Genomic DNA, 60948 nt, shown 5'->3' with positions numbered 1-60948 from the left:
TGATGGCTTGGGACTGTAGGGAAGGTGGAGGTCCTAGCCATGCCTGAGAGGCATGCAGCTGCTTTGAGCCCAGCCAGGGGTGAGGCTCAAGTCATCAAAGAAGTGGAGACAGGGCCAGGGGCCCAGTGCCCAAGCAGGCCAGAGACCAGCATCAGGTACCCGCAGTCTGAGAAGCGTGAAATGATAAGCACCCAAGAGGAGCAAGAACCAGAGTCAGGCCTGTAGACCAAGAGGGACAAGATCAGCCCAGAAGGGCAGAGACCAGGGACCCAGCAGCTTAGAAGGGTGAATTCTAGGGCCAGGGCCTCAGACACTGTTGACTGACAGGGCTGAAGCCATACATAAATCAGTAGGCCAGGGCTGAAGGCTTGTAGCTAGAGAAAAGGGAGGCAGAACCTGAGAAGATCTAGGCCTCTACAAGGGACAGAATGGCATCAAGTAAAACCTGTAAAACATGGGCATGGCTGTAGAGGAGGTCAGAGACTATGAATAGCCCATAAGACAACAGGTGTGCTGGGCACATAGAGTCCAGGGATGCCTAGTTAGCAGAGGCATACTGTAGGACTCTCGGGCAGTTGTCCTTTGAAAAATCAACCATTACATCAAGGTGTGGCAGGAGAGCGTTAAAAGCAGGGATCCAAGTTTTCTGTTTCCCACGGAAAAATGAAGAAAACCATGGATTTCCCCTTTTTATCAGAGAAAAATGCAGATTTCTCCTTTTAGCAAAGAAACCCATGGATTCCCTGTTCTTGAAAATAGCTCTGTAGGCTGGTTGAGCTCCAGCTTGCAAAAGCTGTTTGCAAACAAGGCGGGAAACCCCCAGCCCTGCTCACAGGGGGATGGGGAGGGGAAGGGTAGGACCTGAGACTGTCAGTCACGGCTCTGCTTGGCTCATCTCAGCCTCACTCTTCTCCTGGAGCCTATGTGGTAAGTGCAGCTTGCAGAGGGCTGGGGGGTTGCAGGTCATGGCTGGGGGCACCAGTAGGGATGGGGGGAGCCAGGAGCCAGCCCCACCTGAGCAGGCAGCAGCAGTGGGGGAGCTGGCTCTATGTTGCTTCTGCAACTGCTGCTATTGAGGGCAGGGAGCTGCAGACTTGGGTCCCTGGCAGCTGGGGGCCTCCTCTAGCAGGGCTGGCGGGCAGGGGCTGTGGGGGGGGGGGGGAGAGGCACAAGTAGGCTGGGGGGGCGGTATTGGGGCACTGAGGAGCACCAGCAGGACTGGGGGGGAGTGGCTTTGGGGGCAGTGAGGGGCACCAGAAGGGCTGGGGGTGCTGCAGGAGACTTTTAATAATGGATTTTGTGGTTTTTGTCAGATTTTTGTTTTGTTTTGTTTTGTTTTGTTTTGTTTTTTTTGTTTAATCGGAGAAAACCAAGATCCCTAGTTAAAGAAGGGTACCTAGAGCTAGGGCAGGACAATAGCCATTGGGCCGCCAGGGAGCAATACGGCTGGCCGTGGGGCCCAGTCCTCCTACACTCAGCATAAGTATGACCCTGCTCAGGTCGTTTCTTGGGTTTGAATTCTGTGATAACTGGATACAAAAACAAAACTCTCCCCCTTCTGTTCGATCTAAGCAGAAAGGTTTGTTGGCTTGAAAGTAGACCCTCAACTTGTTATCCCCCTCAAGCAGTTAAACAAGGAAACCCATACTAAGCTAATAAGAGTTAAGCAGTGAAATCAGTTTCATTGTCTGACTTGAACATTAGTAGAAAAATTAAATGGAAAATAGCGGTTCTTTTCCCTTTATATGATTCACATGAGTAGGCATAATAGGTCCTTTTTTCACACCCAACTTCATAGCTTTCCTATCTGATAACGTAAAACTGTGTTAGCAAAATGTACTAAATATTGTGACATAGTAATAGCTATCACTAGCTAGGCTAGAAAAAAAATGATAATTTGGTTTCCTTTATTGAATATACCTAAGAGCAGTTACAACTTTTGCCAAAAGTTAGTCATGTTGCTAAGGGAAAAATCTGTAGAACTGGCTGTCAGTCCTCCAGAGTCCTGCAGATCTTTTACCTGCATAAAAAAAACTTTTAAAGATGCAGAAAGAAGAACTTGACTGGTTGGAAATAATATATAGCATACATGTTTTCTGCTGAAGGAGACCTGTTCAGAAATTATATTTTAATTGGCTTTTATGCCAATGGAGCTCAGGGCACTTAAGAACAATGTACCAGAGACTCTTGCTGACTATTTTGATTATGGAATATGGCAGCTGTTTAAAAATGCACCAGAGTGAATATTCCTAGCTAAAACTACAGAGGGAGAAACAAATAATTACCCATATATGAATTTAGTTGATGGGGCATAGCTGAAAAATAAAATTAAAACCATAAATAAAGATGGCATAGTGTCACTTCCCATTGCACTAAGTGAAGTCATTTCTTGAATCTCCAACATGTCAAGTAACCTAAGTTATCCTTGTAGATCTTTCATTTATGTGAACTGTGCTTGCTCCCACATACGTCTGCCAGGCAGCCTGGAGCGCAGCTCCTGTGGGTAAGTCAGGTGGGAGGGGATAGAGGCCTCCATAGGAAAGGAGAGACTGGGTTGGTCAGGGCTGGGGCTGCTGCCCAGCCCAGGCAGTGCGTAGGGCTTGGGACCTGGAGCCAGCAAGTGCAGCCACAGGGCCCTGGCAGGGAGCAGGACAGAGCCATGGGCGGTGCGTTGAGGGGGAATGGCCCAGAGCCCTGGCAGCTGGAGGCTTCCTCTGGCAGGGCTGTGGGGAGTTGGGGGAGGGCTGTGGGTAAGGAGGAAGGGGTCTGGACCCGTGTCCTGGTAAAAGCAAAGGGGCAGAGGGAGCTCTTGATTTTCCATGATAAAAAACCTAAAATCAAATACCAAAATATATATCGGTATTTAGAATTTATTTTATTATAGTGATTGAGGCACTGGTAGGCTTCCATGTGTGTGGGTGGGTGTGTAGATAGTAGTGTTTCATTTTAATCATGGATTTTGGGTTTTTTAATCAGAATTTTCAGTTTTTAAACAGAAAACCAGGATTCCTGGTTATTGGCCAGGATTATGGACTGACATGGTGTTTATTAAAAAACGTTGTTTATTAAAATACGGTGCATCACATTGACAAATATACAAATTTGCTTAAATAACTAAATGCAACAGTCTTTATACAATAAGTTTCTGTACATTTTACATGCAGTTGTACCAGACAATAAGGGAGTTCTTTACTTGCCATGGGCAAGTGTTACATTTCTAGTGATAAACATGCCTTTGCTCACTTTTTGTAGTCCTAAAATCAGGTGTTCAAGCTGTTTGTGATGGGGGGGAGGAACATAGCAACTCCTCCATGAAATGTTAACTCTTTTTTAACAGCAACTTTTCCAGACAGCAAAGGTTTCTAGTGCCATATGTAACACTTTGACAATTACACATAGTGTGATAGGGATCCCTAGGACTCCCAGTATCCCACAGTCCTCTGTTTCCCTCTAGCTTCCTGTCTAAGAGGGAGGGGGAGCAGCTGGCTCCTTGATAACCCACCCAGTAGCAAGCTAGCTGGGTGTCCAGCACTGCTACTTTTTGTCCAGTCCAGCCAATCAGCTGGGGACCAAACAGAAGGAGCTACCTCAGGTGGATGATCAGTAGAGCTCCAGCTGTTAGGCATGGGGCTGCTCCTTGCCTTGTGTTCTGGCTTAGGCTTGAAAACTTTGTTGCAGTACACCTGAATGCCTGTCCATACACTGACACAGCACTTTTCTGTTTTAAAATGACATTGATTCTAGGGGCAGGCCTGTAAAACAGGTGAGCTTTGCATAGTTGCTTTTGCTTTTTGATATATTAAGTATACATAGTTCCTGTACCTAGTCCTCCCTAACAGCAGCCCCTTTTCTTCCAGTAAATCTTTAATTTTGAGTTAAACCAAATATATATAAGGTGCATAGAGACTTTTCTCTATCAAAGTGTTGAAATATGATAGCTTGCTAATAAATCTTCAGGGAGCAGCTGCTTTCATGTCTCTCAGAAATTCTGCTCTATAGGGATGAGCCTTATACCAACATCAAATCTCCAAATTCATGCTATTTTAAACCATAAAAGGAAATGTCTCTGATATCTAGGTGTTTGATATACCAGAAACATTTGAATGCATATTATTCTGCTTAAAGAGATGCAAATTGAGGCCTCTGGAAGCTCCTTTCTTACATTTGCCTAGTGCATTGTTGAGAACTGTTCAGATCTGAATTTAAAAGAAACTACAAAGAAGCTGTCCAAATAAACTCAAAAACAAAAGACAGTCCCCTAGAGAGTTGAGGCTTCTCTCAGTGGGGTGAAATATACTTATTGGCAAGGAACTGGCAGTATAGCATACCATTCCTAGGTGGCTTTCAGTTTTATGTGATTTACATAAATGTAAAAGTATCTTTTGAGCACACATCAGTAACTATCACTGTGTCCAATGGTGATCATTCTCCAACCTAGACCTAATTCTCCATTCTGTACATTAAATCATACATCGAAGACTTTGATATTGACAAGTGGAATAATTCCTTACTTCTTGAATGTCCAGGAATACCCCTCTAGCTCATCAACTCTGGAATCAGGCAGGAGTGAGTAGATTAAAGGTAGTTGCCAAAAATGGTAGCCATTGTTTAGTTTTTTCTTTTGAAGTCGGTTGAAAGAAAAAAATCATTTCCCATCAAGTCTGTTCTGCTTACTGAGATCCAGTGCTGTTTCAATACCTAACTACAACATCGGGTTACAAACGGAATTCCTTGTGTTACTAGAAAAGTGTGTGCACATAATGGTAAACTGAGAACTCCACCGGTCTTTTTGGTTCTGCTTTCCAGTCAAACATCATCATGCATGAGCCTTGTAGCCTTTCTACAATACTAAGACTCCCTGTCCCTGTTATTGAGTGGGATCACAAACACAGAGATATCATCATAGGATGCTGGATTATTGTTGTCCAGAGTCCACTGGTGCCCATTTCTCATCCCCCTTGCTTTTTGTACCAGGCACTTGGCCAGTTCAGTAAACCTGCAAGAGGAATAGTAGGTAAGTTTGGGACTATCACAAAACTCCCTTTGGGGACTATTAATACCGATATGTGCTACTTCCAGTCTCTGAATGACTATAGGTGCTGACAGATGTGGGGGGAAAAACCCCCCAAAAATGTGCTTTATGGGAAGAAGCAGGGTATTAGTTCAACCAAATTCTGTAGTGTCTGTATAGATTAGCACTTTGGTGCTGCTTTTATCTAATAGCTGATTCAATCAGCTGTTAGGTAAAGCACCATAAAAGCCCCACTGAAGCGCCTAATCTATATGGATGTTGGGCGAGCCGGGTCCAGTTAACACAATGCCTCTTCTGGACATGTATTCAGCTTGGTGCAGGCCCTGTGGAGTTTAAAGTGCCAGGTGGGGGGTTTTTTTGGTTTTTGGGTGGGGTTGTTTGTTTGTTTACATCCGTAAGCAGCCCTAGAGCCTAACTAAATATTTATGAAGGAGGCAAGTTTAACAGTAGCATTCCATATCAGAGGAGGAAGTCAGTTCTACCCCTTTATACACTTTAATCCTTTTCATTTCCATTGGGACCACAGCTCTCTGCAGCCTTCAAAGAGAAGGTTAAGAAGAACTGAGAACTACGTGTATCTTCAGAGTTTGCATGTGAAGTTTAGCCATTGGGAATAAACAGGGAGCCCTGATGACTACAGGGTAGCCAATCGCTTAACTGTGATGCTGTGGAGAAAAATATTTTGGAAGATGGGGACAATAAGCTAGTTTGGTCAGCTTATCGAAGTTAGTGCCACTGTGTTGAGTTTTAGTGCCTGCATCAATATGCTACTGAGAACAATGGAGGAAAACTGTATTCACTAGGCATAAACAATACTCAGAGTTAATGGAGCTGAGTGCAGTAGTAGTAGATGGAATGGACTTATTACCTGTATAGGTCTGTTTTGTTGTCATCAAGAAAGCTCCTGACAATCCGGGCAACCTCTTCATTGGATAGAATCTCCCAAAGGCCATCAGTTGCCAGGACAAGGACATCGTCTTCCTTAACATCGTGTAGAGCAAAATCGAGCACATTCACCTAGAGAACAAAGTTATTTCTTAGCTATATTTTCAAATCGGCTATAGATACATAGAAACGTTCAGGAAAAATCCTTGCTTTCATTGTGATTTGGTTTTAGAAAATGTAAACAAATCCTATTCTGATTTTCCTATTGAAGGGTGGTTATATTTAGCGAGCTTCTTAATAGCAGTGGCAAAGGTGTCTCCAGGAGGGTGGGCTTAATTGCTCTACTATAGTTAAGTACCAGAAGACTGGTTGAATCTCAGGCAATTATAAAGGGTCTTTTTTAACAAACTAGACCACTTATAGGCACCAACTTTTTTTTGCTGGTGAGTGTTTGCAGGTTTAAAAAAAGGCACTTTACTTTTAACTCTGCGTGTTCCTGTGCCAAACCCCATGCATGCCCAGAAGAGGTGGTGTGTTACTTCCACCTGACTCCACAGCATCTGTAAAGATCAGGCACTTTAGTGGGGCTTTTTAGCACTTTTATCTAATAGCTGGTTGAATCAGCTTTAGCTAAAAGTGCCACAAAGCCCTGTTGAAGCACTTGATCTTTACAGATGCTGCAAAGCTGGGTTGAAGTCATGCACTGCTGCTTCTGCTAAAGCACGTTTTTTGTTTGTTTGCTTTTAACATCTGCAAGTGTCTCTGTGGGTGCTGAGTGCACACAGTTTTTTTCCCAGTGGGTACTTGAGCCCCAGAGTTGGCACCTATTCTTGTCCTCTCCTGGATTTCCATGGGAGAGGCCATAATATGGTTGAGCCTCAGACCTGGGTACCCATAATATGGGTGAGCCCAAGGCTTCTCTGAAAGATGCTGTGATTAATAGAGATCTTTTCCAGTCTGTTTTCTGTACTGGCACCTGTTGGCAACTTTGGATGAGTCCCACCACGTTGGAAGGAAGCTTTGTAGGATTCAAGCTGATATAGTGTTGGGAATATGGTAGGACTGATTCCTGCTGCCTTAGAAAAAGAGGTTCTATAATTCTTTAATTTGTAGAGCCAGATTATTAAAGTAGGTAAGAACTGTCATTTACTGGGTCAGACCATAGCTCCATCTTGCCCAATATTCTGTATCCAGTGGCAAAGAGTAGATGCTGAAAGGGAGAGTAAACTGTGTATGACTAAGGTTTTTTTCCACTATTCCTTTCTCACTTGCAGCCTCCATAGTTTCATACCTTCTAGGGTCGGAAGGGACCTGAGCAGATCATCAAATCTGACCCCTGTCATGGCAGGAAAGCATACTGGGGTCAAACAACCCCAGCAAGATGTACATCTAGCCTCCTCTAAAAGACCCCCAGGGAAGGAGCCCAGTACCACTTCTCTTGGAAGTTGGTTCCAGACCCTAGCCACCCTGACAGTGAAGTAGCGCCTCCTGATATCTAGCATAAATCTACCCTCTGCCAGCTTGTGACTGTTATTCCTGGTCACTCCTGGCGGTGCTCGGGGGAACAGGGACTTCCCCAGTGCCTGCTGATCCCCCCTGACTAGTTTGTAACAGGCCACAAGATCCCCACCCCCAGCCTTCTCTTCTGGAGGCTGAACAGGTTCAGGTCCCGTAGGCTCTCCTCATAGGGCCTGCCCTGCTGCCCCTTGATCATGCGAGTGGCCCTCCTCTGGACCCTCTCCATGTTGTCCACATCCCTCTTGAAGTGCAGCGCCCAGAACTGGACGCAGTACTCCAACTATAGTCCAAAATGACCCATCCACCACCACTCTCTGGGTGCGGCCCTCCAGCCAGTTGGCGACCCAATTGACTCTGTGGGTGTCAACACCACAGTCCCCCAGTTTCTTAATGAGAACACATGAGAGACGGTGTCAAAGGCCTTCCGAAATTCCAGGAAGACTATGTCCACTGCTACCCCTGCATCTAATGATTTGGTCATAGAAGGCCACCAGGTTGGTCTGGCAGGACCTGCCACTAATAAACCCGTGTTGGTTGCCCCTAAGCATAATCTCCCCTGCTGGCCCCTCGTGGACATGCGCCAGAATAGTTTTCTCAAAAAGCTTGCCCAGGATCGAGGTAAGACTAACTGGCCTATAGTTTCCCGGGTCCTCCTCCCTCCCTTTTTTGAAGATGGGAACCACATTGGCCCTCTTCCAGTCCTCTGGGACCACACCAGAGCACCACGAGTGTTCATAAAGCCGTGCCAGGGGTCCTGCAATGACCTCAGCCAATTCCCTCAGTACTGTAGGGTGGAGATCGTCTGGACCAGCTGATTTGAATACATCCAGTCCTTCCAGAAGTTCCCTAACTAGGTCCTCACTAACCCTTGGCCTAGGTGCGCCTCCCCTGGGATCTATGGGGGGCCCAGTGTGGGGGTGACTGTCCCAGTCCCTGCTTAGGAAAATGGAGGCAAAGCGTTAAATATGTTGGCTTTGTCGTCTGGTGTGATGACCAAATTTCCTAACGTGTCCTTCAGGGGTCCCACATTACCTGGAACCTTCTTTTTGCCCCCTATGTATTTAAAAAGGGACTTCTTGTCCTTGATCCAGGAAGCTAGTCCCAGTCCCATCTCCACCTTGGCCTTCCTGACTGCCCCCCTGCAGCCCCGAGCAACTGCAGTATAATCCTCCCTGGTGATGACCCCTCCTTTCCATTGGGTGTACTCCTCCCTTTTAGCTAGGAGACATTCCCGGATGCTTTTAGTGAGCCGTGGGGGCTTTTGTGCCCTCCTGTTCCCTTTGATCCATGTTGGGATTACCTCCCTTTGGGCTTGGAGGATCGTCACCTTAAGGAGCGACCACTCTCCCTGGACACCTGGCTCCCCTCCCCTCCAGGACCTCAGTGCTTCTCCAACTATTCTCCTTAGCTCATTGAAGTCCGCCCTCCTGAAATCTAGGGCTGCTGCCTTGCTGCATGCCTTTGCCACCTTGCGCTGGAAGGTGAATTCCAGCAGGCGATGATCGCTGTTGCCCAGGTGGTCGAGCACCTGCAGCCCCCTCACCAGGTCCAACAAGGCATCTCCCTCCCTCCAGTATTTAAGGTCTCGAAAGTTGTGGTTCGGAGTCTGTATCCCTAAGTCCCATTCTCAATAGCTACTGATGCCCCTTTCCTCCAATAATTTTTCTAACCCCTTTTTGATTCTGATTAAACCATCAGCTTCTGTGACACTGGAAGATGTTACAGCACTAAAGCCACTGTTACTGCCCCTGCCAGCTCTTCCTCTGCTTCTAACCTATGTGGGCTATTCCTGCCAGGAGCCTGTATCTAAGATGTTATACAAAGGTTGTTGAGACTTATCTGGCATTCTGATTACTACTCTATGCTGCTTGTCCATGTTGGCACTGTTGATGCTGCCAGAAGCGACCCTGAGCAGATCAAAAGTGACTACAGGGCTCTGGGTGAAGGGGATGGTGGTTTACGTGGCACTTTCATCAATCCTTCCAAGTCAATAGTAAAGGCCCAAACAGGAGCAAATGCATCTTGCAGATCAATACATGGTTGCAAAGACGGTGCTGCCATCAGAGCTTCAGTTTCTTTGACCATAGAGAGGTTTTCCAGGAAGAACTGCTGAAAAGATGCAGGGTCCACCTGAAAATGAGGGGTAAGAGTGTCTTTGATACAAGCTTGCTCACCTGGTGAGAAGGGTCCACCAAGGAATGCCCTTCCCCCCCACCCCAAGGTAAGTAAAGAGCCAGGGGATCTGGATTAAAGCCACGTAACAAGATGCTACAGGGGAAGCCTTAACAATGTTCCCAGAGAGGAATTGTGGTAGTCTGCTAGTTACCTAAAATGTTTGTACACCGGTACAAGAAACATGGGAAATGTGCAGGAAGAAATGGAAGTCATAGTACAAGCAGGGAATTATGATACTATTGGGATAAGAGACTTGATGAGAGAGTTCACACAACTGAAGTATCATTATGGATGGGTATAAATTTTTCAGGAAGGACAGGCAGGGGGCAAAAGGAGATGGTGTTTGTCTATACATAAGAGACATGCCTGTTCTGAGGTGCAGTACAAAGTGGGAGGTACACTTGTATTCCCCTGGGTCAAGGTCAGAGGGGAAAATGGTACGGGTGATGTTGCAGCAGGTATCTGTTAGACCACCAAACCAGGAGGAAGAGGTGGACAAGGCTTTCTTTCAACAACTAACTACATTTTCCAGATCCCAGTGCTTGAGGAACATCAACTACCATGACATCTGCTGGGTAGGTAATATAGCAGTATACACGTAGTCCATCATGTTCTTAGAATGTGTCTGGGATATTTTTTACTACAGGTGGTGGAGAGGCCAGGTAGTGGAGATGCTTTGCTTGATTTCCTGCTCACAAACGGGGAGGAATTGGTTGAAATGTGAAGGTGGATGGTAACTTTGGTAACTGTGACTAAGAAATGATAAAAAGTTCAAGATCCTGAGGGAGGGAGACGAGCAGTGGTAAACAGTAGGGCTGTGCAAAGCTTCAGGTGGTGATTCGATTTGGAGCAGATTTGGCCCAATTTGGTGGCCAAATATCCGAATCGAATCAGGGGACCAATTATAAGGTCCAAATCGATTCAAAGCTCTCCGAATCTTCGGCAAAGATTTTGAGAGCTTTGATTCGGACAGTACCTGGTGGCTGCAGCATGGAGCAGGGGGCTTAGGGAGGGGGGAAGGGACCATGGGGGGACCCCCTGCCAGGACCCCTGGTCCCTGCCTGTGCCCCTGTGCCCCCAATCCCCCCATGCCTGCCCCAGCTCCCAGTAGTTTAAAAAAAAGCCCCAGGGCTCACTAGGTGCTGCTGGGTTGGGGGAGCAAACCCCACTGCCCCATGCTGCATGGGGGGGCTCTGCACAAGCCCCCTGACTCCTCCCCTGCTCCCCCACGGGTGCCCCACCTCCCAGGGCTCTGGCCCTTTAAGAAAAAAAAAAAAGCCAAGGAAATGCCACAGCTTCAGCTTCAGGAGCTGGTGCAGAGTCAGCAGGGGGCAGCAGGGATTGCCCCACCGCGGGCAGGAGGGGTGAGTCCAGGGTTTCTTTGCCTTTTTTTTCTTAAAGGGCTGGAACTGGCCCATGCAGGGCACCCGTGCGGGAGCAAGGGGGGGCTCATGCAGAACTCCCCATGCAGTGGGGAAGCAGTGCGGATCACCTCCCACCAGCAGCACCTGCTGAGCCAGGGCTGGGAGCTGGGCTGGGAGAGTGGCGGGGATGGGCCTGGCCTGGCTGAGTCAGAGATTTGGCTGCTGCTGAATCTCCGAATCAGATTTGGCCAAATCAAATCAGGGCAGCAATTCGAATCTCCAAATCGAGTCGCTGTCCTCCTGATTCCAAAGCAAATACTAGCCTCTTTGCACAGGCCTAGTAAACAGAGACACTGGACTTCAGAAAAGCTAACTTTGAGCAAACTCGGAACTGGTGGGCAGAATCTCCCGAGGAAAGTCGGAGGGGAAAAGGAGTCCAGGAGAACTGGCTGTAATTTTAGAAGGCCAAATTTAAGGATGTGGGAGCAAGACATCCTGATGCGAAGAAAGAGCAGGCAGTGCAGCAGGAGACCATCTGGTTAAACAGTGAATTCTTCAATTAATTGAAATTCAAAAAAATCCTACAAAAAATGGAAACTGCCCCATATTACTAGGGAAGAGTATAAGAGTATTGTATGGGCAAACAGTGAGAAATGGGGAAAACCAAAGCATAATTTGAATGGCAACTAGCACGGGATTTAAAAGGAAATAAAAAGGGTTCTGCAAGTATGTCAGAAATAAGACAAAGACCAAGGAAAGTGTAGGTCCCTTACTGAGTAGAGAATGCAGTCTCTAATGGATGATGTGAAGGAGCCTGAAATATTTATTGCCTTTTTTTTACATTAGCCTTCACAAACAAGGTAATCTCTCACATAGCAAGTGCAGCTGGCAGCCAGGATGTGGGGGAGATAATCAGCCCCAAGTAATGGAAGAACCAGTTAGGGATTACTTAAATTACAAATAGATGTTGCTAAATGAAGTGGAACCAGCTGATCAACTTTGTTGATCAGCAAAGCTGTGCTCCTGGCACAGCTGATCAACTTTGCTGTGCAAAACAAATGTCACCTGTTGTCCTACCCACTGATCTCGCAGGTCATCAGGTGATGTGTTCCCTGCTTCCAGAGATCTGCCTGCAGAGATCTCAGGGTCACGTCTCTGGAAGTGTGGAAATCCAAAACGTGCCAGTGTGGTCTCAGCCCCAGGACCACACTGGAGCATGTTTGATTCTCTACTGCAGTCCCAAGACTAGGACTGCCTATCAGCTGATTGGAGGTCTCAGGTTTGGGACTGCACCAGAATGGGTTTGACACTCCACTGAGGTCCCAGAACTGGGGCTGTCAGTCAACTGATTGGTGATTCCAACTTTGGCACTGCACTAGAGTGGCCTGGCTTTCCCTGTTCCCAGAGACATGCATCTCTGGAAGCAGGGAAAGTCAGGATTGCCTGCTTGCAGCAGTGCAGCCCCACCAATATCTGGGGGAAACCTGGAAGCAAGGAAACCCAACTTTTCCTGCTTCCAGTGATGTGCCCATAGATTGGTAGAAGCGTGTCTCTGCAGGCAGGGAAATCTGCGTAGGTGCTCCCCAGGGTTTGGGTCCAATCCTCCACAGGACCTGGCCCCTCAAGCCTCAGGTGTTCCTGAGTGTGGGGATAGGACAGTACAGGCAGCTCTAGCCATAGAGCAAATAGACATCTGCTACAATAAAGGAGCATAATTTATTACCTATTACCTTTTGTTGCAGCCATGCTGTGGTGCTGCAAAAGATATGGATGTTTATTTGCTGTCACTTTGTGCTACTGTAATTTTTTTTTTATGGCAGCACACAGGTGATGAAAGGCAACTTCTGTTTCTACCTTTAGAGAAACTGAGTGTTTTCAAGTCAGTAGGGTCAGATGGGATGCATCCCCTGAAGTACTGTAGCAATGTCAGAGCCATTGCTATTATCCTTGAGAACCTTAGAGATTGGGTGAGGTCCTGGATGACTGAAAAAGCAAATATAGTGCCCATCTTTTAAGAAAGGGAAGAAGGAAAACCCAGGGAATTACAGACTTGTGAGTCTGACCTTGAAAGATCATGATGCAGGTCATCAAGGAATCAATTTCTAAGCACTTGGAGGAGAACAAGGTAGTTAGAAATAACCTGGGGAATGACTGGTCACGCAGCAATACCACAGAAAAGGATCTTGGGGTTGCAATGAACCATAAGCTAAATATGAGCCAACCATTTTGTAAAAAAGGCCAAGAGCATACTGAGCTGTATTAATAGGAATGTCAGTTTTGGGCCTTCTGCTTCAAGAGAGATGCTGACAAATGAGAGAGAGGAGCAGCACAAATTATTAGAGGCCTGAGAAACAACTTGTGATTAGAGAGAAAAGAGGTTTTTTGTGGGTGATATCTTTTATTGAGTCATCTGCATAGGTGGGAGAGATTTAGACAAACTTAGGTACACGGCACTCTTCTTCAGGTCTGAGGCAGAAAAAAGCAAGCAGAAAAAAACAGTTGGCTGAGCTGTGAAATAGAAGAACAGAGACAATAACTGGAATAACTAACAGATGAGAAAAATGCAGAAGAAAAGGATAGTCTTGATTAGTGGAAGAGGAAGATCGTTCAAGTGTGAAGAGGGTCATTAACATGTGCAGAGTGCAGAAAGACCAGCTGGGATTGTGGGCAGATTATAATGGACCATAAATGCGTGTATCAGTGTATAATGCATTCAGTCCTTGGTTTGTAATGTCTAGTAAGTTTATGATTTTTTGTTCCAAGGCTTGTCTCTTGAAGGTGTTTTGCAAATTTTATTTTTAATATGCTCTTGTGTTGCATTCTTTGTGGCTGGCAGGGGACAGAACAAGGAGCAGTCATCTTAAATTGCAGCCAGGTAAATTTAGATTGGATATGAGGAAAAACTTTCTTGTTATGAGAGTGGCTAAGAACTGGAATGAATCTCCATCCTAGGAATCTCTGAAGTGCAAGTTAGGGAAACACTTGACTGGCATGGTTTGTCAGGGATGATCCTACCTTCAGCAGGAGGGTTGACTTGATATGACTCCTTGAGGTCCCTTCTAGCCCTACATTCCTATGATTCTATATTTTATTTTGGTAATCTCCATCTCCCATATTCACTCACCTTGGGGATGCACGAAAGAAATGGCTTGACTTTAATGTTGGTGTCAGTAACTTTCAGCTGGTGATCTCCCAGTCCTCTAGAAACTGCCAAAGTTCCCAGCAAACGAGTCTGGAACCACACATGGAAAAGCTTGTGTCATCATGCTGGACTGTGGTTTTGTGAATGAGTTGAGGAAGCTGCAAGTCCATGGGCCTCACTACTGTGCCTCTGACCCAAGCAGAATTTCATAAATAGAGAAAGGACCATGTCACACAGATGATGGGACAGGCCACTTGAGGTTGACTCAAATGGGGGATGCCCCAATGTGAATGAAATGCTAGATGGCGCAAATGCCCCTGAAACATTTCACCAATGCAAACTCATTGGCATCAGCTAAGCTAGCCGCATAGCTTGCAGCACAAGTCTGTAGGTGCTACAAAAATTTACTGTGCTAGAGCAGGAGCTCAGCTCAGGACCACAAGGATTTTGGCAAGTACCCTTAATTCTGGGGAACAAGGAAGGAAATCTCTTTTTAAAGAACAAAGGCAGCTTTTCCTTGTGGTGATCCTTGCAAAATAAAAGTAATACAAGCTTCTGTTAAGTGGGTGGCAATTAGGAAGCTGAAGCACAAGGTTGGCATGATAGTCTGACACAGATGTGCAGAGAGTTGCTTACCTGCAGTGGTGTCCTCTAAGAAATCCTCTGCCTAGATCTCTATACACAGTAGTGTGCACAGAAGCCAGACTACATAGCAACATCTCCTATGAATTCTTTCCACACAGGAAAGGTGAAAATGACCATCCTCCCAGTAATCTGCTTCTTTTCTTTTCTTTTCTTCTGATGATTGTATGTCTGCTACCCCTGAGAACTCTCACCCCCTTCCCTCTGATGTTTTTCATTATGCTGTGCCTGGTTCCTGTGATCAGAGACCTGAGGAAGAATGCCTTGCATTTGAAAGCTCATTTAACTTTATCCCTATTTGGTCCAATAAGGGAGACCACCCTAAGAAATCCTTGCCTCTCACACAGTAGTGTGGTCAGTGAAGATGAATCCCTCACACAAGGAGGGCAGAAGCAGTAAATGTTTTGCAGACCCATCTCCAGTTGATAATGCTGGCTCTAGTTATAGGAACACTAGATTTGCCAGATTAAATTGGAGCCATGGTCCATTTATTTTTTCTATACTTTCTGTCCTAATTACTATTACTCAGTATTTCAGAGGAAGGTATAACTTCCCCTATTAGCATAGGTGGCAGAAGGCTGGTGCTACCGCAGCTTAGCCCCCGCAAATGCAGGGCAGCGGGTGGGGCTGCAGGGCAGCTTATGGGTTCCAGACTGCAGCAGGGAGGAGAGAGGAGTGCCCACACTTAGACACGCAGCCAGGATTAATAAATTCATAGACATTAGGGCTGGAAGGGACCTGGAAGATCGAGTCCAGCCCCCTGCCCCAGAGGCAGGAAGTCAGCAGGATTCCAGCAAGATAAGCATCCAAATGTCTCTTGAAGGCATTCAAAGTAGGAGCTTGAACCACCTCCAGCAGCAGCCTACTCCAAAGCTTGGGGGCTTGGACAGTAACTAAGTTCTTCCTTATGTCCAGCCTGAACCGGTCATGGTGGAGTTTGTGACTGGTCAACATTGTCATCCCTTGGGGCGCTCTGGTGAACAAATGTTCCCCCAGGTACTGGTGAACACCCCAATAAACTTGTAGGTGGCCACCACATCACCTCTGAGCCTGCGCTCTTCCAGGCTGAAAAGTCCCGTGGCTCTCAGCCTCTTGTCATAAGGTCTGTTTTCCTGACCTCTGATCATGCACATGGCTCTTCACTGGACTCTCTCAAGCTTCTCCACATCCTTTTTTGAATTGTGGAGCCCAAAACTGGATGCAGTACTCCAGCTGCAGCCTCACTGAGGCTGAGTAGAATGGGAGAATGACATCCTGGGATTTCCTTGAGAAGCATCTATGGATTCAAGCCAGCGTTTTTTTCACTTTACTAGCCGTAGCATCACATTGAAGGCTCATGTTCATCTTGTGTTCAATCATGACCCGCAAGTCCTTTTTTGTTTGTAGTGCTAGCCAGCGTAGCACTGCCGAACCTATAAGGATGCTGCAGGTTTTTCCTCCCAGCGTGGAGAACCTTGCATTTTTCAGTGTTAAACACCATCAGGTTCTCATCTACCCATTTCCTGAGCCTGTCAAGGTCTGCCTGGATCGCCTGCCTGTCCTCGGGCGTGGATGCTTTACCCCAGAGTTTGGTGTTGTCAGCAAACTTGGCCAGTCATTGCCAGGGATTGCAGCCCTAGCATATGGATTACATGCCCCCCAGCATGGCAACTAGGCAAGTTTCAGTCTCCTCTGTGAAAGAGAAGGCAAGGTGGGGGGCCAGATTGAGGCCCCCACCATGTGGGAGGGAGTGGGGCAGTGGCAGTCTGCTGTTGCAGGCTGGGCTCTGGCCCTGCTGCCGCTGCCCCAGCAGCAGCGTGATGCCACATGCCTGCCTTTGCTGGGTTGCTCAGGGCTCCAGCAGCAGGGTGCAGAGCCCAGCCCCCAGTGGCAGCCTGCCTCTGCCCTGCACACAGATTTGGGGGGCCTGTGCTGGGGTGCACATGGGTGGGGGCCACTCTGCACTCCTGGATGAGCCACCTGGGGCTCCAATATTCCCACAACCTACCCTGTGGCCCCATTCACCCCTGCCTCTGCCCCACTCCCTCCTGCACTGGGGGGACCTTGATCTGGCCCCCATGCCACTTCCCCATGACAGACTTGCCTGCTGGGGGGAGGTGTGTGGGTACATGTGCACAAGCGCTCAGTTATACCAAATAGTTTCTCTGCCTCCACCTGTGCCTATCAGTATCTCTCCCTGACTGTTGATCAAAAATGACAAGCCCTGGAGCACAATGTTTAAATATCTATTTCAGAAAATGTCATTATTCATTATAACTCTGGATACAAAGCCTATATGCATACTAATTTGAATTTTGTTCCTGTCCTCAACATAACAGAAGGCAGAGCATTTCTTGGCTGAACTCCCTCTCAAGATCCAACCATTCCAATAGCTGGGGAACATACTGCACTACATCTTGAGATCTCGCGGCCTGTCTGCCAGGCCTCCTGAAGGAGGTCTAATATAACATGAGATTCTCCCCCTTGCAGGAGTTCAAAAGGTGAAAACACCATTGATGACTAGGAAAACTCCTGGATCACAAATAACAAATAGGATAGAAGAACATCCCATTTCTTGGGTTCTCCTGTCACCTAACATCCTTAAAGTTTGATTAAATATCTCCACCAATCCATCTGTCTGTGTGGGATAGAGGCTCTCACAGGTGGACTTTTAAAGGTCGCTGTAACAGGGTTGCCTGTCCCTTTAAGAGGGGGCTGCAAGCCTTGTTGAGTAGTTACAGGTATGGAGATACTCCTGGTAATAGTCTCCTATGACCCTCTCGAGGTCCCTTCCAGCCCTAATGTCTATGAAATCTGCACCAGGCAGGTATCAAGAAGCACCTCATAGTTATAAAAGCAGTCTGAAGAGTTTTGCCTGGCTCTCTTGTCTTTAAGGGACTGCTAATGAAAGCATTGGAGTGCCTGGCATGATTCGCCAGAGCTTCTCTCTGCACTGGCTGAAAAGACTACTTAGCTTAGAGACAACTAGACCAAGCCTCACTGAAATGTCTCTGAATAAGCAAATTAAAAGAGTCTCAGCAACTGTTGCCATCTGCATATGCAGGCCTAGGAGGGTGTATGTTTATAAAGCATTCAGTTACCTGCTTCCCATGGCCATGGATGAGAGGATACTTGAGGTCATCTTTTTCCACTGTCTTGTATCCCCTAGAATAGACATATAATACCTCATTATCCTGGTTTTGTTCAATCACTGGTTTTTCTGTTGTCATCACTATTGTGTGAGCATATTACAAACTTGTATGAACTTATCTTCAAAAACACCCCTGTGACAGGAAAATATTACTAGCTTCTTATGGACAGGAAACTGAGGAACAGAGAAGCTAAGTGACTTACCCAAAGTTTTAAAGCACATCTGTGTCAAAGTTGGGAACTGCCTCCAGCTCAACTGAGGCTTAGCCTGAACTCCACAATGACATTTCCTCTCTTTCTCACCATCTGGAATCCTACTTGTCCCTGTTCTAAGCTTAGTATTCATTCTACAAACCTATATTTCTGTTTCCTGAATTCCTGACAATCCTTCTTCTAAACAGCCATGACCTGGGCTTGCTCGTGGCTGGCATGCAGCCTGTTTTTGAAGTAACAGCACTGCCCAGGGAGGCTGAACTTGGGTGACAGTTCATCTGTACTCTTCATTCTCAAGTCCAGTATAGACACACCAGCATGTTTTGGAGTGGGAATTACTAAGCTATTAGCATAAGGTTTAGGTGTTGATTTTTATGTTATGACTGTGAACCAAATAGTATGAAATGAATTGCCAGCTCCAAATCACTAAAGTCCTTGTTGACAACCTCCGTAAAGGAAGCTGCAGAATTGAACAGCCTGAGGCTAAAATCCCTCCTTACTCCTCAAGGGAAGTCTGCAGGTACTGAGGCATGCTGGCAGGAGAGCTTGCAATGTTATTGCTATATCTCTAGAGTAGAGGGTTTTGGATTGGCAGCCCTGCTGCCCTCTATCTAACACCTGTCATCAGTACTAGATACATTTTTGTTCCCAAAGAGCATTGTGCAGGAAAGGAATGTTCACTGGGGCATCTTTCCTTCCCCTACATCACCTCATGACCAGAAATAAAAATATCTGAGCTGCTTTCTAAAGACCTATTACAGTCAGTGCAATTACAATGGGTCTCTTGAAGTGCTGGAGACTCACCAGCCTGCCATGAAATAATCCCGGTAAAGCACTTTATGTCCCACATCACCTCTTTTCAATCTCCTTGGAAATTCAAATCGTGTGAACTCATCTGCCAAGAGCTTTGGGTTGAGAAAAGCCTGCAGAAAAAATCAAAATGGAACAGTCATATTGAGGATTAGGAATGTGCTGAATCTCCTCTGGACCTGAATAGCCTTGGTCTTGTAGACTGAAGATGACTGGAAGTCAGTAATACTTCTATGTTCTCTTGCTAGCTCTGCCACTGACTTGCCATGTGATTTAGGCAAGTGAGGGTGCATCTACATGAGACACTGTGGAGTAGATTAATTAGCTCTGAAGTAAACATTACATATCTACATGTAGATCCCTATTAGGCTGGAGTAAACTAATCAACTCTGCAGCAGGATAGTATTTCTAAATACAAGTTCTTTACTGCTGTGGAATTTTTTACTCCACAACAGTGCATGTGTAGATGCTGCCCTGGATGGCTGGGGTGCAAGGATGCTTCAGTGGGGGGCTGCCTCTCCCACTTGAGCACCTTCATGCCCCAGCCAGCCCTTCTACAGTATACTGAGATGGAGGGGAGCAGCCCTAGGCTGGCAGGCTCACCTCTGGGGCCCCTCTGCCAGCTGGGGCTGTTCTGACCCAGCTCAGTGTGCTGCAGTCCTTCACACATGTTCAAATGGCAGTAAACTCCAGAGTTTATTGCTTTGCATTAATTGCCTCAGTTCCTTCACCTAAAATAGAATCAGAGAGAAATATGACTGGAAGATGATGCAGGATCATCCCTATCCAAACCATCCTATAGAAATCCATAATCTAAACTCTTCATAAAGCTACCATCGACCCTGACACAACATAAGACGTAACACCCTAATCTGTTACAGATAAAGCAGGGGAACCACAGAAGCCAATGTCCTGCTTCAATAAAAGATTATTAATATACGCTCAAAAGATCCCAAGTAGAGGGCTATGCCCCTTGCTACAAAGGAAGGCATGCTGGACCAGTGGCAGGCAACCCTCTTCTTGAACATCTCCACTGATGGAGAGTCCAAAATTTCCCTAGGCAGTCTTCCACTGCCTCACTGTTCCAACAATGAAGAAGTTTTTCTTGATATCCAGTCTAAACCTACTTCCCTGAAACTTCAAGCCATTGCATTGCAACTTCATCTTACTCTCTACAACAAGGGAGAGAGTTGCTTTCCCTCTTCTTTATTGCAGCCCTTCAGATATTTGTAGGCTGCTATCATGTCCCCTCTTAAGCTCCTTTTCCTCAAACTGAATATACTCCTTCAGCCTCTCCCTATATGACTTGCTTTCCAAGACCTTGATCATCTTTGTTCCTGGCCTCTGGGTCCTTTCTACCTTCTCCATATCAATTTTGAAATGTGGAGACCAAAACTACATACAATACTCTAGGTAAGACCTAACCAGTGTTGAGTAGAGAGGCACTATATTACCTCCTGTATCTTGCACCTAATGCTTCCATTTGTGCAGCCCAAAATTGCATTCCCCTTTTGATTCTGCCATCTACCGTGACTCCCAGATCCCTCTCTGTAGTGCTGCCATCTGCCAGGTGTCATCCATTTTATATTTGTGTTTTTGATTATTCTTTCCAAGGTGTAGCACCTTGCACGTTTGACCTTCATCCTGTTAGTTCCAGCTCAGCTTTCAAGTCTGTCAAGATCCTTCTAAACTGTGCTCCCATCCTCCAGCTTGTTCCCAGTCCTTCCCAGTTTCATGTCATCTGCAAACTTACTTAAGAAACTTTTTATGGCAGCATCCAAATAATTAAGAAATGCATTAAACAGTATTGAGCCCAGGACAGACCCCTGTGGGACTTAATTTGAAACTTCCTGCTGTTCTGATATGGATCTGTTGTTAATTATTTTTTACTTATGGCTATTGAGCCAGTTGTTGATCTACCTTATAGTAGTTTTGTTCAGCCCATCTTTCTCCAACTTGTTTATCAGAAGGTCATGCAGGACCTTGTTAAAAGCCTTGCTGAAGTCCAAGGCAATCAGGACTCATAGTAGAGATAATATCTTTTATTAGACCAACAAGATTTTTGCAAAAACATTTCTTTAATTGCAAGCTTTCAGGCACAAACACCCTTCATCAGGCAATAGAGAAAAGATTGTAAAAGTTCTCCTGGGTAGAACTGAAAGTTCATATTACATAGGATTTCACAGAGAAGTTAATAGATGGAAAATTCCTCTGGGCAGTCAGTTCATAGCTGGTATGGAGCCTCTCGCCTCCTGTGAGGATTTGCTTGAAAAAATATGAAGATTTCATTTTTAAAAATCGTCTAAAATTTGATATCTTCCATGTGTCGGGTATCCAGGTTGTAGCTGTAGTTGCTGAAGTCCAGATATAGTATATCCACAGCTATATCTACTACAGGTTTCCCTCAATTTATGCTGTACACGGGTTCCCAGAGATCAGTCCAAAAATTTAATTTTCATGAAGCGAACCCATGTTACAGTGTAACAAATAGGGATAGGTTCCCATGGTGGTGAGGGAGGGAGTGAGGCTGGGACTAGGGAAGGGGGAGGGGGAGGGGTGCCACTCCCGGGGCTGCACAAGGCAGCAAAGCAGAGGGAACAGAGCGGGGCTGCAGCGGCCCTGGGAGTGGCTGGCGCCAGCTACCTGCAGCCACTGGGCTGCACCATGCTCCACCTGTCCTCACTCACCTCTGCTCCTGGGCTACGCTGTGCCTTGGTGCAGGCAGCTGGTGTCGGCTGCTCCTGGGGCCGCTGCAGCCGGGGCTCAGGTGAATGCTGTGCCCCGTGTCACCCAGGGTTCCTCTTGTGCACGCTCACCCCAGCCTGTGCTGGAGCAGCCGACACCAGCTGCCTGCACCACAGCATGGCGCAGTCAAGGAGCTGGGGTGAGCCCAGGCACGGTGGGGCAGGCAGACCAGGGTTTAGCCAAGCAGCTACAGGCAGCTGGCGCCAGCTTTTCCCAGGGCCACTGCAGCTGGGGCTGGGGTGAGTGGGGGCCCTTTCCCCTCCCCCCACAGACTTATCTGCTTGGAGCGGAGGCCATCTATGCTGATTGCATAAGAGCGAATTTACCTCACATATAACAAATTATGGGTCTAAATATGCTCATCACATAAGAGTGAATTTGCATATAAAGAACCTGCATAAATTGGGGGAAACCTGTATAACCTTCATCCTCCCCAGTAGTTACTTCATCAAAAAAGGAGATCAAGTTTATATGACGCTGTTTGTTTGTCATAAATCCATGTGGCTTCTTGTGATCAGCCTTTCTTCTTTCAGCTGCTTGCAAATGGCCTTCCTTAGGATATGCTCCAGTAACTTTCTGGCTATTGAGGTGTGGGGTTGACTGGTCTGTAGTTCCTTAGGTCCTCCTGTTGGTCCATTTTAAAGAGGAGCACTATGTAGGCCCTTTTCTAGTTTGCTGATACCTGGCCCATCTCCCACATTTTCAGGAAGATCATTGTCAAGGGCTCTGAGATCTCCTCTGCCAGTTCTTCAGTACCCTGAGATTAAGTTCATCGGCCGTGCTGATTTTTAAATTAATTCAGACCAATCAAAAGCTCTTTGAACATCTCTTTTTGTTATCTCATCCCTTAGCTTGCCCCCTTACTTATCCACATAATTCCTATTAAATGTCTTGCTGCAGTTTGATTTTTTTCTAAAAATTGAGGCAAACTATCTTCTTTGCATCTTCCGTTAAGAGTTCTCCCTGGCTAGTTAACTGTATACGTACCCACAGCTTCCTTGGTCCTTCTTTTCTGGCTGTCATGCTTATAGATTCTTTTCTTGTTGTCTTTAACCTCTCTCATCATGTGCAGCTTGTTCTTTATCTTTGCTTTCCTGATTTTGTGTCTGGTTCTTCCCATTTTCTGGTATGCTTCCTTGGTTACCTGCCTATGTTTTCATTGCCTACATACTTTCCTTTTGCATTTGAGGTATCCTAGAAACTCCTTATGCAGCTACATTAGTCTCTTGCTATTCTTGTGCTTCCATCCAGTTGGAACAGTTTGCTGTCCGGCTTCCAATACCATGTCCTTTCAAATCTCCCAGCCCTCCTTGGGTGCCTTTACCCTTCAGTATATAGGAATGATAGCACCTGAGAACTACGTATGAGAAGTGCTATATGAGGGCTAAGTAATATAATTCACCATGATTGGCTGACATTGTTTCTCTGGTTTATCAGTGGCAGCTGAGGATGCTATACCTTGTAGTTGTGAGAAACGGTTCACTGTGTAGTTATAGGAAAAGATTAGACAAGGATTTGTATGGGATGTTTTGAATAGGGCTGAACCTGCTTCAGGCAGAAAGCTGGACTAGATGACCTGTAGAGTCCCTTCCAGGCCTATTTTTCTATGATTTTATACTGATTGCAGAAACTTGATTTGATCCCCTTATTTTCTAGGTTGGTATATAGAGGATGGTTATGATCAAAGCACTGTAAACCACATCTACAATTTTCTGTAACTAGTGGTAGGGGTTTTGTGCTTCCCAATCTGGTCATACTACATTTACCAACTTCTCAGCATTGGTGCTTTATCTTGCACAGCAAACAGCCTGACAAATCTGGACAAGTTTCATGATGCTGGAAGGAGCTGTGCTGCAGGAGACACTTGTAGGACTCCTTACTGGTAAATGGTACATGCTAACATGAAGGCAGGGCAGATGTGCACCTTACAGACTAACTAAACTGGAGATATAGATACCATAAGCTTTCATGAAACCAAGTTCATTTTTTCAGAAGCTATGAAAGGACATGCATAGAGTAATGTATAAAGTGGAGAGTGATTTGAAATCAAGACAGGAAGGGAGGGAAAGCAGGGGCAGTGCTCGGAGAGGCAAACTAGCAATAAAGGACAGAGTCATAAAAGCTAATCCAGATAATGGGATAAGACTCCATATTCCTCACTTAGATCATACTTAACACAATCCAGTCAGTAGATGATTTCTTGTTTTGTGATTTCCTGTTCCAGTTGGCTTTTAAAGTTTTTCTGTCTAACAGTTATGCTGAAGTTAGAGATGGAAGTTAAAAGTGTTCTTCCATGGGCCTTTGTGTCTTTCTGAAGCTTGTATCAGATCAGCGTTTCTTCATTCTTACATGCATAGATTGCCCCATCTATCCGATGTGAACAGCAGAGGAGCACTATAAGCAGGTGATGGCATATGCAACACTGATAGAGGTTCTGTGGCTAAAAGACGTCACTCACCAGGTGCTGGATTCTCTGCCTCTCTGTCTCTGGAGTGAATTCGCTGCTCAGAGCCATTATGCTGTGCTTCTGAACAAGAACTGCCCTGTGTAGACAAAAGCTGACATTCTAAACCTGTAGTCATCAAGTTAATGCTTTCTTAACTTTAATTATTATTTTGGTTTGCTGTATGTCATTGTACCTGTCTGTGATAGTAACTGTAGTACAGTCCCTTCTTGCTGTGTTCCTATTGATTTGTTTTGTTCCATGGAATCATTTACACCAAGCATAAGGAGCAAGAAAGAACTCAGTTATGTCATGAATGAGTCTGGTGCACAGAATGGACAGGGCTGTCTTAATTTAGTGCTGGTGTTACTTCAGTAACCACACACTAGTACAAGAATAGCATTTGGGACAATTGGTTTAATAGTAACAAAGAACATTATTGAAAGAAACACTGGGTTTGACTATACCTGAGACTTAATACAATGCTTTAAAATTATACCTTCCCCTGCCCCTGCTTCTCTATATTTGAATGAACCCACAGCCCCTTGAAGGGATCAAGAAGGAGTGTAAGCATTTCTGATGTCATGCAGACTGCCAGGTTTGTATGTCTAACTGGCTTAAAGTCACCTGGAACATTTTAAAAGTGGGCGTAAAAAATTAAGTACTATTTTGAACTGGCTCTATGTTATAGGTGTACGCTTAGTATGCCATGACAAGTCTGGTTAGTCCTCAATGCATTACACACTATATCTCTTCTCACCTTCCACCTCCACCGCTGCAACTGGGTGCTCCGGTATACATACAGACTTCTGGTATACATCCAGCTCTTCCCCCCCACCCTCCTTTTCTTTGACGCTTACTATCAATGAACTCCTTTTCACTGCTTGTTCAACAAAAACTACTTTACTAACAATCAGCTGTGTCCTTACTCCCTACTCAACCCTACCTCCCTCATCATGCCCTCTCCCCCCAACACAAGGAACCTAAAAGTGTGGATGCAGGTACTTGCTCCCCTTTTTCTCCCCAAAAGTCAGGCAAGCTGAGGCTGGTTGACCTGGGCCTGAGGACTATCCAGTTTGCAGGCCATATGTTTGACACACTGGCTGTCACCTATGGCCTGCAGGCTGGATGTGGCTTACAAAGCCTATATAAATAACCTGTCACCATCATGAGTTCACCAGCATGTTTGTGGGGCTCCTGCTAGAGCTCTCCTTGTGCAGCAAGTTCTCTGAGCCCACCAGCATGTCAGTGTGGTCACTGGCTGGAGCCACTGCATTCGTGCGGCTCCAGAGCCCAAGGGGGCAAACACTGCCACCACTTTTACCTTCTTTTCCCTCACTAAGCTCCAGCAATGCAGCCCTCAGTCCATTTCTGATTGTACAATTTGGCCCACTTACAACAAAGGTTGAGCACCACTGCTGTAGGAGAATCGCATGCTAGCAAGGAAAGTGTATTGGGCAGCCCAATGCATCAGATCCATCTGCTCAACCTATTGTATTGTACCATCCACTGAGTTCCCCAGTTTTGATCTGCCTGCAGAATGCACTCAAGCCTGGACCTGAACCCACCTGCTGTCCCCAGCATTGGCCACAAAAAGCTTTCCTTGGAGGTAGAGGACAGCCAGAGCAGTGCAGCCACCTGTCTGGTTTGTGGCTTTCATCTCCTGACCAATCACTTCATCCTGTTGATAGAAACAGTTTCTGTTTGTGACATGATCTGTGGAAGTGGGAGTATCTCAGTGAGGGTCAGAGGGCCAGAATCTTAAAAGGTGTTTAAGTGCTCAATACCCTGTGAGTGAGATGCTTACATAATAAGCCAAAGACTAAATGCTGGATGATCACTAGAGATTTGGTTAAACAATTAGTATTGTTTTAGTCCCCTTCTGCTGTAGCAGCCTAGGACTCTGGCTCATGACAGCTTTCTGAACCATTAGAAACCCAAGAGGAGGCTAAGGGCAGGTTTTCACAGGCAGAAATAACAGGCTGGTCAGCCTCTGTGGATTGGACACTTACTTGCATTGCCCTTGAAAAATCTGTCTCACTCCCAGCAGAGGTGGTGCAGTCACCATCCCCGGAGGTGTTCAAGAGGAGGCTGAACAAGTACCTTCTTGAACTTGCTTGAACCCAATTACCTCCTGCCTATGGCAGGGGACCAGACTTGATGATCTTACTGGTCCCTTCTGGTCTTACTGGTCTATGATTCTAACTTAATCTGGTCTGAACTGGGTTGATTTCAGCTTAGTTTAAATTGACTGGGAACAGGTCTAAGCTAAACAACAATAAGCATGTCTTAAACCAGAAAGAGCATTCACACAGAAGTTGACTAAAGCAGTGTAAATGTTTGGGTATAAAAAGGACTTTGAGAGCTTCAAGTGAGAGTGGAGGCGCTTGTCCCTGTGGGAGGCTGCAGCTCCAAATAAGAGTCTATGGGCAGTGTGACTGCATACTAGCCAGCCCAGTTTCTTACTTTTTGGAGCACCATGGGGTGGATTTCTCTACAGTGAAGAGGAGAATACAAGTGAAGAGTGGTTTAGCCTCAGTCAAGTGAAGAGTCCTTTAGCCTCAGTCATGAAGGTAGAATCTGGACTAGGCTGTAAGTAGCCGTGGGCCCTGCTTAGGTCACTTATGGCCATTGTTGGCATGGGGTATCATAGAAGAAAGGATGGTGTAGTTGTGTGGGTATCAATGGAAGAATAACTTACACATTCCTGAAAGGCATTCTCTAGTGCTCCAATGATCACATCTTCCTGGCAGATTTGCTTTTCCTCCACAAACAGTGGGTCGCTGTTGCAAATGCAGCAGCCCTTTAGATGCATGGGGGGATGAGCTTTTATGATCCCTTCTCCCACTTCCTCTAGCTTCTGCTTAATGCAGTAGTGCAAATAGTTGGAGGCAATTATTGCTGCTTCTGGGCCACCATGGCCATCAAATATTGCCCAGTAATAACCAGTCAGATACTGGAGGGAGAAAACAATGAACCTGAGAGTTTGCTTAGGGCAGGTAGCAGAAACAAAGCCAATCAGCAAGCAAATCAATTCCAGTGCCCCCCGCCCCCCAAACTGCTGTGCCAGGCCAGGTCAGCCCCCTCCCCCCCAAATCCTGGAACATCTCACCAACATTCCTAAAGTGCCCCTCCAGCCAAAATAATTGCCCACCCCTGATTTAGGTGGTCATAGAGAGAGTGGGACCAAGGCTCCATGGTCGCTTCCATCCTAAGGTCAGGCCTTGCTGCTTCAGACTTGCTCTTTCAGGGCCTAAGCTAATTCTAGGGGATTCAGTGGGAGGTTTTCCAATGTCTTCTATGGGGACTGGATCCAAACGCAAAAGAAAAGGTTCCAGACAGGTATGTGCAAAGAATCATCCTACCCATATAGGGGGTGGTCATTACATAAGATACAGATAGATTAATCACCTGATTGGAACACAGATTCAACCATTCTTGATTCTCCTCCAAGCTAGTCTCTTTGCTCCTCATGGATATCTTACAGCATGTTGCCTGATCCTCATTGAACTCTGATTTCTCCACGTTGATGACTCTGAGGATACAAATACTTCAGTTACATTCAGGATCTGGGAAACTGACATGGGAAAGTACCTGACATTGTGCCAGGTCCCAGACAGTTGTGTAAAGAGCTGATGGAGCATATTTTGTAAGCGCAGCACTGTAAACTCTTACAGTTTTAACGTGGAACTCATAGAAATGTTTTCCTTAAAGTCTCAGCTCCAGGAGTCATGTGACTATGGAACTCAGGTTGCATTCTTTTTTTAAACAAATTTCTCTCTCCTGGATGCATAGAAATATCTGGGAAATGTGACCACTGTACTTTGGATATGGCATGAAGTTCATCATTTACAGACTGCTGAGGTTGCTTTCCTCTTTCTAGATGATCGTATTTTTCTGTGTCCATAGGTATATTTCATCTTTTATGGACAAGGTTGTTTCTTGTATTCTGGCACAACTGGTTTCTTCTTAAAAAGCTTATCCAGATTTGGGCTGAGATGGCCAAGAGGATCATCAGGAGGCATGAATTTTGTATCTTTGTGTATTGCAAGCACATGCTTAACTAGATAAAGATTTTTTTTACATTTTTACCAGACCCAAAATTGATGTCACTTCCCAAGGTACCTTAATGACTGGGAGTTTGTACACTCAATTTTATATATTCATACTGGGTGCTGCATGCAACTCACTTTCACTGGTGTATTTATTCCTGGGTAGACAGTTATTTTGATGTTTGTTAGACTCACTTTTGGTCTCAATTTTACATTTTCTATATTCATTCTCCTAATGTTAAATATTAACCTGAATTCCCATGTCCAGTTTCAGTTGAACCATTGTTTTATGCACTTCCATGGGCAAAATTCAGTCCTTCTCATTGGCTTTGCTTGATTCTACCATATTTCCAAAAGTCCTCCTCAACTATATGCATTTACAATTTTTGTGTGTGAAATCTGCAGTTCTTCGAAAAATGGCTCATCTTATCACAGTTATAATGGAGTTTTCCAGATACAGTATGCTTGGGGCCATGTTGCCTTCCATATGTGCTGCATGCTTGTCTGTAAGCATGCTGTCTCCAAGCATACTTCTTGCCGATGGAAAATTCTACCCTGTAAGGTAGATTTCTGGCTACATTTTTTGTGCCTAATGCCTGGAAGACCCCTTCTGGTGCATTCTGCTCTGCAGGCTGGATCTTCACAATTTCTACTGTCCTGCAAATTTGGATAGTTTTTTCTAGAGACAAGTCTCCCTCGTGCAGTAGCTTTTTTTTGTAATACAGTATCTGCAATGCCACAAATAATCCTAGAGATTCTGCCAAGTTCCCAAAAGCACAAGTTCTTACTCAGTCTCCTTACTTTGGTAACATATTGATCTATATATATACATCTTTACTTTCTCGTGTTGTTTATTTGTATGTAAAATGTCAGTGTCTTTCAAGGGTCTCATTCTTTTTTGGCATGCAGTATACCTCAAACTTGCATTTCACTTAACTGCAGATTTGGCCTTATGCGAAGGTAGTGTTACATACACCCAGGGCTTCTTCACCCACAATATGCAAAAAGACTGAGGATTTTACTTTGCCCTTTTTCTCCTCAGACCCTATGGCTACTAAGTATCACTCAAACCTTTGTGCACAGGGTCAATCTGCAGCTGGAGCTGGTGTATAGCCCCGGTCCTGGCATGCAGGTCATACCTGACGTGTGGTCCCAGACTGGATTGGCCTAGCATGTGGGGTCAGTTACTAGGCTCCATCCACTGTGTGGGGGCAGCAGCAAGCAAAGAAGCAGGCTCAGCTCCCTACCTGCTGCTATTTAAATATACTTCAAGGTTAAATCTGTTTTCTCTTCATGCAGCTGTACGAGTTCTGGTTATGCAAAGCCATAGTTATGTTAAGCTATAGTGAAGCTACGGCACTGAAAAGGAGCTTGGGAAGAACAGGCCTCATGACTGCTCAATGATCTGATAAGAAAGGCAAGCGCAAGAATGAGCAAAAATGCTGATTCACAGAAGGGAGTAGAAAAAAATAAAGCAGTGACACCAGGACCTGCAGGTGTACAAACATGCCAAAGAAGCAAGCAGAAGTAGATAGCAACTGGCAGAAGATGAGAGCACTTTGGTTATAAATGTAAGGGCTGCCAGACTTGTTTTTTTATAGCAACCATGGGGAATGTGAATACATAACAGAAGTCCCTATCATTGTTTCTGGCAACTTCCCTCAGTTGGGCTGACTGCTAGACAGACCAAGTGGTGTACTGTCTAACAGACAGTAAGCTTACCTGAGCTTTTGCCATAGAACACAAATTTGAGTTGTTCTTTTTGCATTGCATCTGGGCTCCAGGATACTGTTTGAAGGCAGCAGCTTCTTCAAACACACAAATTCAAGATGCCCTAACACCACAAGTGACAGAAAACAAGCCAGCACTCCCTCATTCCTCATAATAACATCAGCCTTTTAAAAACAGGGTGTACCTTACATTCCAAGGTAAGTGAGAAATTATAGCAAGTGGCTACACCCTAACTGAGACACTATATCCAAATTATCAACTGTTCTAAATTAGAGAGCATCTCTATATTGTTGTTTTTTATCACTAAACCCACTAAGGGATCAAACTTAAGAAGGTTGATCAAAATAATATAGCGTTTAAAACTTGCAAGTTCACATCATATTTTCTGAGGATGAAGTAAAATGTTTTTTAATGCCTCTAGTTGGTAATATGATACCTGCAACATAGTAACTTATGGTACCCTCCCCCCCATACATATCCCCATTCTCTTGCCACTTTCCAGCTTTCTGGCTCAAAGTTCAGAGGCAGAGAGTACATACACACATATTAAATTTCTGATACTTTAGCCAGCTTAACTTTTAAGTTGACTTAACTGTCAGAGCAGAGTCAATTTAAATGTAGCGCAAGGTCATAGACCTTCAAGGTGTATTATCTTGATTCACATTATTTAAGTCAACTTAATTCACAAGACGGCTGCCACCATGTCAAGGAGCTGAACATGTGCACACTGCAATATGAGCTAACTTAAGTTGACTTAGGTCAACTTAGTTAAGTTGCCTTATTTGAAGTCAACTTAGTATGTGTGTCTACACCCAAAACAACTTGCATTTTGGAAGCACCTGAGGGGCAAGGCAGTTCAGGAACAGATCTCTTATACACAAAACTAATTGAAAGGAAGAAATGCAAACTCTTTTACAAGGTATAAACATCCCAGATGGTATGACAGAGTGGTGTCAGTCATTGCCCATAGTTGCTAATCTTTTTGCCAGTGCAGGTGTGTACAGATGTGGCAATATATATCCATATCTATTCTGGATACATTCTGGATATAGACTTAATTATATTTTATAATGAATAATACTTGTCAATGTTATATCATTGTCTATTCAAAGATTTCAAAGTGTTTTGCAAACATTAAGAAGTTTAATCACACATTTCCTCCCTTGCAATGCCTGAAGGCCAGGTGATATCTTTATTCCCCTCCCTCCCTTTTACACATAGGGCTCAGACCTACAGTTTAAAAGGCATTCTTTGTTTTTTGGAGCTTGTATTTGAAACCCCCAAATCCCTGACTTCAGTTAAGTTTGCCCAATTCTTGAATTTTATTGCAGTTATGGGCTTTTAGCTTCTCTGAAAACAAGGCATAAACTCCCCAGCTGGCCACCCAGAACCAGCAGATGCTTTTAGAAACATTAGCCCAGTAGAAGTAACAGAGCATGTATGTGGAGGTGTAGGAAAAGCAATCCACATCTCCTGAGTCCTAGGCCTGTGCTCTAACCAGTAGACCATGTTTACTGATTTCACACTCAGTCATCTATCTCTCTAGCAAATTATACATTTGGGCTTAATGCATTTCTTGAAGAATGAGGAAAAAGCTAGTAAGTAGAAAGAACACAAATGTCAGTATGAACTACAGACATAGAGAATTACAGGGTGCCTGTACATGAGCATGGAGGCTGCTCTGGTGAGCAAGCAGACTCAGTTAATTTAGTCTGCTGAAGTGTGACAAATACCATGCTCCAGCAGCCTCCTGCATTTGATGTATCAGCATCCCCCACACTTAAAAATGACAGTGGGAGCGCTTGAACTAAATTGAAGGAGCTTTAGTTCAAGCACCACCACCACCATTTTTAAGTTGCAGGGATGCTGAAACAGGAGACATGGCATGCTTTAATTAAAGTGCTGTGCCCCTCACCCCTGGAGCACATGTAAAAGTGCCTACAGCATGGTAACCAGTTGTGCACACAGTTTGAAATGTTACAGTGCCTTCTGGTACCCAGAATATTAATGCATAAGCCAGGACTTATGATGTATTTAATTGCCCTTAGGTCGGAGTAAATTTCATGCCTGCTGTTGCTTCAAATATTCTTTTCCATAACCTTGCTTATGTTTGCTCCAGTGTGAAAGAATGCCTTTTCATAAACACAGTCTCACTGTATTCTGGTTTATATTACTATCCTAATGCCAACGGAGCCAAGTTCATGGTATGGTTATGCTGCCTTGTGCCACTTGGGCAATACAAAGCGGCTATGATGCCAGGTTAAATGACAGATGAACAATTCTTGGTAGGTATGCTATATGTAGCCGTGAATCATATCAAGTAAACAGGCAGCTGGGGGCAGTGCAGTTGCACCTTGCTTTGATTTCTGGTCTACTCAAATTTTAAAACCAACTGCCTGGCAGTGGCAGCAGCATTTCTATTCAGGCAGAAGTCAAGGGAGTCGCTTGACTTCATGGCTCATTCTAATCTACCTGATTCCTTCTAAACTGTTCATCCCACAGGTGTTAGTGATTCTCTCCTTTTTTAACTGTCTTAATCTTCCACTAATCAAATGATCTGTTTTTCTGCTCTGTTGACTGTTCCCCATAATGTAGCTCCTGCTTCATAGCCCTGCAGACTGTTTTTAACTCTAGCTAAAAATACTAGCTTGGGTGTGCAAATATTAACTTAGGTGAACATTAACTTAGGTGTGGAAATAACTTTCAGTAAAGCATTAGATGCACTGTCAAGAAGCTTAAGAAGGCTTGATTTTGTTGTATGAATCTGAAAGGGATGTACATTTACCATAATTCTAATGATTACAGGACAAGAGAAACAACATCTTTTGATTATTTTGCCTAGTTTGTTGTATTTTTAATACATAGTATATGATATAGAAAATTAATGGACATTCCAATAAAGTTATATTTCTTTTTGCTTCAATTTTTAAACCAAGTAATATACCCCTAGGCCCTTAGCATACTAGTAAAGCTTCTAGTTTCTTTTTACACTATACCATCTGAACCTGGCAGTGAACAAACAGAATCATTTCCCTTTTTTCAGCATGGGATTTGAGTAGGACTGTCAGAATAAGGCTAAGTCTGGATCTGTCATCCTTTGGTTTCCACCCAAAAATCATCAGGACACCTGTGTGTATACACGCACACACACACACACACACACACACACACGCACTCACTCACTCACTCTCTCTCTCTCTCTCTCTCTCTGCCAGAACCAGCCATGTGCTGACTCCATCTCCCATCCCACCCGGCACGCAAGAGAAAAGAACTCACTCTGCATAGCCCGTCTTCCACTGCAGCAGCCTGTCCCGGGCTAAGCAGTAAATAGGCCGCCTGCCAGGCTCTTTCACAGACTGCACTCCATGCAGAAACTTGGGTCTCCGGTAGGGCAGCATGGAGGGATGCTGGTGCCTGCAGCTGCTATAGCTCCTCACCCTGCCTGAGAGAATCAGGTTTCAGTTGCTTCAACATGGATCTGCTTCTGAAAGGATGTTTTTTCAACCTGTCTGAAGACAATAAAATGAGAGAAAGGGGAAATCCACATCAGCTTGCTTGGTTGGAAAGGAGGAAGTTGTAGAGGGCGTAGGAAAACAACTGAGAAACCAAAGCAGAAGTTGGCTGTCACAGGATGACGCGTAAATGCTAATGTAGGGATCTGTGCTATCAGAGACCTCAGAGCTTGTGACTCAACTGCGCAGACTCACTGACTACAACAAATATTGAGCCCCTGGCTTCCTATACTCGGCATAACATCCTGTAGTGAAAGTCAGTCAGACCTGAACCCACATGCTTCCTTGCTTAAAAGAAAATTTGGGTTATTGCCTGTCCCTGTTTGTATTAGGTTGCCCAGTGATTCTCAAACTTTTTTGAGTTGTGTACAACCTTCTTCAATTATTCTGCTACATATCCCTGGACTATAAAAATAAACTAACAAAAATTTTCTACAACCAGATGCAACCCCTTCAGCTATCTTGGTGATATTGTGGACTTAAGTCTTAATTTATTTTTTATTTGTTTTCTTCCATTTACATTTCTCTTTTCCCAGTCTTTCATTTCACATATCCTTAGAAGTTTACAGCATAGCTTAGACTGAGAAACACTGCTTTAGCACCTAACCAAACTGAGCAAAATCAGACCTCTGTTGTACTACGCTCTTTAAAAGTAAGTAAAAGTAAGTAACTCTCCAGTCTTCAAGAGATTACAATTTAGACAAAACAGACCAAGGTATTAGAACCCTTATCTTACAGATGAAGAATTCAGGCACAGAAAAATTAAGGGGGAGTCTGAGGCAGGAACTGAACCCAGTCCAGAGTCCCGGTGTTGTGCTAAAACTGATTTCATAGATTTCATAGACATTAGGGCTGGAAGGGACCTTGGGAGATCATCGAGTCCAGCCCCCTGCCCAAAGGGCAGGAAGTCAGCTGGGGTCATAGGATCCCAGCAAGATAAGCATCCAATTTACTCCTGAAGGCGTTCAATGTAGGTGCTTGAACCACCTCCGCTGGCAGACTGTTCCAGACCTTGGGGGCTCGGACAGTAAAGAAATTCTTCCTTATGTCCAGCCTGAAATGGTCTCGCAGGAGTTTGTGACCATTCGACCTCGTCATCCCTTGGAGTGCTCTGGTGAACAGACGTTCCCCCAGATCCTGGTGGTCACCCCTGATAAACTTATAGGTGGCCATCAGATCACCCCTGAGCCTGCGCTTTTCCAGGTTAAAGAGCCCCATGGCTCTCAGCCTATCATTGTAAGATCTGTTTTCCTGACCTCTGATCATGCGCGTGGCTCTCCTCTGGACTCTCTCAAGCTTCTCCACATCCTTTTTGAATTGTGGAGCCCAAAACTGGACGCAGTACTCCAGCTGCGGCCTCACCAAGGCCAAGTACAAGGGGAGAATGACGTCCCGGGATTTGCTCGAGAAGCATCTAGTCTCATAGTCTTCTTAGATTTTACCCATTCTTAAAATGATGGGGAACAGCAGGATACTTGCCTTCTAGGCCTGTGCGATTAAGGAAGTATTCAATTCGGATTTAGCTGATTTGGAGGACAGTGATTCAATTTGGTAATTCGAATCGCAGTCCCTATTCAATTCAGCTGAATCAGCTTCGAAAGATTCAGCACTGATTCAGAGAGATTCAGATCAGCCAGGAAGAGGCAGGCACAGCCCCAGTCTCCTGGCACTAAAAATAAAAAAAAAATAAAGCCCCGCACTCACTGGCCACAGCAGCAGCGATCAGGGCCTCTGGGTGCTCGTGGCAGGGCCCTGCTGCACAGTGCGGGACAGTGGGGGATAGCGGGGATTGCCCCTGGCACACGCATGGCAGCTGCCTCATGGCACAGGTGCAGCGCAGTTCAGCAGGGTGCTGTGTGCTGTCTGAGAGCTGAGGCTTCTGGGACTGAGTGCTGCTGGGCTCTCGGTGACTGCTGCACTCAGTGAGTGTGGGGCTTTATTTCTTTATTTTAAAGTGCCAGGAGCCTGGGGATGGGTGGGAGGTCGGGCTGGGCAGGGCAGCCATGGGGGCTTCCCCCTCCTGGGGAGAGGCAAACACAGTTAGAGGAGCGGCAGGAGAACTTACAGCCACCCAGCTGTGCCTGCCTGCCTCCCCTTGGCCCATCTGAATCTCCCAAATCTTTTCCAAATCAATTCAGATGCTTCAGATTTATTTGGAGCTTTTAATGGGTCTCCTGATTCAATTCAGATTTGGAGATTTGCCCCCTGAAACAGGCCAAATCTCCTCCAAATTGAATCGGCGACTGAAGCTTCGTACAGCCCTACTGCCTTCTTGATAGCTTATAGGGATCAAGTCAGAAGGATGTATTTTTGGTACCCCATACCAAACAGAGATGACAAGTGAAGGACAAAAACATAACTACACAGATCCTTGATTTGATTTAAGAAAGACAAGCTGTTCAAGACAGGATTAGGAGACAGGAGCCTGGCAATCTGACATTTGCTCTCTGTTGACTTGGATAATAATTTAACTTCAGGGAAATAGAATCTTAGCATCATAGAAAATTAGGGTTAGAAGGGACCTCAGGAGGTCAGCTAGTCCAGCCCCCTGGAGGAGGTCCCAGGGGCCCCAGTGTGGGGTCTGGAGCCCTAAGAGAGGAGCTGAGTGTCTGTGGGCCTATGGAGCAACCAGAAGGGTCCAGTGGCCCAGTGAGGGGCTGGAAATAGAGTTCAGCCCAGCAAGAAGGCCAAAAATAGAAAGCCAGGACTGGACAGGTCTGAGGACCTTGAGAGCAGCTGGGAAAGATGAGGACCAAAAGCATCCAGAACAAGGGACTAAAAGGGGCTGGCAGCCCAGGGGCGGTGGGAGGGGTGGTGAGGGAGAGACTGAGGGGCCTGGTAGCCCAGAGAGGGGTTGTGCAAGACCAAGTGGTTGGAGGGGTCAGAGGAGAGACTGAGGGGTCTGGCAACCCAAGAGGGACTAAGAATCAGAAGGGTCAGAAGGCCCAGAGAGAAGCTGCATAAGCAATTGGTAGAACAGCAAGAGGATGCCATCTGTGAGGCTTGGGGTGTGGTGTAGGAGTGGAACACAGCCATGCAATTTGGCCCATAAGAACTTGGTCACAATCCTGGTGGTCATTGTAATAAGACCAGGGCAGGATCTTGCATTCTTTACATCTATTAACATCAAGACATGGTGGGTAAGAGCTGGCCAGACTTCCCATAGAGCAGGGTATACCTAAAATATTTTTTGGTCTCCAGGAGCTTACAGACCCTTTTGGAGATAGTATTCTGTGACAGGTGGGTTCCCCTTGCACGCTGGCAGAGTTCCAGCCTGCAAGGGGCTACTTCGGGCTGGGAGGAGCAGGAGGAGGGTGATCAGTCAGGGGGTGCCACAAGTATGTGCATGCTTACAAATGCACATGGCAGCCAGGCAGCGTAGAAAGAAGCTCCTACAGCTCCCTCCAGCTAAGTCTACAGTGAGGGAGGGAGGGAGTGGGGAAGGGCTGAGGCAGGGGGTGCTGCCCAGCTGGGCTGGTGCATAAGGCCCAGGGGAGGAATGTGGGGCCCAGCTGGGGTAGCAGGATGGAACCTTGGGTGGCTCATCTGGGGGGCAGTGGAGGGGCTGGCTCTCCATCCCTGTGCACGCTCCCAGGGAGCGAGGTATGGGGGGAGGACACATGCCCTCAAATTTGTGTGTGGAGCAGGGATGGATGTGGGTTGTCCGCTGCAGGCTCAGGGCTCCCTGCCCTGCTACCCTTCTCCCCAGGGGCCTCCACAGCAGAGCTGGGTGGGGAGGCTAAGTGCTGCTGCTGGGAGCCCCATGCTGGCTGCACTGCCACGGTCAGGCACTCCCTGCCCTCTGCACTGTCAAAGCTCATGATCCCATGCCAGGTTCTCAGATGCACCTGCGGCACCATGGTGATCAGCAGCAGCAGGTTGCAGTGGATTGGGCAGCCCTCAGTCCACACAAAGCTCATCATGGCATGCCCAGGACACTCACAGCAGGGGCATGTTTGAGGCACAGCACCAGCATGGGGGGGAGCTAAAGCCAAGGCGCCTCTCCAGAGAGGCCCCCTAGATGGAGGGTGGGGGCACCAACAGCTCCCTCACCCCTCCTGTGCCCAGGTGCCATGGGCTTGGCAGCAGCAAAGGAAACAGGCTGGCTTGCAAGGGGGGGGTGAGGGGGGAGTGGCTCTGAAGCCATGTTAAAACCAAGTATATCATTTCAGTGTAACTGTAAGCTTCTAAGAACAAGGGCTGTCATCCAGTGTTCTTGTACTGCAGCTAGCGCAATCGTTCTCTATCCCTGATTAGAGCCTCTGGGTGCTTCTGTAAAAGAAAACTAAACATAAAATTGATGTTCTGAAGAAAAATATAACCAGAAGTGAAACTTTTGATGAGGAAGCCAAGAAGGGTGAGGTGCAAAGACTGGCAGGTTATATCTGCGTAGTTCCTAGAGGTGTAAACGATGCATTAAAACTTAAGAGGACATTGTCAAGTAATTCTGGATGCAAATATGTGCGTAGATCAAAATGTTGCTATTAGATATTGAAAACATTTTCATTTGAATGGAAAACTTGTTTCTGTTCAATTTGAAACCTCCTCCCACAGAATTAAAGCCCAAAATAGTAGTCCTGCCCCAGCCAGGAAATGAATGCTACTGTCACCAACAAGATAAACTACTTTCAGTGTGCAGTTGAATAAAATGCACAAGATAAACAACAAAAAGTACTTTTTATTTTATATTCTTTCTGGATTACTCCTGCTTATGGTAGCAACACAATGAAGGACATTTGTTGTTATTAATTTTTACATTGAAACAAAACAAGCTCTATGATACCATACACAAAGGCTCATATAAGGACCAGGCTACAAGTTACGGTAGAATCTATACAGACACTGGTCCTGGGTATGACCGTAAACTGCATTTGACTGGAGGCCCTGGAGGTGATGTGCTAGAGCTACTCAGTCGATAACACCTATAAAATACCATGATGTTGCAATCTCCAGGGTATGGGCACCTTGGAACCCTAGCTCCCACTGCCTTGTGGGGACTCCTTGGTTGGAGAAAAGGCGAAGGGACATTACTGAGGCTCACTGAGGCATTAGGTAGTCAGCAGCAGTTCTCATCCATTGCTCTCTGGCAGAAGCTACATTCATTGAGGCACTGAACATCTGGACTCAGTCTGGCCTTTGGATTCTGTCTCAGAGGTCTAACGTAGGGATGATAGGTCTTGGGCAGCCTCCAGCTTGTTCAAACTTTTGCCTAGGTGTACGTACCAAAGGTCTTGGTGTGATGTGATGTTCGTAAGACTCCATACAAGCGGATTCATCAGGCACCTGACAAGACATGGTCCAGAGGATCAATGGCTGCCTACCAATACACGTACATAATACAGAGGTGGTCCCTGTCCCTTTGTTTTTCATAACAACATATGCTGAGTTCCTTTTTTCAATGAAGCTGGTTCTGGCTTCCCATACGCTACTGAAATTCATGAGGTCACAGCCCCAAGTTCTTCCTCGAGGGGACAATTATGTCTGCTAACAGAAGAGTTAATAGAAAACTGTAGGGTAGTTTGTATAAGTTCCTACTCTTTTCCCCTTATTTGCTGTAGCTGCTGCTTCACTATTTTAAGTATTAATTTAGTAAATTACCAAATCCATCTAAACTGGCATGAAGGCAAAGATTTAAAATGGCTTGAGTCCACCTACATTTGAGTTACACCAACATAACTAAACCCTTTTAAATCAATCTGGGGACACTACAGGAAGTTTCCTAAGACAGGCAAGCCATCTGCAAATATTCTGCACTTAGTCTCCTCCCACAGGCTCTTCCATGGAAGTGAGCTTTTGGGCTCTGATTTTGAACCTGTTGCATAAGCAGTGAAGATGGCATCACTGCCAGTAGGTGGTGCTAGTTGATTTAAGCATCTTCTTTAGGGAGACAGCAAAGAACATGCTGTGTCCTGGAGATTTCCCTAAGGTGTAAAGGCAAATGACAGAGAAACAGCAAATGCACATTATGTGCTAAGACCTTTTCAGATTTTAGGAGGCTCATAAATAAGATATGTGTCTGAAGAGTTCACTAATGAGTAGACCTCTACTATTTTGTAACATATCATGCCCTACTTTGTCACTTCCGCCCTTCACTTGCATTGTTCTGCCAATACACTTTTATCCCACAATGGAGCAAACCCTGCTTTGCCAGTTCTTTGTCTTCTAACCCAGACTGTCTACTTATGTTGCCCATGGGACAGTGAAGGAATCAGACCTGCTGGAAACCAACTGATTCTAGAAATAGGTACATCATACAAAGAGCTGCCACCACAAGTGTCACTAACCAGCACTAACAGTTTTAGATCAGGTCAAGTACAGGCCTGATTTCTGCTCATCAAAGATGAGGATCACTGGAAAAGTGATGTGGTGGGCAAACTATACTGTTTCTGCCTTTGCTGCTTCTGTTCTGTGGATATATTGGAGACATCAGTCTCCTTGGGCATGTGTAGATGACACAGGTGTTGATGTAGAGCACCTGAAAATTTTAACGCAGCTTTTTTTTTGGTGTAGTGCATTTTTGTTTGCATGGCACAGTGTTCGTGTTCACACGAACAGCGCTTTTGAGTGAGTTAAGCCTCATGTCATTCCCGCACATTTCAGTAAGGGGAGTCAAATACCAATTTACCCCTGTAATGTCTTTCCTAATATATTACAGCAGAAGGCACATGTAAACTACCCAGGGTCCCCAGTTCCCACCCCCGGACTCTCACTGGACAGTCCTGACTCTCACTGGGAGTCTCCCCTGGGCACAGTCATGGTCACCCCAACATCACTTGCACCCACCTATGCTCAGTTGGTCTGGTCTCTCTCCATCGGTATGCAATCCCAAAGACCTCATCCCAAACCCAAAGCCAAGCCACTTGAATCTTCCCCTCTTGTTCCTTTCCCTTCCCATCCCACCATGTTACAAATATGTGTTTTTTCTTTTATTTACTATAGCTGCTATGATAACTGCTATGATACCATAAAATATTCAGGCTTTAGAGTAGTGGGTGGGTGTTTGTTGCTACCCGGCTGATTGATGATTGCTGTGGATGCTGGTGGTGGTGGTGGCAAGCTCTTCTGGCTTTTTTCCCTAGTTTTTTTGGACTACATTTCCCAGTATTCCCAAGCTTATTGATCTTTGTACAGTTTCCAGTGGGGCCTCCCATTAGAACCCTCCCATTCCCTGCCCAGGTACACTGTCAATCTGTTCGTTTAGTGCCACATATGGCTTTTGGAGGTGTGTTGTGAATTGTTTTCTAAATGTTTTCAGAATGTTTTTGAAAATATGGATTGCTATTCAGCTTGGTCCCCGCCCCACCTGGCCCACCAAGAGCTATAATAGTTAACCTTCTCACCCACTGGCGGGGGCTCATTCAGATATAGGTGATGGTGCGTAATGCCCTCTTCTCCCAAACCACTCACAGTCTGGAAGCAGCAAACCCTTAGCCCAGTCCAGATTTCCTCCCCCTTCCCCTAACTGTCTTCCCTTCCATCCCCTGCCCACAACACCACATGTCCCTGTAGACAGACACAGATTTAAAGTGTAAATGATTTTTTTAACATAACCCAGAGAAAGAACAAAGCACTCCTAGGTGGTGTTGTCAGCAATATATCCTGCCAACAACCACGCACAAGGACCGCCCAACTGGCCTCTCCTTGTACCTCCTTGGTCTCTGTCCTGTAGCTGCTGCCCGGACACCTCTCTGTTGTCTGGCCACTTCCTGCCATGCTTCTTTTTCCCACAGCTCCTTAAAAACCTCTCCCCGACTCTTACAGATATTGTGCAGCACTCAGGCTGCCACTACAAAGGCCGTGATTTTTTTTGCTGCATCTCGAGCCAGCATGTAGACGACCTCCATCGTCTTTTCTGTCAGCCAAACGCACGTTCCACGGCCATCCTGCAACTGCTCAGATGGTTGTTAAAAACCAGCTTCTGCAGGTCAGTGACCTTCCCTCCATAAGCCTTCATGAGCCAGGGCTTTAGGGAGTAGGCAATGTCCACGAATATAACTGGGGGGAATGGTGACACTGCAGATCACTCTGTCCTCCATGCCAGATGCGCAGTGTCCCTTCTCCATGAGACCAGGCAGAGGGGAGTTTGTGAACACGTGCGCATCATGTGCACTGCCAGCCCACCCGCTATAAATGTTCATGAACCAGCCCTGGTGGTCCACTGCGGTTTGCAGGATTATGGAGGCACATCCCTTCCTGTTTGTGAAAGCCCTCCCCATCCCCACAGGGCAGCACTCAGATGTAAGTGCTCTCCAAAGCCCCCACGCAGTTCGGGAACCCCTTCTCATTAAAGCCATCTATGACTTGCCATGGATTTGCCAAGTACATAATTTTGTTTGCGGTGATCTCTTTAAGTGGCTGACATACTTCATGAGTTCCCAGCCTAACTGTGCAGGCAGCCACGCTGAACTGGTTTGCGATATAGTGGAGGCTGGATGAGCTGGCCAGTTTCATGATGGCCATTGCAACCGTCTTGTCTGGTGGGATGGCCTGATGCATGTTAGTGTCCTGCCTCATGATGTGGGGCCCCAGTATCGAGATAATATGATAGAACATCTCCCGTTTCATTCGGAACATCTCCAGCCCCTGCTGGTCATTCCAAGTCATCAGCACCATTTGCTCCTACCAGTCTCAGCTGCTTTTGTGGGCCCACACCATGCGGATTCTGGTCCTCCTCAGGTTTTTCAACAGAGTCCGGTCAAATTCCACTTCTTTGGATTCCTCTGATTATTCTAAGATACAGGAAGAAGGTACCTGTATCTTCTTATTATTGTTGTTATTAGTGTTAAACCAGGAACACAACTTGCCAGTGAACACTGTAGGACAGTTCCTAGCCTTCTCAAGCATTGCAGTACTAATCCCCAGGTAAATAGCATTTGCAGAAGCAGTACTGCCACCTCCTCCTCCTCCCCCATGTCCTCCATAATTTCCATGTCAGAGGTCTTTTCACTGTGTTGTTCTCCACTGTCACACATTTCATCCTCATTCTCCATTTTGCCCCTTTCCATCAGCAGCGACTTCTCACCCGTCTGCACCAAGTTAATTAAATACTTCCTCTTTTAGCAATGATTTGGGAATAGGGGATAGAATTTATAACTCTATGGTTCCCACCACCCAGGCCCTGCCACAGTGGGGCACCACCTGTACTGCCCAGAACTTACAAGTACTCACTTTGGAAATAGGTCCACAGTCACCACTGCTCATGCTAGCTGCAAAAAAATAATTAAAGTAAATAATTAGTTTGGTGTCTGTTACATTATGAGCTATTGAACCCGTCACGTATGAGCCTGAGTCCAGCATAGCCCATACTTTTTTTTCTTCCATTGTCACTTCCATCATCAACACAGGCGGCTCGTCTTCCACCTCAGAGTCAACTCTGGCCCTGTAGCCACACATCCCTACCTGGGTCGTTGATTGCAGGTGGATGGTCCCTGTCATGTTGGCTAACAGTGCCTCTTGTCTTGTGGCCTGATCCTGTAGGCCTTGTATTATTTGGCACAGCTGATCCAGGACTTGCTGCTGTGGTTCCAGGTCTGGGGCTAGCATCTGCTCTTATTTCTCTGGCTTCTTTTGGGACCCAAGGGTTCTTTCCCTCATATGGATGAACCAATGTTTTATGATACATACTGCTGTATGAAAAGTTCCCGGCGAATGCACCATTGTACAGGAGGCCTGCTTGGGGTCTATCTACTGACGGCACTGGCCATCTGTTCTGGGCCAACTGCCTGCCTTCTCATCTGCAATGCCTTGTTAATTAATTAATGATCTTAATTAAGCAGGAGGCTGCCCATTTTTCCTTGCCCCGATGCCAGGGGGCCCTATCTGCGGCTCTGTTCCTCCCCTACACTGCAGCCCAAACCTTGCAGATGGTTCTGCACCACCACTGGTTACCCCCTGGGGCCTTCCCAAGTACCCTCAGGGGTATGAGTACCCCCAGTTGGCAACCCTGACCCAGGTCATGCTGTTTAGGTAAAGATGTTGCCGTTTAAAAATGTGTGTGTTGTTCTTTTTACCCTATTTTCATTTTTAAAAAAAAACCCTCTCTAGACAAAATTTGAAGCAGTATAGAATACTTTATTTCAAGCGTAAAACATTACATGGAGAGCCAACGACTTTTAGAGACATTTTGTTTGCTTCTTAGGCAGTGAGATTGGTGTTTCTTGGTCTGTGGCAGATGCTTTCAGGTGTTCCAGAAGTTCATGATTCACAGCATTGCCTGACATCCCAGTGTTTAGGTGGATGTTTACTAGACCCAGCGTGAGCCTGGAGGGCTCCCCAAACTAAGCCAAACACGTTAGGACCCTTGATGAGCATTCCTTTGGAGACAATGCCCCTCGATCATCTCAAGAAGAAATACGCTTGTGCTGGCTCAGTTTGATGAACAACACTTTAGCACGTTATCCAACACTTCCTGAACAATGGGGTGGGGATTTGTCAGGGTTTCTAAGGATTTCATAGCTTCTAGCAGGTTCTGTTTGGGCAGATGCAGGGTTAATTTCCCCGTGTCCAGGTCACCCGGCTTTACCTACATTAGATATTTCTGAAATACAGCAGCATACAGTTTCGCTTTATCATATTTGGCTAAACCAAGCCTTTGGAGAATGTCCCTCATTTCAGCCTCTAATAACTGGGTTGCCTCGGTTCTGATATTTTCCTGAGGGAGTGTGGGAGCCCTTAATTGCTCCAGCTGGTGACTGGGCACCAGGTACATTTTTTCTGCATAATCCATCACAGCTTAGTCAAAAGCCCCATAATCAGAGGGAAAGCAAAACTTAACAGGGGGCCAGTAAATCCCCCAGACTGTTTCACCAGCTGTTCCTTTTTTTTACGAGACAATCTTTTGCTACTTAGGTTTTTTTATGATTCCTCGTCTCTTTTTCAGCATGAAGATTTGGTGCGGTGTCAATGGGATGTTTCCTTTTAAAGTGTTCAGAGCAATTTCTGAAAAAGCCACTACTAAATCGTCACAGGCCGACCAGAGTATAGCTTTTCTGTGCTGTGGGAGGGACTAAAGAAGTAGTTTTAAGACAGCCAAATTTATTTTTATGCAGTTAGACATATTTCCCTCCCACCGTCTCGGGAACTAAGAAGAGCCCACCGCTACATCATTTCTTTTTATTTCTGCCTGTTGTTTTTTTTAAAGTGTAAACAGCTGGTTGGTTGGAAGGATAAAGCCCAGTTCTTAATCTAAAAGTGCCCGGGGTCAAAGCATTTAAATCCACCACCAGATACCTGTAAGGTACTTTAGTAGCATCCTTCAGTATTTCTAGGTAGAATTGGGTCTTACCCAGGTACAGCTACCTTGTCAGGGACTCCATCTGTAGTTTATCCCTGGGATTTTTAAACAAAACCATGCATTTTGTGTTAAGGGTAATGGTGCAGCTCCTTTTCCCTTGACGGAAAACATTTTGAACTATATACATAATGCTTAAGGTTCTGGTGATGCATGTACTTAGTAAAGGCTTTCTTGATTTCGCCGCTCTTACAAGCAGAGTCTATCAAACCATCTACCACAACCATATTTACTTTATTGGGAAGAAACACATGGTTGTTGTTGACACTGTCCAGCAGACCCTCCACAAAGTTGATAACAGGACATTTACAAAACTGTCATTTATACAAAGGTTGCCAACAGCGATAGCACCGCATGATATTCTCGGGCATAACAGACAAGATTCTATCAACATGATCCAAATGATTTTTTATAAAGTAACTTTTATCTCCGTTGCTAGGTCCTGCCAAAATCACAGAAAAGGCGAGCATATCCATGTTCAAAAACCATAGGGGAAACTGTTAAAGTTTTCCATGAGGACCCTTTTGTCATAAACAACTTTTTGCAGTTTTTTCAAGGCTTTAGTTTCTATTGTCCACCTGTTTTTATTCCCGATGACAGAGTGCTGTTGTATCACAATTGTTTTAGGGGTGTCCCCAGCGGGATTTGCCTCATAATCTAGAACAGGATCTCTCAGGGTTTCAAAGTTGTCTTTTTCACAGTTGGCCACATTCAGGGTAATCCCTTCGACCTTCAAGCAAACCTTCCCTCCAGACAATTTGAACCCATAGGGTTTCAGACCAGCCCACACAAACTCTGTGATGTGTTCATCTGGTGGAGTTTCATTGGTGAGCTCACCTAAATAATCGCTTAGTGTGGGGTTCCCATCTCTCTTGTGGCTCACAAATATCACGAAATCTGTATTGTGGTACAGACACCAGTCTTGCAATCTATCTAGTAGCTTGCATAACTCTAAGCATGCGTAAGCAGTGGTGAAACAGGCTATAAAGAAGTTTGTGTTTCCTGAGTGCGTGTAACGCTCTTTGGCATGCTTCCAAGCCACGCAGGCCATCTCACCACCAATAAAGTTGCAAGATGAAATTTCATAGGTGGGAGAAAAGAGATAACCAAATTGCTCTTCAGGCTGTCTGACAGTGGTGGTGTTGGACAGGTGGCTTCTCTGACCGAATGTATCCCACAAAGAATTTAGAAACAATTTTGCTATTTGGCGCTTCACAGGAGTGGATTTTGTATGTTGTGGGCATAAAGTCACACTGTCTTTTTGGACCGTGTAGCTGTCTTGTTTTTCTCTGGTGGTACACCAGGCGGGATAGCCTGAGGCTTCCTGCTTCTGTTGCAGATGCAGTTTTATGTACTGTGAGAAAAGGGTATTAGACCTCTCCGCAAAATGCCAGACTTCATAGCTTTTAGCTACTTTGTACCTGTTGGTGATAGCTTTATTCCATTCTGATGTGCACCCCGTGCTCAGGAGGGCTCTCTTTTTGTCAGCGTGGTCGCACTTTTGCTGTCTTGTTCCCGCACAGAGGTGGCACAGTAGGAACGTAAGTTTCCTGTTCACCCTGATGGGTAGCACGGAGAAAAAGGGTTTTTGTGGCAGGTGCATTTTCACCCTGCCCTTTCCAAAATAGCTTGACACAGGTCTGAAATTGTCATGAATGATATCAGCGTGTCCAACTGAGTATTCTTTCATTTTGTTGATCCTAACAGTATGCTCCTCTTTCTTGAGATAATTGGTCTTCTACAACATGAAGGGGTAAAGGCTGGTAAAATTATAATAATGTATTTTGTTCACCGGGTTTAGTTTGGTAATAAAGACAGATGGCATTAGTTCTCCCCACAAAAAGAGCATCCCTAGGCATCAGAGGATAAGGCAGCTGAGTTCTGCTTTAAAAATTTGCGAGCTCCCGATCTGTTTCTAACAGAGCCCTCCACTCATGCTCCCAAGTGATCCTAACAGTATATACCCCTCTTTCTTGAGATAATTAGTCTTGTGCAACATCTGGTCATTCAAAACCCATAGGTGAGCCCAGTCATTGGCTTCTGGTCTTTTTCATTGTAGCAAGTGGTACAACCATGGAAAAAAGAACCTGTTAAATTCAAAGGCCATGGGTTTCCCATCAATTTTGGCATAGCCATCTAAAAAGTAGGGTTCTACCTGAAATTCCCCACCCTGTAAAGCATACCAAATTTGAATATTTTCTTTCTCCAAGATGTACATTAGCCACCTGATAGACAGGGTTGAAAACCTCTTTTTCTATGATAGTTGTCCTGGGGAGAAGTGCTATGGTCTGCAGTTCCAAAAAACATAAACCTGTACATGGTCATATATACAGAGGTCAGCATGATGTATTGGAAAGGATCTATGCAGAGTTTTACATTTTGGAGTTTACCATCTATTTTCACCCAGTCTGCTCATTGTGCTGTGGAGGTGACAGGCCTCTTTCAAAATTTTTACATCCTGCTGGCAATAATAGGCCTGTTCCTTTTGCATGTCACAGGTCTTATCACAGTTATCCTGATACCATTTTAAAAACTGTTCTTTCTTACTGGGCACAATATTTTCAATGCCGTAGTACTCCACCTTTGTGAGAGGTCCCACATAATTTTGGTTTTCTGCCGTGTTAAAAAAATGTGGGAAATACTCTTTGCATCCTTCAAACCCCATTGCTTGGAGAAGCTTGCTAAGTTTCATTGGCAAAAGGTTTAAAGAATCTATGAACCTAGGTTGGTCACTTCTTTACACATGAGTTTACCACCTGGGCGATTAGTTATACCCCATCTTTTCCTTCGATACCTGGCGAATGATGAAGTAACCATCATAGCCTTTGGCATTGTGAGCCATGAAGGTGTAGTTCTTGAACTTTTTATTGATAAAGACCTTGATAAAATCAGGCAGACACTCTTCACCCTTAAACTCCCAAGTGCTTTTTGGCTTTTGGGCCTTAGTGTTAGAAGCCTTTTTGGGGGTTTTGCCCACAGCTTTCTGAGGTTTTTTCCACCCTGCCTTTAGCTCCATTGAAAAAATGTAATTGGGCACATGCATCCCCATCTCCTGCATACATTCAGAATCATAAAAAATGTACCTCACACCTATTTCAGGCTCTGTAATTTGGCACATAAAGCACTGATGCTTGTTTACATCTGTGATTTTCCCATAACACTGCTTGTGCACCCTTTGCACTTGCGCTTTTTATTCATGTACGATTTACACTCATTGCACAAAGTTTTAGTCAGACATTCAATCCACTTTTCAGAGGCTAGAGCCACAGGTCTTTCTAAGCACTCTTTGGAATGACAGAACAGTTTACACTTAGGGCATCTCTGTGCCTTGCCCATGTTGTCAGTGCAGTTTGGGCTCAGGCAAAGGTGGCATTGGAACCTGCACGCATGGCTATGACAATGCCTCACAAAGTTCACAATAATTTTTTAAGTCAAACACCCTTTTCACATCCAAAATACCATAATAATGTTCTTCATGCAGCAAAAGAAAACAAGTGTCAGGGCATCTGGGTGTGTCGTGTTTTAAATATATTCCACCCCTTTTTCTCTTTATGCATTACTGTATGAATGTTAACCTGTTCAAGGTCTTCAACAAAGCTACTTGGTGAAGCATAACCTTTTGATGTATAGACAGACCAAATTTCCTGTGCAGTTCTTTGGCACCACCTACCAGTTCAGCATCTGTGGCCCCTCTTCATTTTGTATTAGCTGATAGTCTGCCTGCAAAGCACAGGTTAGTATCAAAGGTATTCAGGTCAATTAAATACTTCCTTTTTTAGCAATGATTTGGGAATAGGGGATAGAATTTATAACTCTATGGTTCCCACCAGCCAGGCCTCTCACAATGACCACAATCAGCCAAAATGTCAAATTAAGCAGTAGTTGTCTCTGGCTTTGTAACGGGTTACTGATCCACTCTAAAAGCAGCCCCAGGGTCATCTGATTTGAATTCATAGTTTGAGAATAGTTTCATAATGCTTAGGGTTGGAAGGGACCTAAACAGATCATCAGGTCTGACCCCCTCTGGTACCTGGCCAGTGCCCTATTAGCACTCACAGATCCGTGCCAGGGGCCCGCTATGACCCCCTCCAATTCCCTCTGTTTTTAAATATAAATAGTTATTCATGTGATCTGCCCGAATACATAACTGGGCATAGACATTGGGCATGAATCTCTGGTGGAGTTCTGCTACAATTTGTTCTACCCCTCTGCTTATGGCTTTGTATGCCATGTGTAATGGCACAAGCTCCAGATTCACAAACAGAACTCCTCTGTGTATCTCATGCCTCCAAACCTAGCTACAGAACACTCTTGCCTTCTCACCTACACCATATGTATGTCCAGTAAAACATCCTCTGCAGGTTCAGGAGGTTGGGGAGCATTTGAGGGGCCCTCTAACAGGTCTTCTAAATCATATTCCCTATCCCACCTCTCTGACGTCTCAGGTCCTGTAGGAGGGTCAAGCCTAGGAGGAGGGGGAACATTTGAGGGGCCTCTAAGGGGTCTTCAAAAGCACCATCACTACGAGAGCTCTTATTTTTTCTCAACAGGCATTTAGCCTTCCCCATGCTCCTCTTTAATGAGGACCTTACTTTTCACCCCACAAGCCACTTGATGGTTAGCCTCCCATCCTTACTCTCAGGTTTACCATGGCTCCCTCTCTTACGATGCATGCCACAACTGCTGTCTGAGTCATACAGACTACTTCCTCTCTGAATAAAATGTACCCTTTTGCTTCAACAGTAATCATGAACTTTCAAAGCACTTTGAACACTTTTTCTGAGATGTATACCTCTTTCAGCACCACTCAAACCCCACTCTTTTTGTTTTCACAATAATCATGATCTTTCAAGGCAGTATGGTTTCTCTAATGTGTGTTGAGCAATCAGTCCTGGGTTTCTTATTCATGGGGCCCAGATCACCTGCTTTGGGGTTGTGAATCCTTGTGGTTTTACACATGATTTTCTCAGAGGTAGGTGGCATATGAACCATGCATGGTTGTGACCCCTCTAACAACCCACCCCATCACCCCTGACCAATTGCCAGGAGGTTTCAGAGGCCACAGACCTCCCCAAGACTGGTGCTGAAACAACCAGGTAAATAGAGGGCAGGGGCCTAAGCTGCAAGCCCACCTGGTCCATCTGCTTTCCCAAGTGGGCCCTCTGTTTGTCTGAGACTGCGCTAAGGCCAGCAGGGACAGATATGGATCCTTACACCATGCCTTTAAAACCCCTCATCCTTACCATACACCAAGACTTGTTAGACGTCCACACAGAAAGTGTTATCATAGTAATAGTTTTGAGAAGGACAGCAATGCAACATGTGATATTGCACAACATGTGACTGGGGCCAGAAATGGAGTTTCTGACATCATGTGTCATATGACTGGGGGCTGAGGAGGAGTTTGTGATGTTGTGTCATATGACTGGGGGAGGGGGTAGAGTCTCTGATGCCACGCATCATGTGACTGGGAGTGGGGTGGATTTGTGTTATCACACAAGGTGACCAAGGTGGGGGTGGGGTTTTGACATCACACACTATATAAGGGGAAAGGGGGCAGGGTTTTTGACATCAAATACCATATGATGTGCCAGAACTTCTGGTCCCAAGATGGCAGCCAAGATGGCCACCTGTCAAGTTGACAAGTGGGTGTTCTTATATGCCATTCACAAGGCCTATTTACAGGAAGTAGAGTCATTGCAACAACTGTTGGCAGAGTCTCAGGAACAGGCAGAGGTCACAAGATTAGAAGGTCAGCAGATCACTGAGGACTGAGAAGGGTCAAAGCACTCAGACCCAGAGCATCTAGAGAAAGCAGGTACAAAATGACCCTCTGACCACAGATTTACAGATTCATAGATGTTAGGGTCGGAAGGGACCTCAATAGATCATTGAGTCTGACCCCTTGCATAGGCAGGAAAGAGTGCTGGGTTCAGATGACCCCAGCCAGATGTATATCTAACCTCTTCTTGAAGACCTCCAGGGTAAGGGAGAGCACGATCTCCCTTGGAAGCCCATTCCAGATTTTGGCTACTCTAACTGTGAAGAAGTTCTTCCTAATGTCCAGTCTATATGTGCTTTCTGCTAGCTTATGGCACCCTCGGGGTGCCTTGGTGAGTAGAGCCTCACCAATTCCCTTCTGCACCCCCATGATGAATTATAGGCAGCCACAAGGTCACCTCTCAGCCCTCTCTTGCAGAGGCTGAAGAGATCCAGGTGCCCTAGTCTCTCCTTGTAGGACTTGGCCTGCAAGCCCTTAACCATATGAGTGGCCCTTCTCTGGACCCTCTCCAGGTTATCCACATCCCTCTTAAAGTGTGGCGCCCAAAACTGCACGCAGTATTCCAACTGCAGTCCGACCAGGGCCCAATAGAAAGGAAGTATCACCTCCTTGGTTCTGTTTGTCATGCATCTGCTGATGCACGATAAAGTGCTGTTAGTTTTGCTGGTGACTTTGTCACACTGAGGACTCATGTTCATTTTGGAGTCCAAAAGTGGAAGGAAGGGATGCAATAATCAATACAAAGATAGAAGGACTGCATAAGGAGCTGGCCCAGCTCACCAGCCAGACAGAAATACAGGTGTTAAAGAACTGTGTGCAGCAGATCAAGACTGAATTGGGAAAAACCCAAGGAAAAGAAACCATAGCACTACAAAGAATGGGGAAGCCAAAGGTGAAAACAGTGAACTACCTTGCTGAGACTACACTCTCAGGAAGAGCCTACCAGGCTAGAGGTCAAAAAGAGAAACTTACTCTAGGGGAAAAGCTGTAAGAGGAACACTCTGGGTTGTGACCACCATAGGCTTGGCAAAGAATTCACTGAGAAGGGAAGACACTGAGGTGGGATGTGTGGGGCAAATGTAGGAAGAAGCCTAGATAAAGGCAAGTCCTCATCGGAGTTGAACCCACAGGGTAGAATCACTAAGAGCTGTGGGGAGGAATTTCAGTCGACCTCAGTTACAAGCACCACAAATGCAGCAGGCCAAAGCTGAGGGACTGGTGGTGGAAGCCTAAGAGGAAGAGGGTGGCAAGGATTTTAAAAAACCTAGAGTGGAAGTAGCTAAATTTGTACAGGAGGATGGAACCCCAGGGAAGGGCCAGAGTTTCAACAAGGGCAAATCAGCTCAACCTGGGAAGAGAGGGCAAACCACCATCAGCTTCCAAGATAAAGTGGCATGACTTAAGAGAAAGGACTGGACTAAAGAGGAAGATATTCATATGCAACATCCCAACAAATATAGGCTGGTGGATGGTGAAGAAAATATTAATGGAAAAGGTGAGAGGTGTTGCCTACGTAAATTTGTATAAAGCTGCAGAAGGAGACTCAAGGGTTGTGAGAAAATCAAGTTTTGGAATAGGAAATGTGCTCTAGAAGTGCTAGGAATCCAAATCCTAAGGGGCAAAAGGTTCAGGGAGTTCCCCAGAGTGAAAGAGAGGAAGGCATTAAGACTAGCAGATGGAACTCAACACAGGAGATAAGACTATCGTAAGTCTGGGTCTGAGAAATAGGTGGTGAAATTGCAGAGGAACCAAAGGTCACAGGAGTCTCCATGAAATGACCAGAACAAGAATCATCGAATCACTGATAGGATGCCTAAAAAGCCCAAAAGGGGGATTGTTTTGTCCTGGGAAGGACCTAAAACTGCACCCTACTGAGACTGGATAATGTGTGTAAGGGGGACTACCTGCGGTGGGGTAGTCCCTACTAAATGCCACTTTGCCACCCCAGGGAAAAGTGAGCAGGAGATGCTTGAAAACCTCTGCTCCCACTACGTGGTGGGTTATCCTTGTGACAGGAAAAATGGTAGGGGAGCACACCTGAAGAAAAAAGCATTTCTCAAAGGCAACAGGTAGGCTCCGGACCGGTGAGAGACATGCAGGTGAAAGCCAGCCACGCCCCCGCTCCCCTGAAGCCCCCCAGACACCTCAGACACCCCCCAGCAGCCGCAGAGCCCCCTGCCAACCCCCAGCACAGCCAGAGGCAAGTGGGACTTGTGGTGGGAAGGGGTTAACTCCTCTCTGAGTGGGAGGAGGCAGCTGCATGGAGCCGGGCCAGGTCAAGCCCCCCCCAGCCCCCCAGGGAGCCTCACGAACAGACTGCGCAAACAGGCATGCTGTCTGCTGGCGTGTGAGTTAGTGCAGAGTTCACGCAGGAGGAGGCGCAGGAGGGCCTGAGACCTTGCCTGCAAACCCCCCAGGGTAGTCAGTCTTAGCTGTAGCCAGCCTACCAGAGGCATGACACGGACTCGGGCTCTGCGGCCCCCCCATCGGGCACCTCAGAGACGGCCACCCAGATGGAGCCCATGGTTCCAGGCTCCACGCAGACGGAGCCCCTGGCTCTTGGCTGCGGGGGCTGCCTGTCCCTTTTTCAGGCTCTGGGGTCCGGGAGCATGGCCACCTCCCCTTGCGGGGTCTGCTCCCTACTGGGGTCTCTGGCACGCCAGCTGGAGGAGCTCCAGGCCACAGTCCAGAGACTACGTGTCATCAGGGACTGTGAGCAGGAGATTGACTCCTACCGCCAGGCCCTTCTCCTCCGGGAGCCGGTGGGTAAACCACTGTCTCCCTCCAGGACAAAGGAGGACTCCAGGGCTTCCCACTCTGTCCAGTCTGTCCAGTCAGGGGCATGGACCAAGGTGGTCAAGGGCCCTAAGGCAGCCCACACCAAGGCCCCTGCCCCGCCGGAGCTTAGCAACAGGTACGTACCTCTTGCAGCTCCAGCAGAGCCTGCTGGGTTGCCAGCTCCCACAGGCAACACAGACTCACCTGCAGCTACTGTCCCTGCTCTCCCCAAGACAAAACGTAAGGTGTTTGTTGTGGGAGACTCCATACTGCAGGGGACTGAGGGGGCAACCTGCTGCCCCGACCCCTTAGCCCAGGAAGTCTGCTGCTTCCCGGGGGCCCACACCTGGGACATTGTGGAGAAGATCCCAAAGCTCCTCCAGCCCACAGACCACTATCCTATGGTCCTTATTCATGTGGGCACCAATGACATGGCTCGGAGCGCTCCCAGCTGGGTCATGAGGCACTACAGGGATTTGGGAGAGGGGCTTAAGGGTCTGGGAGCACAGGTGGTGTTCTTGTCGATCCTCCCAGTCTCGGGCTATGGGCTGAGGAGGGAGAGGAGGATCCACGTAGTCAACCAAAGACTGCAGCGCTGGTGTCATCAGGAAGGCTTTGGCTTCCATGGCTACAGCCTGCTCTTTGGTGAGAGAGGCAGTGAGCTGCTGGGAAGAGATGGCCTCTACCTCTCCCTGCTGGGGAGGTCTGGGTGAGGGAGATCCCCTGCCCTCCATAAATGTTGACCTTGTGAAGGAACACCTTGAGAGGCTAGATACCTTCAAGTCAGCCAGCCCTGACAATCTACACCCCAGGGTACTCAAGGAGCTGGCGAGCATCATAGCCCAGCCTCTGGCACTGATCTTTAAAAACTCCTGGTGCTCTGGTGCAGTGGCTGAAGACTGGAAGAAGGCCAATGTGGTGTCTATCTTCAAGAAAGGGAGGAAAGTGGATCAGGCAAACTACAGACCCATCAGCCTGACTTCTATCCTGGGGAAGGTCTTAGAAAAGTTTATTAAAGAGGCCATCCTTAATGGACTGGCTGACACCAACATCCTGAGGGATAGCCAGTATGGGTTTGTTGTGGGTAGGTCTTGCTTGACCAGTCTGATTTCCTTTTATGACCAGGTGACCTATCACCTGGACAAGGGAGAAGAGATTGATGTCATATATCTTGACTTCAAAAAAGCCTTTGATCTGGTATCCTATGATCACCTCTTGGCGAAACTGGCCAACTGTGGCCTTGGGTCCACCACGATCCACTGGCTGGGAAATTGGCTCCGTGGTCGGACCCAGAGGGTTGTAATTGATGGCAGTCACTCATCATGGTGCCCTGTGACCAGTGGGGTCCCTCAAGGCTCTGTCCTTGGACCCATATTGTTCAACATCTTCATTAATGATGTGGACATTGGAGTCAGGAGCCGACTGGCCAAGTTCACCGATGACACCAAACTTTGGGGCAAAGCATCCACACCAGATAAAAGGCGAGTGATCCAGGCTGACCTGGACAAGCTCAGCAAATGGGTGGATGAGAACCTGATGGTGTTTAACACAAAAAAATGCAAGGTTCTCCACCGTGGGAAGAAAAACCTGCAGCATCCTTATAAGCTCGGCAGTGCTACGCTGGCTAGCACTTCGGAAGAAAGAGACTTGGGGGTCATCATTGACCAAAAGCTGAACATGAGCTTGCAAAGCGATGCTGCGGCTACTAAAGCAACCAAAATGCTGGCTTGCATCCATAGATGCTTCTCAAGCAAATCCCGGGACGTCATTCTCCCCTTGTACTCAGCCTTGGTGAAGCTGCAGCTGGAGTACTGTGTCCAGTTTTGGGTTTCACAATTCAAAAAGGATGTGGAGAAGCTTGAGAGAGTCCAGAGGAGAGCCACGCGCATGATCAGAGGTCAGGAAAACAGACATTTCGACGACAGGCTGAGAGCCATGGGGCTCTTTAACCTGGAAAAGCGCAGGCTCAGGGGTGATCTGATGGCCACCTATAAGTTTATCAGGGGTGACCACCAGGATCTGGGGGAACGTTTGTTCACCAGAGCGCCCCAAGGGATGACGAGGTTGAATGGTCATAAACTACTGCGAGACCGTTTCAGGCTGGACATAAGGAAGAATTTCTTTACTGTCCGAGCCCCCAAGGTCTGGAACAGTCTGCCAGCGGAGGTGGTTCAAGCACCTACTCTGAACACCTTCAAGAGCAAATTGGATGCTTATCTTGCTGGGATCCTATGACCCCAGCTGACTTCCTGCCCTTCAGGCAGGGGGCTGGACTCAATGATCTTCCAAGGTTCCTTCCAGCCCTAATGTCTATGAAATCTATGAACAGGGCAAGGACCCCCCAGGTGTGTTTGGACAAAGTTGCTGCAGTATGTAGGAGGGCACTGGGGTGTGCCTGCTCCTTTAAGGGAGGAGCTGCCTAAAAGGCAGCTTCTAGGGGGTGATGGGATGCAGGGGTTGGGGGAGGGAGGGAGTTTACTGGAGACTCACCTGATTTGAAAAGAGCTGGTTTGAGCCATATAAGGCAGTCTAGCCCTAAGAGCCATTAGGAGAGGAATCCTGTCAGCAGGGTAGCAGAACTCCTACATGACCGAGAAATAAGGCTAAGCCCCTTTGCAGGCTGGGGAACAAGGGAATATTACCCAGGGCAGAAGGATTTTATACAGGCAAGTGGCCTTCGTTTTATGTTGGTGCTCTTGTTTTGAGTTGCAAGCCATGAGCGTTTCTGGAGGCAGGCTCAAGGCACACTCAGCGAGCAGAAAGCTAAGCAGGGAGCTGGGAGTTAGGCTAGAGTGTTCCCCGAGTCCAGAGAGGGGCTATGGGTGTGACCTAGAATACTTAGTGAGATGGAAGCCCAGACAGGGGCTGCGAGTGGGACCAGAGGGTCCATGAGCCTGGGGAGGGGCTAAGTGAGGGATCAGGGGGTTTGAGAGCCCAGAGCAGAGGCTGGAATGTGTGGCAGGCCAGTAGGGAGCACTCCTGCACTGAGCCAGCTACCTCACTGTGCCTGACCACCCACCAGGCTCCGAGTGCCTCCCTGGGTGTGCCTCACATCTGGCCAACCCTCTTCCTGGAGCACACCTGCAAGCCAGGGGGTAACGATACCAGCACTCATGAGTCTCGGTCTGTTAGTAGCTCTGTGCCTCGTGAGGTACACTAGCTTTATAGACCTGAAGAGTACTTGACCCACTGCAAGAACTTGGGGCACCTCTCTTAGTCTGAAGCACAAATAGTGGTCTCCCTTAGTCAGCCGGACCAAGGGGACCCTAAGGCATAATCTTGGCCCTCTCCCAATAAGTCTCCCATGCTAGGTACAGAAGGTAACTTTATTGATTACAAGGAGTAGGTTTGGAATAGGGTAAAGTGTAGAGCAATATTAAAAAATAACCCTTAGAGCAAACAGTGGCATGGTAGCCTTTGATTATGCATCTGAGGTACTGCAAGCTATATATCTAGTTAGATTTCAAGTAGTTTACTCACAAGTATAATCCAGAGGCTGATAGAGCTTTCCCTGCAGGCAGGTAGTTCGTAGTGTGTTCATGTGTTTCAAGAGAGAGAGAACTGCCAAGGTTCATCTGCTGTCAATTTCTTCAGCATGGCCTCCTCCTGGGCAATCTTTAATTTATATAGACATTATTACCTAATTTACCTGACCCAATGAAAGCCAGCAGTTGTTGGGTGCCAGCCAACCAATTTGAAATGCATCACTGGTTGCTGGGTAGACTGGCATGGTTTCTATCCCCCCTCCCAGTCATGATGTCATTGTTTAGAACAATAGGGGAGGTTAACACCCCCCCCAGGTGTGTGAGGCCAGTCACATAAGCAAAGGGAGCAGGTTCCCCCCTCCTTTAGGATTGTATCTAGCTCAGGTTACAACTCAGGGTTACCTGAAGCAGATGGGGGCAGGTGTGCCTGCCCTGTGTAGTGATGATGGTAACCAAATTGTCAGGTAGGTAATAAGCCTGATAGCAGAGTTTGGGGAGAGACTGAGATGGCATTCTGTCACAGAGGGGAGGGGGACTAGTACCCATAGCCTAAGAGGAAAACAGTGAGCAGCCTAATAACTGTGTTCAATTTTGGGGCCCTCACTATAGAAAGGATGTGGACAAATTGGAAAGAGTCCAGCAGAGGACAACAAAAAATGTTGAGGGGGCTGGGGTGCATGACTTATGAAGAAAGATTGAGGGAACTGGGCTTATTTAGTCTACAGAAGAGGAGACTGAGAGGGGATTTAATAGCAGCCTTCAAATACCTGAAGGGGGGTTCAAAAGAGGATGGAGCTAGGCTATTCTCAGTAGTGCTGGATGACAGAACAAGGAGCAATGATCTCAGGTTGCAGCAAGGGAAGTTTAGGTTCGGTATTGGGAAGAATTTTCTCACTTGGAGGGTGTGGCAGGCCTACACTGGCAGTGCTGCTGCTAGCATGCCCTGCACACCTAAGCGTGCTGCACCAGGGTCTACTCCCTGCCATGACTTGATGTTATTTGAGGTTTTACTGGAAGATGTTGTTCAGTGTTTCTCTATGACCCTGGGCACCTTGATTAGTACTTCTGTGAGGCTCTGTACCTCCCCTACACCCTACCCCTCCACTCGGGTGATCTGGTTTGGTCTTGGTAGGATATGGGTGCGCCACAGGCACTCTCTGTTCCTCCCAGAAGAGTTGCCGTTGTGGCTCTTGAGAGGACTGTGGTTCTGGTATTTCAGACTGAAAAACTGGCAACTTAATAATACATGAACTGAAATTACTTAAGGGATATGAGTGAGAAGGGCAATGTTGCTTGCTATACCTGGTGCCTCTTTTTGGTGCTCCCACCTACGTGTGGTGCGCTTTGTATGGCTGCTGAGTGATCCCCTCACTGGGGTTGTATCCCAAGAGCGCTGGTGCTCTGGACCACACTTATAGTGTCTGGTGGGGCATTTCCTCATGTCCCCATGACCCTTAGGGTCCTGATACTGGCTGGCTGTGGATTCTACGGTCCAGAGCCATTGAAATACGGTGAACTGCCCCACTGAGCTCTCAGGCAGGTTCTTCCCCACTGCTGGCCCTGCCAATGCCTCTTGGGTTGCCTTTGTCTTGTCCCAGATGCCTTGGGTGTCCTGCTGGCAAAGTCCCACATGTGTAGGGCCATAATTGGGTCTGGTCCCTTTGACCCATCTATGGTTGCTCCCATCCTGATACCCATGTTCCCTTTCACAGGCGCCTGGTCGTCTGCAGCGTCACCCAGCTTACTGGGGCTCCCTGCCTCAGGATGAGTGTCCAGCTTCCTTGACTCAGGTAAGCTGTTGCTCAGGCCCCACGGAGGTGTCCCCTCCCAGCTACAGTCTGAGCTACCATGCTTCCCTACAGCCGATCTCTGTGTGGTGGTACGAGGTCTGTGCCAACCATGGGGAAAGTTTCTGGAAGCACAGTAGGTGCTCCCTCCTTCTCTCTCCCCAGAAGCGGCAGGTAAGTTCCTCTTGTACCAGGAGCTTTGAGGGGCTTGGACCAATCTGCAGTCCCTCTTCCAGCTGTGCAGCGCCAACCTAGCTGCTTGAAGACTGGCTACCTTGGTGGCTGGTGGCGGTGACTGGCTGGTGGTGCAGTGAGTGGGGCATGAGCCTGCTGCAGAGGGTAGTAAAACACTGGAACAGGTTACCCAGACAGGTTGTTGAATCTCTATCCTTGCAGGTTTTTAAGACCTGGCTAGGCAAAGCCTTGGCTGGGATGATCTAATTGGGAATGGTCCTACTTTGAGCAGGAGGTCAGACTAAATGACCTCCTGAGGTCCCTTCCAAACATAATTTTATATGATTCTATGTTGGAGAGGACCATGCTTAGCAGCAGGTGAATGAAGCAGAGCTCTCCAAATAGCTTAGCTATGAAAGAATTGAAATAAGTTAATAGAGGAGATACAGAAAGAGGAATTCTCACTGTCCAGTTAAAGGGTGTGATGTATGAAGTGATGCTTGTTGACCCCAGGTTACAGAGCAGAATGGAAGATGTTTGGTATTTCCCATAGTTCTGGACTTTTCAGGTTGCCACATAGGAGAAATTTTTCCCTCTTCCTGTTGCTGCAAGTGCCAGAGGGGTTTTTTTTTCTTAATCCTTTCTCAGAAGTACTGGGTGTTGGCTGCAGCCAAGGTCCCAGCCTTGTGACTGGGGTTTGCCATTGCTCCAGCTGGGACTAAACATAGAAGTGCCTGATTAGAGGGTCTTGTCCCTCAAGTCAGGGTCAAACAAAATCACTATATTTGGAATCAGGAAGGTATTTTACTTTGTGGTCAGATTATTATGTTCTGGGAGTATGGTGGATCCAGGTGGGAGCAGCAGTGCAGTTACAGCTCTTTATTCTCCTCCTCCTCTTGTCCCTACTGTGCTGCTCCAGGCAGCGGGTAGCACAGAGAGGTGGCAACAGGTGACGGTAAAGCTTCAGTCATGTGTGTCACAGCGTGGGGCCTAGGGAGTGGCCGTGATCTCTCTAGCGCCCCCTTTACCGTGCCAAGTAGGCGATTCAGCACCCTCGTTCTCACCCGCCACGTCTTGCTGTTATATAATTTTATAAGGGAGGCTGCCCTCTTCCTCCTGGACACGGTGCTATGTTCATCCTGACCCCTATTCTGTAAGGAGTGACCTGGTGCACCCCCCCAGCCTTATGGGCTACGCATGCCTCCAGTCTCTCCTTTAGCACGCCCCAAGCCTCACAGATCTTCCGGACGTTATCCCGCCAGTATACCTTCCCTAGAGGCCCTCTCAAAAGGCCTCCGCTCGACCGTTCACCCACACCGGGCCCTTTTCTCCCGTACGTGCCCTCTCCTGGGGCCTCTCTCTTACAGGCAGTGCCCCACTGGGGCCTGCCTCCCGTACGTCCCACGGTCACCCGCACTCCGGCCTGCGCCTCGCGCTTCCCGTGGTCTCGCCCGCACTCGGGCCTTGTCTCCCACAGTTGGGGCTCAGGTGGCCGTAGCCGTGCCTGGCCCCCTGACCCTCCGTCTGGGTCTTCCGCCCTGCTCGGGCTTCTCCGGCTATCGCCCACCCAGGGCTGGCGTCAACACACCCCCAAACAACACGCCACCCTGGCGCCAAACAGCTGTGCCTTCCCTGGCACCGCTCGCTGTGCCCTTACAGGGCACTAGGAACCCCCACACTACTAGGGAGCTCCCCTGAGGCCTCCTCCAGCCCCTACACCCTCACCTGGTCCTCCACTGTAACAATAACAAACCAGGGAACATAAAGCCATGAGCCAACCGGCTATAACTCAAAAATAAACCCCCTGGCTAGAACGTAAATACTGTGCCACCATGGCTCACCTTCCAAGCCTCCCTGTCAGGGTTCTCTCCAACCCGGACCATGCTGCAGCCACTCGGGCTGTTTATAAAGGCCCGGCCCTGCCCCCTTCTGGTCACCTGACCAGTGTGGTTGCCCCCAGCAACCGGCACCTGAGCTACCCTGAAGATTGGCAGCTGCCCTTATCCCTTCATAGGAACAGGGCACCTGAGTGCCCCTGTGACAATGTGGCTCCAGCTCCAGCTCCTGGCCACCTTGCAGCAACTCCACCTGCACAGCATGATGAGCAGTCACCTGCAGGCAGCTAAGCATGCGGAAGGCAGCCCCATTGAGAAACTCTACGTGCTGGCCGACGCCAGGCTTGAGGCAGTGCCATCAGTAGGCCTGGGGTGGGTGCAGGCGGGAATGCAGTGCAAGCTGTCCCAGGTGAGATCAGATGGG

At 46.7% G+C, this 60948-nt stretch overlaps 1 protein-coding gene across 1 annotated transcript; it reads right to left on the bottom strand.

The window, feature by feature from the left end:
- Positions 1-4498: 4498 nt before the first annotated feature.
- PPM1M (protein phosphatase, Mg2+/Mn2+ dependent 1M) lies at positions 4499-33531 on the bottom strand. The gene is made up of 10 exons (XM_090022548.1): positions 33158-33531; positions 27510-27633; positions 26800-27054; positions 25667-25779; positions 24114-24198; positions 18905-19023; positions 17839-17902; positions 14099-14206; positions 5901-6049; positions 4499-4996 (listed from the first exon to the last, which is right to left on the bottom strand). The coding sequence occupies exons 1-10, from the start codon at positions 33277-33279 to the stop codon at positions 4849-4851; spliced, it is 1287 nt and encodes a 428-aa protein (XP_089878674.1). The 5' UTR covers positions 33280-33531; the 3' UTR covers positions 4499-4848.
- Positions 33532-60948: the final 27417 nt, after the last annotated feature.

This window comes from Crocodylus siamensis, chromosome 11 (assembly GCF_052110815.1).
Source record: "Crocodylus siamensis isolate JL-2025a chromosome 11, ASM5211081v1, whole genome shotgun sequence".
NCBI classification, from domain to species: Eukaryota; Metazoa; Chordata; order Crocodylia; family Crocodylidae; genus Crocodylus; species Crocodylus siamensis.
Note: the sequence above shows the minus strand (reverse complement) of the source record. Positions and strands in the feature narration are given on the sequence as shown.

Coding starts and splice junctions, on each gene's coding strand:
- PPM1M (XM_090022548.1), bottom strand. CDS start 33,279: ATGCTGCCCTACCGGAGACCCAAGTTTCTGCATGGAGTGCAGTCTGTG. Junction 17,903..18,904: donor GATTATTTCATGGCAGGCTG/GTGAGTCTCCAG, acceptor TGTCTATTCTAG/GGGATACAAGACAGTGGAAA. Junction 14,207..17,838: donor TCCATGGCCATGGGAAGCAG/GTAACTGAATGC, acceptor GTGTGGTTCCAG/ACTCGTTTGCTGGGAACTTT.